The 72,089-nt window shown below is 38.8% G+C and overlaps 2 protein-coding genes across 2 annotated transcripts; one reads left to right on the top strand and one right to left on the bottom strand.

Annotated features, from left to right (window-relative positions):
- Nucleotides 1-2,192: 2,192 nt before the first annotated feature.
- Nucleotides 2,193-18,478, top strand: ASIC5 (acid sensing ion channel subunit family member 5; the record flags this gene model as incomplete). The annotated part of the gene is made up of 10 exons (XM_084263498.1): nucleotides 2,193-2,232; nucleotides 5,911-6,217; nucleotides 8,181-8,412; nucleotides 10,625-10,744; nucleotides 11,421-11,570; nucleotides 11,980-12,127; nucleotides 13,622-13,678; nucleotides 15,610-15,778; nucleotides 17,579-17,670; nucleotides 18,279-18,478. The coding sequence occupies 10 exons, from the start codon at nucleotides 2,193-2,195 to the stop codon at nucleotides 18,476-18,478; spliced, it is 1,515 nt and encodes a 504-aa protein (XP_084119624.1).
- Nucleotides 18,479-36,771: 18,293 nt separating this feature from the next.
- Nucleotides 36,772-60,492, bottom strand: GUCY1B1 (guanylate cyclase 1 soluble subunit beta 1; the record flags this gene model as incomplete). Its single annotated transcript, XM_084263338.1, has 11 exons — nucleotides 60,385-60,492; nucleotides 55,787-55,984; nucleotides 48,196-48,426; nucleotides 46,840-46,956; nucleotides 45,932-46,065; nucleotides 44,912-45,109; nucleotides 42,866-43,103; nucleotides 41,899-42,039; nucleotides 40,554-40,708; nucleotides 40,124-40,250; nucleotides 36,772-36,795 (listed from the first exon to the last, which is right to left on the bottom strand). The coding sequence occupies exons 1-11, from the start codon at nucleotides 60,475-60,477 to the stop codon at nucleotides 36,772-36,774; spliced, it is 1,656 nt and encodes a 551-aa protein (XP_084119464.1). The 5' UTR covers nucleotides 60,478-60,492.
- Nucleotides 60,493-72,089: the final 11,597 nt, after the last annotated feature.

The following is a 72,089-nucleotide window of genomic DNA, read 5'->3' as shown; positions in this document are numbered from 1 at the left end:
CTAATGCACAGCGTGTTCTGTCTTCAAAGGAGACAATATTTGACAGGGTTTTACTAAGAAAAGACAGCGAGGCAAAAAATTATTAGAATCATTAATGCCTATAAGGCACTTACAGAACTTCATACAATGAAACTCAACTTGGTAGGAAACACTTCAACTTCTGTGAAAAAAACCCCTGTTCAATGAAAATGAAATATGCACCAAATATGTATTTGTGTGTCTATATGTATTTTCTCTCAGCAGCTCATAAGAACACCTACAAAACATTCTGCTATAAAGAAATAACTTTCTCAGGAACACGCTATCTAGTGGTCTCAGCAAACAGCTGTGCAGCAGCAGCATTTCTTTTAGCACTGTAAGACAAGGACTGAAGAACACTGAGGACTGATTTCTATAACATTTTGAGTATAAAATTTACAACATGTATGAATATAAAAAATCGTGACCACCTCTGTCATCGGTTGGTTTTCCTTCTTTTTCACTTCATTAAGCATTAGGGAACGTGCTCTTTAGATAACCAGATACACACTGCAAGGAGTGAGCGGTGATACCAAGCTCCCTGTGACCAATTCACAGTCGCAGAGCTAATTGTGCAAACAGCTTGGGGAAGATGAAGACAAGGTGGTTGGCCTTCGCCCCCTGGTGTTTGCTTAGGAATTAATGTAGGGCAACTGTAACAGAAAGTTTAGTAAATTAATTTATTTTGTAAACCACAACCAGGGAACATAAGCCATGGTCATCCAAGGGTTTGCATAAGATTAATGACTTTTTGTAAGATATCAACTCACAAATTAAAAAAAAACCCAAAACAAACAAAACCCAAAAACCAGTAAGATGGATCATATCTGCTGTGTAGAGAGCAACTTACAGTTTGTCAGTCATAATCGTTTGTATGTAGCTGTATAAAAGGCTGACATAATGTGCTTTAAGAATTTGAGAAACTCAAGCAAGACATGTTGTCTGGGTACTGCTAATTAGAGTGGTTTGCACTAATAGGACTGAATGGGTCTGCAAAGTGCTTGGCAGTGCATCAGATACGGCTGAGCTACACACACACAGATGTTGACGAACAGTTCGCTGTTCAGCTCTTTGCTGCCTGAGCGAACACAATGCCGTGCGATGCTTGCCCCCGCGGAGAGCCTCACCTGTGAGGCAAGACTGACATACAGAGCAGGGATTTCACAGAAGCTGAGCTCAGAAATCTGTTCGTCATGCAGGAAGGACTAAATGGAGTTCAGTGCTGTGCCTTGCAGCTCGGAGCTTGAACACCACACCCAGAAAACAGTCGGCGAACAACTCGACAGTGAAGTACTGCAGGACCAAGCAAACACTCATGATAATGCAAGAACACTCCTAAGAGAGCGAATTAAAGAAGCAACAGCCATCCCCTGCAGATCAGAGAGGGAAAGGGAAAGGTTTTTTTCAGTTACTCCTAAAGCATTCATCAGTCAAGCTCATCTCAGGTCTGAAATTTCTACTGTTTTCTATCGCCTTTTATTAGATGCTCAGTTAATTCCTTGAAGCAAATTTGAAACAAGATCATACCGTGCTTCTAACACAAAAGCAGTTTCTGTCCCTTTTCATAAGGACCTCCTGGAATGATTGACTCTGCACGTGCTTTCAGCCTCGCCCTCAGGGTTCATTCTCAGGAATAACAGCTGATTTTTGCTAAAGCCCATGAGAACATGAAATCTGGAGCTGTTTATGAAGCCATCTATTCCAAGTGTGGGTGAACTGCATCCTGCTGCTAGTGGGAACCTAGTGGCAGACGTTTATTGCCCTGCAGAGCAGGAAGGGCTCCTTATCTACTTAAAGAGAATCTATTCAGTTCTAAGCAGCAAAGATCACTGGTCTCTCTAAAATAAAAGGAAAAATTATGAAAGAAAGTAAATTCTAAAGTGATGAAACATGCAAGACTAGCCTGCACTTCTATTATTAGTATATTATGTTCTTGAAATATATAAAAATACATAAATCTGATCCTGTCATAAAACTAATCTTCTCTTTTATGTTGCAGACCATGTTATTTAAAGGCAAAACATAGCAACCTTGGCAGGTAAATTGCCCAGCATTATGTGTCATCGAGTATCACCTCCCATTTAGTTTTCTATAAAAGCCATTACCTAGCAATGATCACAGTGATAAGGCAGCTTACTTACCCATTCCTTCCTTACTGAAATAAGCACAGCCTCATGGACCAGCTTGGGAGATTCATTCAGTTGGATGCCAAAGGTATGTGACTAGACCTATTAGAGCGCTTTAGCAAGAGTTTTAGTTTATGATAATATTTTTCAGGATTGACAACCAAAATGAGAAAATTTGTTTCCTCTCTCTTGTAGATTTGCCCAAAAATAGCAGTAGTGTACATTTTCAAGATACAAAGAAGAAGAGAGAGATGAAAAAAGCTTGTAGAAAAAAAAATCGTACACTTAAGAAGTGAGGAATATATAACCTCCCTAAAAGAACTCCTTCCAGTTAAGAGCTCTGGCTAAAGCTGAACTATCTTTTAAAAAGCCATTATTTTTTAATATGTTTATTAATGAAATTTCAATCACAACTAAATATTAGGAATGCAGAAATAAAGATGTCATACCTTATTTCTGCTATGCAAGTGGTTCACTTCCAGTTCGACTTTCTGGGTCTTATTACCATCCTTTTCCCCACAGAATCAAAGACCCTATTATTATTATTTGTCAGTTTCTTGTACAAGTAGTTATATATTGTGATCAATTGCCTGATAACTAAGGTTTAAGAAAAAAATCCCAGACTTTAAATTCAACTTACAGTGTTAACATTAAAGATACTGAAGTATTTCCCTGGCCATGTATCCCTGGTTATATAGACAGGGAAGCAATTTCTTCTTAAACAACATTGACAAGAAAATCAGGTTTATCTGACTAACCATGGTGATTCCTGGGGCTTTTCCAGTAATCAGTGTTTCCTGAGGCAAAGCATCTGCAGCTCATCCTGAATGTATGAGTTCTTAGGTGAAGGTTCTATATTTGGCTCCAAACATGTGGTTTGCTCCTGGATCTGGATTCCTCTCATTTAGTTGCCTCTCTGCTTCTCTACTTCTCCATCCATTATTCATCAGATCTTGTGCATTGCTTTTACTCACATCTTTGGCAAAAAAATTTTTCTTCAGAATGCCTGCATTAAATGTAGTTTGGATCACTATTAAAAGAACATAGGGCTTTCAAGACCTTATCATGTAATATCTTTAAGTTCTAATGTCTGGCAAAGGTCTTGTAAGACTTTACTGTCTACCTAGCAGCAGCTTGGATACTCTAACTTGCTCACAGCCATTTCACCTATGTTGGCTATAGAACCTTAGCCCAGATATGCACAGCCGAGGTTTTACAGAGCATAGGATGAAGGGTTAATAATTTATAATCTCACACATGCTGACATTATTTTGGTATATTATTTCAGTATTCATTAATTCAGATATGGAATAACAATTCTATTATTAATTCTATATCACTGGGATGTATACATTCCTCATAAATAGATCAAGTCCCAAAATAAATGGCTAGTCCTGATTTACACATTTCGTGCTATTTTCCAATCCATCATATGTGAGAAATTTCATATTAGAAATTTACCACTTAATTAAGAATTATTTATTTGTTTGTTTATTTTAATTAGAGCACTGTCTATGAAATCTATGAATGAAATTAATGAAAGAGCACTATCTAATGAAATTAATTAAAGTAAGCATTCTGAAAGACACTCATCTAGTGGTAATTCCTCTGATGAAAGACAGTGATGAAAGCAGCAGTATATTAGCTAATCATGCATTAATAGCAAAATTCTTACAATCAGATAAAACATCCTAGCATTCTGTAAGCATTCTGTATGTAGTAAGTATGCACAAGGGCTGAAATTAGGTTTAGCAACATACTTGCATAGATTCTAAGTTACATTTCTATTGATTGAGCTAACTAGTGGGTTTTGATGGCAGTATCACAGAATCAAAAGGTTGGAAATGACCTTTGAGGTCATTGTGTCTAACTGTACCTGTCCTCTACTAAACCATATCCCTGAACACCTCATCTACCCCTCTTTTAAATACATTCAGGGTCAGTGACTCAACCACTTTCCTGGGCAGCCTCTTCCCATGCCCAACAATCCTTTAAGTGAAAACTTTTTTCCTAATGTCTAATCTGAACCTGCCCTGGTGCAGCTTGAGGCCATTCCCCCTCATTGCTTGGCTGAAGAAACCAACACCCATCTCTCTACAACCTCCTTTCAGGTAATTGTAGGTTGTGATAAGGTCTCTCCTCAGCCTCCTCTTCTCCAGGCTGAACAACTCCAGTTCCCTCAGCTGCTCCTCGTAAGGTTTGCCCTCCAGCCCCTTCACCAGCCTGGTTGCTCTTCTCTGGACACACGCCAGGGCCTCAATGTCTTTCTTGTAGTGAGGGACCCAAAACTGAACACAGTACTCAAGGTGCAGACTCACCAATGCCGAGTACAGGGGCACAATCACTTCCCTGGACCTGCTCCCTCCTTCTGATACAAGCCAAGGTGCCATTGGCCTTCTTGGCCACCTGGGCACACTGCTGACTCATATTCAGTTGGCAGCCAACCAACACCCCCAGGTCCTTCTCCACCAGGCAGCTTTATAGCCAGTCTTCCCCAAGCCTGTAGCGCTTCACAGGGTTGTTATGTCCCATGTGCAGGATTCTGCACTTGGCCTTGTTGAAGCTCATCCCGTTGGTCTCAGCCCATTGATACAGCCTGTCCAGATCCCTCTGAAGAACCTCCCTACTCTCAGGCAGATCTACATGATCTTACTTCATCCCTGTGCTCGTCCCGAGACACCTCTCCCTTCTTTCAAAGCCCATAAACTTTCTTTTTTTTTCTCATGTCCACCCAGACCTCTCTGCTCAGACAATCTGGTTGACTGTCTCTCCAGCTCCTTTTCTGGGACAAGGGGACAGCCTGTTCTTGTGCCACCAGGAATTCCTTCTTGAAGAGAGTCCATCTTTCCTGGGCACCTTTGCCCTTAAGGACTGTCTCCCATGGAACTTTATCAACCAGCCTTCTGAAGAGTCCAAAGTCTTCCCTACGGAAGTCCAAGGTGGCCATTGCACTTACTCCCCTCCTCATTTCTCCTAGAGCTGAGAATTCTATTATTTCATGATCACTATGCTCCAGGTGTCCTCCAATGGTCACATCTGTCACTAGGCCTTCTCTGTTCACAAACAACAATCTGTAAATGAAGCACTTTCTCAAAGAGACTGTCCCATTTATGACTAGATACAAGAAAGTTCTTACTAAGTTTCCCCCATTGGGATGTTTTGAGAGAGCCCATCGTGTTCAAACCCATGCTCAAAAGATTGTTCAGCAATTAGCATAGGGAAATTATTACATTTCCAAGTGTTGATTATATTCATTACTGATAAAGCTCCTAACCTTCGAATTTAAAATATTTTTTTTAAGCATCAGTTTGTAGAAACCATGGGATAAATGAAAACTAAAACTAAAAAAATATCCCTCTCACATCATTACATATCATTAACTTTTGACCTTATTTCTCAGAGCACTTATGAAGGACCAGGCCTTTATATTACTGCAAGAATTAGATGATTAGCTTTTTACAGTATGTTCACAACAACCTGTTTTAGATCACTGTGGTATGTCAAACTCCAGTATTTTCCATAGGATTGAAGTGATTCTTTTATATCACTGTGCTTAAAAATTTGTGTGGTCAGAATACTGCAAGGTATAGACTGTTCTCAGGCAGCACTGAGCTGACAGAACTCTTCCAGGGCTCAGAAGCAAGTTCACTACTTAAAGAGACATTTACAATTACTTTCTGGTATCATAATTACCTGGTTTCCTTTCTTAAGTGCTATTTAAATGCTGATTTAAAACTAAAATGTTTTCACCTTCTTCACTCTTAAGGAATATTGGAAAAGACACGATTGTACTTAGTAAAGAAACTGCTGCCACGTTTGGAAGACAGAAGGAAGTACCATCAAGAGTTTGCCTCATCCACTTCGATTCATGGAGTGCATAATATAGTCCAAACGCAGAGCAAGACTCGCAAAGCCCTGTGGCTGTTAGTAGTGGTGGGTTGTCTGACCATTGTTACTTGGCAAATCTGCAGCCGCTTCATCTACTACTTCAGCTGGCCAACCACTACTACAGTGGTGGTGCAGTACGTGGAGAATGTCAAGTTCCCTGCTGTGACTTTCTGCAACTTGAACAGGTAAAAGTTATGTCTGTTGGTCACTCTGGAGAGACATACTTCTTTACCTGAATAATATAAAGCAGTCAGATTCCACAACTTGCTTGAACAAATCACATAAAACAAGGAAAATGCATCTCTGAGAAGTGTGCCTTCCACACCACCACATGACATTTAGATGAAGAGAAAAACAGAATCAAGGGACTGAGGTTGCTTTTTTGATCTTCCCCTTCCTTCAGATAACAATTGCATTACAGGTTTTTAAGTTTCAAAACATACAGTGGAGTAGAGAAACTTCTCTGGTAGTGTCCTACATAGAATCATAGAATGGCATGGGTTGGAAGGGACCCCAAGGATCATGGAGCTCCAACCCCCATATGAGTGTTGCTTCTACACTGTAACTAAGGGACAATCATCAGTCAAATCCAAATTTTAAAAAATAAAGACAATATTTGCAAATAGATTCAAATAGAAACCTCATATAAATATAGAAATCTTTGCCTAAAATTCAGACATGCTCAGCTTTCCTGTTCCAGCTGATGTCAGTGGGATTTGCAGGAGGCAGGCAGTTGGTTTGTTTGCAAGCTTGTATCTAAGCAAGAACTTCACCATAGATTTCTAGATTTAAAGATAATGGCTAAGATCAGATGCAGCCACTCCAAAAATAATGTAACAAACCTATGGCCTGATTTTTTGAGCAAATACATAATTTAGAAGTGGATTTAGAAATACAGGAAGTTTGCCTACATTTTTTCCTCAAGAATTGCAGTTTTTTCTTAATTTCTACCTTTTACTGGCAGAATAAGTCAACAGTCTCAAATACGTGGAGCTGTTCTGCCTCACTGTGCCAGTTCCCATTGCCCTGCATAAAGCCACCATGGGTTGTACTGCACAACATGCACTATGCATAGAAGTCCCTCTTGATTACAACGGGCCACGTATTATAAAAACCTCACACTCCTTGTAACTATAGCAGCAGCACATTGTAAGTAAATAGTCAGCTACTGATCATGGCAGTTGTCCACCTAAATGACAGTTTGCTGCCACATCCATCTGTTGCTCATGCTGTGCTTATCCTTCCCTCCTGTTTTCAGAAACCAATTTTTTTATTGGCAGGACAAAGAGGCACAGATCTATCTTTGTCTTCATTTTCTGAATCAAATTAAGTGTGAATAGTTGCTCCTATCAGTGTTCTTTAAGTTTGGGCATTAAGATCTATTATACAGATACAATGATATATTTTAAAAAATAGGAATACATAAAATGGCAATTCTAAAGGACATGATGTTGCAGTTTCATTTGGTCTTATTTGCTTTTTCAAGCTTGAAACCATTCTGTGAATCCTTACTTTACTTCAAGGATGTCAATCCTGTAAATCAGGAAAGCATGTCCAGCACCAATGTGTGTGAGATTTTCTAGTGGATTCTATGAGTACAGGTCACCAGCCACAGAGCTCACAAAAAGGCAGACTGTCTCAGCACTGGAGTGTAGCACCTCAGTAAAGCAGGCACACAAGTTTACTGCAAATTCACTAAGACATCAGTTTTCTAGATGATGGAAGACAGCAATTTTTGAAAGGAACAGCTAGCTCCTCCCAACTAGTCTCACATATGCAAATACAGTTGTTCAGCTTGTCACCAGTTCTACAAATCTGGTTGTTGCCTTATGCAGATGGCTAATCTGCTTGCTCTGTTGTTTTTTATACACAACCACACACAACAAGAATGCTTCCAATACAACCAACCAGAACAGCCCTGGGAGAGTGCCCATTTTCTGTTTTCAGGGATGGCAATTTTTTTCCTAGAAGTGGACACTATATTGTTTATTCATATTGTAGAGGTCACATTGCAATGTGGTAGGCAAGAATCACTTATAGTTTGCAAGCAGACAACAAATCGTGTCACAGTCTTGGCAAGAGCAGCCTTGAGATCAGCCCTATAACTCTGCAGAACTCCAAGCATTTCTTTGTTCCTCCCATTGACAGGTTTCAAGTTCATGCAGTAAGCAACCTCAAAATCATTTTTGTGATCTGGAACATTGTGTCTTCAGTTCTCCAGAAATTTGCTATGGAAGAAAAATACTCTCAAGAGTTAAATGATTTCCTTCTTGGGAACCAGAACTTCAGCATCAAAGAGTTTACAAGGAAAAATGGGTTTTATCTGAACAGCAGCACGTTGATAGAATGTGAATTTTTTGGAAAGCCATGCTACCCACAGGTAAATATGTTTTGCTAGCTACTCCCTCTGTTTTCCCTTTACTATCAGCCAGTGGAGAAAAGTGTCCTACTATAAATCACCCCGAGGCCCCCCACTCTCCCACTGACTGCAGAGACAGCCTGCTGAACTCCCTGAGCTGTAAAATGGGATTTCAGCCTAAATTACTCTCTGCCTTGCACCACTTCTGCATACATAGAAGCCTTTGAAAGCTGTCATACCTCCAGGCTGTATCTAACAACCTTTTCCATAAGTGGCCTATACCAAAGGTCAGTTGGAATGGAGTTTTTTTACATGACATTGATTGGCTTGTTTTCTACTTGAGGTCAAGAATATAGATAGCTGGAGTAACTATATGCAGAGCCCACAGGAATTTTAAATAATTAGATTAAAATGGCCTATATTTCAGAATTTTGGATAACAACCAAAGAATATGATCATCTCATTTCTATGTTGATTTCTCCATAGAGCAACTCCCAACTTTAATAGAAAACGTGAACAGAAAAGTAAGGCCTGTGTTCTTTTGGATTAATCTAACTTTGTGTATGCCACAGCTTCTAAAATTAGGCAATGGAGACTTCTTTTAACCAAAAGACACTAGTGATACTAACTAAAACTAAGGCAATGATACACTTACATTAGCAAAGGTTTTCAGTTAAATGATAAGGCAGCTTTGGCAAAGAATGCCAATACTTCCCTTTCCTATGCAACACAATATTTGTTTTTGAAATTGGTCTACCTGGACTTCAGCAAAGCCTTTGACACGGTTTCTCACAGCATTCTGACTGAGAAACTGGCTGCCACTGGCCTTGACAGGTGGACCCTCAGCTGGGTTATAAACTGGCTGGATGGCTGGGCCCAAAGGGTGGTGGTGAACGGAACAAAATCCAGCTGGAGGCCGGTCATGAGTGGCGTCCCCCAGGGCTCAGTCCTGGGTCCAGTTCTGTTCAATATCTTTATCACTGGCCTGAATGAAGGGATTGAATGTTCCCTCAGTAAGTTTGCAGATGACACTGAACTAGGAGGAAGTGTTGATCTGCCTGAGGGTAAGGAGGCTCTTCAGAGGGATCTGAACAGACTGGACCGATGGGCTGAGACCAGTGGGATGAAGTTTAACATGGCCAAGTGTAGAGTGCTGCACATGGGACATAACAACCCCATGCAGCGCTACAGGCCTGGGGGAGACTGGCTGGAGAGCTGTCAGGAAGAGAAGGACCTGGGGGTGTTGGTTGACTGCAGGCTGAATATGAGCCAGCAGTGTGCCTGGGCGGCCAAGAAGGCCAATGGCATCCTGGCTTGTATCAAAAACAGTGTGGCCAGTAGGTCTAGGGAGGTGATTGTGCCCCTGTACTCGGCATTGGTGAGGCCACACCTTGAGTGCTGTGTGCAGTTCTGGGCTCCCCACCATAAAAAGGACATTGAGGTCCTTGAGCAAGTGCAGAGAAGGGCAACCAGGTTGGTGAAGGGACTGGAGGGCAAACCATGTGAGGAACAGCTGAGGGAGCTGGGGATGTTTAATCTGGAGAAGAGGAGGCTGAGGGGAGACCTTATCACCACCTACAACTACCTGGAGGGAGGTTGTAGAGAGGTGGGAAATGGTCTCTTCAGCCAGGTGGCAGAAGATAGAACAAGGGGAAATGGCATGAAGCTGTGCCAGGGCAGGTTTAGATTGGATTTTAGAAAAAGATTTTTTACTGAAAGAGTTGCCAGGGCCTGGAACAGGCTGCCCAGGGAGGGGGTTGAGTCACCATCCCTGGATGTGTTCAAAAAAAGGGTTGATGAGGTACTTAGAGATATGGTTTAGCATAGGATGGGAATGGTTGGACTCGATGATCTTCAAAGGTCTCTTCCAACCTTGTGATTCTGTGATTCTGTGAAATAGTCTTCACTTTACAGCTCCTAGGAAAATTAAACAAGTTGATTTAGAACATGTAATTTTTATAGAATGTATCAGGTATAGAAAAACAGGAAGATCTCATTAAATGATTCTGAACAACTCATAAATATTAATAAATAATTGAACATTTTGCCTTTAAGCTTAGTTTTCTATAAAAAATGATTAAATCCATTGAAATATTTTCTGGTTGTAGTATTTAGCCCTATCCTTGGGGGAAGAAAAGAATCCCAAACAAAAACTCCAGTAGTTCACCTCTTGCATTGTGACTGACTAATGAATCTTCAAGTGATCTTTCTTCCCTGTTTTCCTTTATTGAAGGATTTTGAACATGTTTTCACTGAATATGGAAACTGCTTTACTTTTAATCACAATGATATTCCAGCAAGAAGAGTGAGTTTGTCTGGAAGAGGCTTACATTTACTTTTTGATGTCCAACAGGTACATCTATCAATGATTATAACAAATAAATTGTATAATAACTTAAAGATGAGCACAGGTATTTTGGTTTGGGTTCATTTTTTTGGTTGAATGGTTTTACAACAACCTTCCAAACTGCATGCACAAAATTCCTTAGGACTATTTCTGAATAGACAGGTATTTTAAAAGAATGATCTAATACAGATTTTAAAATTCAGAATTATTATTGACTGTGTCCCAGCTAAATAGTTCTGAAATTTGTGAGTGAGCATATATATGCGTATATCCACGGTTCCCCTATGATCATCCAAGCAGTAATTTAATTTTATGCAAGCGCATCAGAATAAAATTATTCATTTTAATAAAAGGCACAGTAGGGAAGGTCACTTGGTGCCAATTTCTAAGTAGTACTGAATTTTAGTTGCAGCAGCTGCAGCTGTAAGTTCTCAATGACAGCTAAGATCTGGGTTTTGCACTGTAAGTGATTTCTGACCTTATTAGAATTGTCTTTGACCAAAAAATCCAAGAAAACTCCCATTGAGGCTTGTGAGATCAGGGAAGAAAACTGAAAATCTAGAGTGCTAAATGCCTTGGACACACACTTATCTTCTCTAGCAATTACGAGACAGGAGTGATATGCCAAGCTTCAGAGGACAAGCAAAGCCAAAACTATTTCAAATGACTCTTTTTGTATCAGGAACAATTCACTGATGAACCTGCACTGGGTTACACTGACGCTGGTATAACTTTTGCTATCCATTCACCCAAAGAGCTTCCACGCTTTGATGGTCTGGGTTTATTAACGCCGGTTGGCATGCATGCGCAGGTGGCGATCCGCCATCTGAAGGTAAGGACTTCGTCAATCAAGCGGAAATATTGGTCTTTACTGTCTCTTTTTCTCTTCTGAAGCATGACAATGAATTAGACATTTTGGAAGTAAAAATAATTTGTCATGCCACAGTGACTCCTAAATACAACATTTCCTCCAGATACAAGCAGTTTGATTCCTAACGGAATCTAAGTGGAGCGGACTACTTTCTGCACTAGGCTGTCTGATGAGGTCCTAGTTTTACTGTGAGAGAGGGGAGATTATTTTATAACCCCAAATACGTACACACTGTGATTGCCTCCAATTAAATTGCAATGTTATCACTTATGTACTCAACAGGCTTCCTTTAGAACTTTAAAATGTGAGAAAACAAGGTCTATATTTAAAACAGAGGCAAAAAATTCTATCTTCTGTTATTACCCTACAGTCAATTATCCAAGAATACCCATGGGGAGAGTGCAAGCCTGATATAAAGCTTCAGTACCACAAGATTTATAGTACTAATGGATGCTTGCAGGAATGCAAAGCCCGGTACATACAGGACCGGTGTGGCTGTCTGCCATTCGTTCTTCCAGGTATTTCTCAGCAATGTCATAGTACACTGTATCAAAGGATCATCTTGCTAGGATGCTACTGAACACCTGTTCATTGAACAGGAAAGGAGATGGGGCACATGGCTGAGGAATGTCTACAGCTGGGATTAAATAAAAATGTTCACATTGATTTATTTACGTTTTTTAATTCAGAGGAAAAAAGCAAGATATTTGGACAGCTCTACGCCTAACATCTGTTCAATGACTATTCTTAGGATACAGACCAAAAAGGATTATATCTCAGGGCTGTCTTCAAGCTGACTTCCTAAAAAGCTGGAACTAAATCCATAAAACCTCATAATTTTTCACACATAGCCCAGAAAACCTGCTTTTTTAGGTGTGTAGGCACATTAGACCTGATTGCCTGCAGGAAAAATGAGGTCCCTCCCATGAAACATGGAGAGCATCTGGCACCAGAATAGGGTTTTGCAAAAGCCAAAAGGCTGCATGGTGTTATCCAATTACTCTGAAATGCGAAGTACAGGTGTATGCTGGAAACTGCCCTCGAGAATCCAGGCTTCTTAATCACTCTAGAAATGTAAAGCAGTGACTCTAAGACCTGACCACTCTCATCCATCTCACCTTTTCACCATTAGAAGCAATGATAACACTGGCACCTCGCTCTGAATCAGGAGCTGGAACCCAAAGTTCTGCTCTCACCATTCTTTTTTCATAACTAGTCCACAAGAAAGTTGCTGACACATCTGCACTTTCTGACCCACTGTATTTTTTAACATCCCTAAGCAAGGTAGAAGGTTTTCACTAAGAGATGCCCACTGAGAAATCTCCAGCCCATTTGTCAGAAAACCTCTTGGAAGAGACTGACAATCTCCTAAAAACTCTAATGGAAAGGGGTTTGAGATGGAAATTAAGTTTAGGTTTCCCATAAGCAGAGCAAGTGCTTTATCCACTGGAAATTGTATAAAGGAGGGCAACACCATTTTTAACTATGCACTAAAAGGCAAGTAATATTTCCATACAGGGCAGTAAACTGGGGTGAAGCCAAGGTCATCTGAAATCTAAGCAATTTCCTATTAGCTCAGAGTGCTATGTCACTCCCCAAATCCCCTAGACACTCTTGTGTGAAGTTCAAAGCTTTTGCTGAAATGAGGGGTGTAATCATTTATCCCATCTACCAATTTATTTATTTATTTTATTTTTATTTCCACTAACAAAACCAGAAATTCCTGGCCTTAGCAAGCTAATACAAAGAGCAAGCCACAAGCTTGAAGGCAGTGGGGGCTGACACACGTAATAAGGAAGTTTACTCCAACAGCAAGGCTCCTGGCTTGATCTGTGTACCACTTTTGGTGTTGGTAACTGCACTGTGCCCAGCTGAATTGTTTTCTCAGTTGTATAAATGATAAACATGAACTGGTGAACAGCTTGGATGACACTACATTTCAGTTTAGTACAAATTGAGCTATGGGTTAGACTGTTAATTAAAGTTCCTAAAGTTTGTTGTTTATTTTTAAGGAAATGGAACAGAATGTGATTTGCTGAAGTTTTACAATTGTGTTTATCCAGCAGTCTGTAAGTAATAACTTCATATTCATATTTTCTAACCCAGCTTCAAATAGCAGACAATATATTTCAATGAAAACAAAATACTGAAAGTAGTACTGAAATGGAGTACCTCCCAGTTCATATAATACTCTGTCAAAATAGATACCAGACAGAGGATTTAATAGATGCTAATTAGAAAAAAAAAATTTAATAATCAGAAATTATTCAAAATGGAAGAAAAGTTAGTTAACCTGTTTTCAGTTATCAAGCCTCTGGCTTCCATTTTTGCATCTTCTTGGTATCATTCTTCTTCCTCCACTGTATTCTTTCTGTTTCTGACCCAAAAGTGGACAGCAGAGTGATAACAGGTGTTCTAACTGGTAGAAAATATAACTGAAAAATCACTGTAATTTAAGTTTTTATCTTTTCAAAAGTAAAATGGATTATATGCTTTCAAAATGCTCCAAATGCAATTAATTTCCATAAGTAAATAGTCTGTACACAGTAGATAGGAAATTTGTAACTCACTAGAACAGACTTTCTGGAAAATACTGCAAATAGTAACCTGAGAAATAACTTCTCACGAACGTGAGAAAGCATCTGCTTTAATTGTTTTGGATTCTGCTGTATAACATGACCCTTCCCAGAGGAATGGATGATTAAGAAACCAAGTAGATTAACAAGTTTTGGTGGACGTGCACGAGTTGATTTCTGTTGTGCATACAGGTGTGCAACATTCAGGCAAGATCTACTACTATGAGCAATGACTATTTCTTTTTCCTGGGGCTCTTTTGACAAAGTTTTCACTAAATTAACATTTTTATATAATCATGATCTTTGATAGCTAGTCATGATGGAAATAGGCATATTATTTTATTTGAAGGGTCCCAAGTTAGGTGCTAAGTCTCTTTTAAAATGCAAAAGAGAAAATCACCTGATAAAATATCAAATGATACTCATTCATCATCTGAGGGACCTAAAGTTGGTGAAAGTATTTATGTTAGGAACTCCAAAGGTCAGGTCTTCAGAATGTAACCCACAACCCTTGCATAACTGGAATCATCAACTAACAGGCTGAGATGCCTCCTCCCCTGTGGTCTGCAAAAATTAGAAGCCCACTCGCAGCAGGAACAGATGTAACAGCCACCACCACATCAGGGCAAACAGAGCATCACAAGCAGGAGGCTGTGATACTGATCTCAGAGTACCAGATGGTTTTGGGTCACAATTTATGCTTCAGGAAGTATTCATGCTTTATCATTTTTCTTCTATGTTATTTTTTTCTTAGGTATCTTTGTTTACTTTCTGTTAGAACCTCAACAGGAGAATAGTTACCCAGTTCCACAAGCAGCCAGAACTGCGGAATTTTGTGACTTCTCTTTGGTATTTGAAGAAACAAAGCTGTCCTTAAACCCTCTTAACTGTCTTAAGCCCAAATGGCAGGCAGGGGTTAAGGTAAAGTGAACTTAGCTTAATGAGAATTTTACACAGTTATCAGTTGATAGTAACCTACAACTGACATTTCTCTGGAAGCTGTTTCTGTGCATTCAAAGGAGGTAAGCAAAGATCAAGGCAGCAAGACAGAGGTTTATATACCTAAGTATGTAGCCAGAAAGACAGCATAGAACATGGAAAATCTTCTGTTATCCTACTGTTTACCTGTAGATGAGAAATAATAAGCACATAAAGTCCTAATGAAGACACAAATACCTACAGGTACTGAATCTCTTTAGAAAAATTACCAAAAAATCTCAACCCTTATTACTGTTCATCAGTGTCCCAAATACTAGTTACAAATACAGAATTTTTTTTCCTTCAAAACTAGCAAGTATACAGTGTTTCACGCATAATTAACCCATGTCTTTATCAAAGTTAACTAAAAGCAATTTTCAAAGTTTAAAAAAAGTCTTTGTGCATTTTTAGAAACTATATGCAAATTCTTTCTCCTGAAATTTCAGATGATATAGAGATAAAAGGATTATGTACAGTAGGAACCCACAATTCCACTTGCCCTGCCCCATGTGAACAAACAGATTATCCTACCACTGTCACTTATTCGAGTTTTGGAGGAGAAAAAGCCATTAAATACTTTTCTGCAAAACTGAAGAAAAGCCCAGAATATATCAGGTAACCTTGCTTATGACCTTGTCTAATAAAGAAATGATCTGTTACCTCTAAGTGTGCTAACAGCGTATGATGTAAGTGTGGTTTTAATAATATTGTCTGGGAGAAAAAATAATTTCTTAGATAAAACTGCTTAAAGTTTATACATATTCATGTATATAAAATATACCTATATACATCTAAGTATACTGTCTCAACAGAATTAACTACACATTTTATCCAGGAAATGGTGTTATGCATAGAGCTGTGTGGCTGAGTAGTAATGCTGGGCTGACATAATCTGCACTCTTATAAATTCAGAAGAGAGTTATCACACATGCTTATGTTTTAATAGAGCATATATGCTGTACTGCTACAATATAATAAACTGATGTCAGGTTTCCTTGCAAACACAAGCATTATACATCCAAAAAGAATGTATTTCTGATTTTTTTGCTAGAAAGACACAATGCAGTTGTTAAAGAGCATATGGTAGTTTTATAGACTGAATTGCCTCTTGTTCACAGATGTCAGCAGTACAAATAAGTGGTAAGACAGGTGCTACATGAACTCATAGTACCCACAACATCAAAATATGTTTCTAAAGAAGTCTAGAAAATCCGGCAAATGAAACATCTATGAATGTTTCATTGTTTCAGTGACTTCAGCTTTCTCACTCTTGAATCTATCAGTCCACAAATGCTTGCATATATTTATATGTGAGGAGGAACTATACGCATCACAGAATAATGATTGGGTTAGAAGGGTCCTTTAAACGTCATCTAGTCCAACTCCCCTGCAATGAGCAGGGACATCTTCAAGGAGATCAGGTTGCTCAGAGCCCCGTACAGCCTGTCCTTGAATGTTTCCAGGAATGGGACATTTACTCACCTCTGGGCAACCTGCTGCAGTGTTTCACCACCCTCATCATAAAGAATTTCTTCCTTATATCTAGTCCGAACATACCCTTCTTTACTATAAAACCATTAACCCTTGTCCTATCGCTACAGGCCCTATAAAAACATGTCTCCAGTGAAGACTAAGAAAATTAAATCTGTTGTTATATGTAAAAGATATCAGCCCTTTGAGGATGTTTTATCTTTGTTGATTATTTTATTGTCTGTAATCATCATGTGCAACCCAGTAATTATTCAATTAAGCAAATGAAAATAAAGAACATTCCCTTGTTGCCAAGCCTTAACCAATAAGAATCCTGCCCACATATTAACAAGTACATACTCCAAGTACTATAAAACATAGAGATTTATTGATTTCTGAAGATGTAGGAGGGGAAAAGTTAAATATTTATTGGATAGCTCCACTAGCAACTGCATGACAATGTTAGGAAGTCTTATTAACAGAAGCCATGAGAATAAGATTATTTTTATTACTCAGAGTTACCTGAATTTTAGAATTATCACCTAAAGAGATAGGAGTCATAATTCTGTCTAGCAAATACTTTATTTTCAGTGAATATTGTTAATGAGCTCATTATTACTTTTAACCCAAAAATCTGTAGCTGTTCACACTTCTGAAGGATAACTACCCTTAAAAAGTAGAAGTCTGTCTTACACTATAGATCTAGAGTTACTTTTCTAACATAACCTGAAGATCTCCTCCTCTGAAAAGCTTCTATTATAACTGTTGCTACTAAGGCACTTTCTTTTTTTCCTGTCACCCAACTAATTTTGACAAATTTCATCTAGCTGTTCTTTAAAGGAAACCATCACTCTCCATTAACTTAGTCCAGGCTGGTGCATGCTGGTAAAAATGAACAGCACTGCTGACTGTCTCTCAAGTAATACCACATGTGTTTGTCATTAGGCAGAACCTTGTGCTCATTGACATTAAATATCATGATCTGAGCTACAAAATAACACAACAGCAGAAGGCTTTGACTATATCTGAGTTGCTTGGTAAGTGAATGTTTAATAATTATTTCTGATTAATAATTAATCTAAAAAAAAACCCAACTAAACAAAATCAACACATTTAATTTTTATTCTTCTCCCTCCCAAGTCATAACCACAGTGGGCTTCTAATCATACCCTTCATGTTATAATGGTAATAATCACGTCTGCCTCATGCCATTTTTTTATACTGTTGCTTGTCAGTCCTTTAAAGAACCTGCGGGATGGACAGCAGCTGAGAGTAAGAGTTCAGCATTAGTTTACCGTTGCATTTCACAAAGAACTATAATAAGAAAGTGTACGGAATTTGGAGGGGTGAGGGATAACGTGGGGAAGGGAAGCAAGAGAATGATTAAAAAGATGTAGAAGTAGGAAACATTTGAAGTATATGTTTCACAGTAGTATGTGTTGTGTCATATTTGCTCTGTTTAGAATTTTAAGAAACACATTAGTCTTCTCCAACAAACATTCTGAGGAATATTTATTCTGTTTTCTTAAAGTGATGGATTATGTATATTGAGTTTATTTAACACTTGAACTTGGCAAGGTTTTGTTTGCTTGCTAGACTAAACCAAATGCTTAGGATGACATATGTTTATTTCCTTCTATTACAGCTGATGTAGGTGGCCAACTTGGATTGTTTTGTGGTGCCAGTATGATTACAATCATAGAACTGCTAGAGTACATTTTTACTAACTTCTGTTGGATGTGTATCTTTCTTCTACTGAAAGCTCCTGAAATGCCTCAGTGGAACAACCCAACTCAGAACCAACCAACTCACAAGGAAAAAAAGAAGGGAATACAAGAATGTTAGTGGCTTGTACAAGCACAAAACTAACTCTTACTTTTTAAGATAAAAAGAAGACAGTAATATTTTGCATTGCTCGCTTGCCTACACTCCTTCCTGCTTCTTCTATTGCTTAGAACTATTTAACTGTGTTATTAACTTTAAAGAACGAAATTTGGAAATTCTCACTTCTCATGTAAAGAAAACTGTAAGTTTTACCTGAATTTTTCTTTTAAAGAATTAGCTTTTTTATATAAACAGCATTGCAAGTGATACTGACATACAATGCAATTTAAAAACTGGGTTAGAAATGTTATCTTCTGTATTTTGAGTAAGGAGAAATAATATGCACACCAAATTGACACGCAAGTTCCCTAACCACCAAAAAGGTGGAGCACTGCTACACTGGAAAGGCAGGTTCCTTATTAACAATGTAAGTCTTTGCTAGTCAGTTACCACTGCTATACATTTCAGCGAAGGATATTGTAGATTTGCCTGTCATAATTAGGAGCATGCCTAATAACAATAACTTCTAAGGTACATTATCTGTTTCCCTGAAACACACAAAAAATCTGCCAACTACCATAGCGAACTGTAGAGCATCTGAGTGGATGGCAAGGGGGCAAATGTAGGCCACGTTCAGCATTTAGTATTATGAAAAATGACAAAACAAAGTCTAAAAGCTTCATCTGAGTCTTGCTAAAAACCAGGGAGTGTAAGAATTTTTTTGCTTTGGTGCTGAATCAGGTTTTCTGAACGTTTATTCCTTTAAGTGTTCAGAAAAGCCTCTGTGCTTTCTTCTATCCCTGTGGGCCTATAGGCAGTACTGGTTCAAAGTCATGTTTTTTAAAGTTTGGTGATTAAATAAACTTCCAAAGATGTGTAATACTGTAGTGCAAAGAGACACTCCACACAGGCACACACAACCACTAAAGCTCACAGAATAAGAAGTGTGAACTGGAGGGGAATGCTGTGTTCTTTTTAAGTACATCTTAGTAAAACAGCATAATCATTTAAAAATCTGAGAGGGGATAGGATAATTTCACTTTATACAATGAAATCATACAGTGGATCTTTAATACAATTCTTTTGCTAGAATAGGTCTCTGAAGACAGTTCTGAACAAACCCATGTTTGCCCAAGTCTCCTACCAGAGTCTCTCAATCAGAGTTTTTGATGTGTTTGAAGGTGCTAAACAGAGCCCAGACGGAAACCCTTTAAGAGAGGTAGACACACAGAACTGGCTAAAACCAAGACTAATTTTAAGACTACCCAATAAAGGATTATCCTGATTACAAGCATTGGCTTCTATTCAATTAACTATACATGATATTAATAGATGACTGTTTATTTGAAAACTTACAGACAGCTGTTGGGACTTCAAACTAGCGCTGTACAGACTTTGCTAATCATAATGTTTTTACATTAGAAAACTCAGAAAGGCTGCAACATTGAACCTTCTGAATCACTGCTCCCCAGTTGGTGCCCGGGCTCTGCAGCCCTCAGACTGCCCAGGGCCATGCCTCTGCGCTCTTAAGTAACACCACTGCTGTGCCTGAAAGCCTGGGGGAGCAATAGCCACGCGCTGGAATTCACACTGTTCTTCCACACCATCTGCCCAAATTCAGAAACTAATAATAAATCAGTTTCTATGAAGAAAGTACTAAGTGTGCTCAGGGAGCAGCCAAGCTCTTAACGTGAGATATAAAGTACTGAAATCGCTACCAGTCACCCATCAGTGGCAACAGCTTTCCTTCAACAAACCTCAGGATAAGCAATACAGAAAGTGTTTTATTTCCTAGAAGGAGATGCCTTGAGTTTACTCCTCATTAACCGTAGGCTCGAGAGACCTCAAGGTTAACTTAAAGATTTTTGCTCGTTTTCTTTTCTTGGTAGTTTCTGCTGGGACTTCCCCCCCCACACCCCAGCTATTGCCAAACACCTGCTCGCTTGGAATAACAGTCATACAAAAAAGTCTATCAAACCCCACTGTCCAAGGCATGTATTGACCAATGCAGAGGAAGAATGGAAAGAACAGAGCAAACATACCCCAATATTTCTCCCTCACTTAATAGCTGTGGAATTCTTGAGGCAGAATAAATTATGCTTTTGGAAGTAGGAATAGGGTACCATCTGGTTTTGGGATAAAAAGTGAAGCAGGGGAAATATTAACCGTGATCTAATACACCTTGTGCTTTGTAGCTATCAATCACAATGATTTTTTAAATTTGTTTCCTTCTACTAACAAGTGTTAAATAAAGGAAAATTGGTATTGTAAGGACTAACCAAAAGACAACCAGTATTGTTTCTGCTGTGCTGAAAGTTCAAGTGAAATGAAGCATAGAACATGCTGAAAGATTGTCAGCACCAGACTTGCCCCTCCACCCCCTTCTCAGAAAAGGAAGGTACTTGCATTTTTGCTTAGTTTAGCAAGACTAAAATGACTTCTGCTTAGTCCACTGACTTTGGACAAGGACAGCTGAAATCACTCCTTAGTTACAAATTCTTCTAATGTAAATGGCAGAAGAAGCTCTGAAGAAAGAACAAAGACTAGTGCTTTGCCCAAGGTCAAGTGACAGACTCAGATGCTTTTTTTCAACAATGACTTGTGATGAGATTATATAAAGCAACTGATTCCCCAGCACAGCTAAATATAGCAAGTATGCTGTGCAGCAGAGCAGACATAAGGGTGCTTCTATATTTTTGATGTGTGACTACTGCTCTATTAAGGCAACAGTCTTCTGAAGAGGTTTAAGAAATTATTTGGTATTTTAGCAGCTTGATCAGATTGTCTCCCAAATTAGCATTGCTTTACTTCTTATTTGTTTCTTTCTCACAAATGCACATCCATGCTCCAAGTACAGCTACCAGCAAGATTTCCCCCATACTAATTGTTGGATTCTAAAATGTTAATCCCAGCAATGAAATTAGTGGCATGAATGGAATAGTCCTCTTGGGCTCATTCCAATCCTTGTCTGATGTGCCCAGAGAGATGCACACAGAATTTTGTAGTAGAAACGCATCAGCATGAGGATTACACACTCCAACCGGCCCAAAGCAGCAAGTGTTGCACAACAAATAGAACTGGTACATGTTTTTGAATGCATTCTGTAGAACTCATTAAACTTTATTTAACACTGTAGAGAATATCATGCTGTTGCATACATTTCCTTAAGAACAGAGGAAGGCAATCGGGTGGTGTGGATAATGACCTGTGTTTGCTCTGGATTTTATATCCGTAAGTATTGTTGCATTGTGTTAGGGATTGTATTCATTTTCAGATAGAGAGTCTGCCATGATAGACTGGGGTGGGGGAAGGTGGGAGATTGTTAAGGACTTGCATCATTTCTCTTAACTGGTTTCTTTAGCTTATTTCCTTTCTTCTTCCAAGATATTTCAGAAGACTAGTATTGCAATGTGGGTGGCAGACATCTCTAAAGGACTGCCTGAAAGGATTTATTCAAGGAGAAATTGCAATTTTGACCAAAGGGCCCACGAAAATGACCTGGCACTTGCTTATTTGGAAAGCAAAGTGAGCACAGAATGGTTTGATCCAAATCCTTCCATACAGATTTTCATGCTGTAAATTAATTCATTGCAGCATCTCACCAGTAGATGCCCCACTTACCTTAGGCTTCTGCTCACAAGCCTTCCTGTGCGTGGAGTTGATTTCTCAACATCTGGTATGGAATTACTCAGTATAACTTAAACCAGATTATTCCCCTCTGATTAATAATATATGAGCAGGTGAAATATTTCAAAGGAGTTGCTGGCAAACCTGACATTACTAAGCGGTAACTAAGTGACAGCATCTTCACAGCACGGTGTTTAGATTGATTTCTGAGGTAAACAAACAAAAATACACAGCCATCACTACTCTGCATCAAAATAAGCAGATAAACATGTCTCTTAAGGAGCTTATACAAGCCAGCTGATCTACTGTTGCTTAAAAAAAAGAGTCTGTTAAGGGAAAGTAAGACTCTCCTTAATCCTTACCAGTTCTTTAAGATGAAACCATACAGGAAAAAAAGGCATTTCCCCAAACAATCACTGAATTATGAAGGCAGTTAGCCACATCTACCCTGTAGCCCCAACACAAGTGTTTGCACTGCGTGTGAACCTGGTGCTGGCAAAGCTTCAGGAAAGAAATGGCCCTCATTAGAATAGTGCCCTCTTCAGAGTAGTGCCCCATGGCTTCTTACTACTCCTTCCAAGTTTAGCAGTGCTCTGGGGTTGCTCCGTATTTTGAAAATCCAAGGATCATCATGTAGTTCTAAAAGATAAACCGGAATGGTTCACTCATACTGCCCATCAAAGCACACAGTGTTTTGGAAGTGTGTATCACTTACTATGCTATATGCATTAGGACATCTAGTCCTGTTTTGCTTACGACCATCCTGGTCCTTTTAACCCTCTTGCATAGTCCTTTTATCCACCAAAAGCCCACCATTGCTGGCTCCTCACTAGAAGGAAAGATACTATAAGGAGGAGGGAAACTTCTTTAAAAGAGAGCAAAACCTCTCATACAGACCTCCCCACTAAACACACACCACTGATGTCAATACAGGGGCTCCCCACCCATCTCCTATCTCAGGACAGAAGTGCCCAAAGTAATTTTTTTTTTTAAACCTCTTTTGGGATGAGGAATGCTTTCACAAAACCATAGAAGTGAGAGACACACACATGCATTTGTTCTTTCCAAACTGAAAAAACAAACCACTTCTACCTCTAGAAAAGGGCAACATGAAGCCTTGTGAAGCACATATCTAGTTTTGCCATGCTGACTGTGGAGTTTGCTTTCAAAAACAGCCCACAAAAAAACCCCAAACCTGATCCTTAGAATATTTAGTAATACATCCAGTATACTTCAGGGTCCTTGAGGAAAAGGAAGTTTGTAGTTCACATTATAGTTGTAAGTATTTCTGCTATTTTTGTGACACTTCCAAAGCCACTCTCAATTTAGGCAGTTGTTTTTAAAGTGATGAACATCTAGACTAACAGAGTGTTTTCTCGTTCTACTCATTTAAGACACAGCAAATAGGCATTCAAGTCAGAACTGAGAATTATTTATTTGACCACTGCTGATGTATCCATCACGTACTTAAAGGCTTCATTTTTAAACAGCAGATAAGAAATTGGAACAGTTATGAGATGGGAGATTTCCATACACAAGCTGTGAAAAATGTGGGCTTCTCAGGGCTGCTCACATGCCACCGAACACGCAAAAACTGCTCATTTAAAAACCTAAATTTGCTTCTGGTGTTGTTCAACTGAACCCATATGCATCCCACAAGAGTGACTCAATTCTCAGTGCAGTTTCCATAACCAATACACCCAATATAACTTTAGCTAAGAATGTTAATATAACCTCCTTTCCCGGGGTAACCAACAGGTCTTTGTGTGCAGTAGCATGCCAAAGAAAACATAAAGCTTGCTATGACTCCCAGCTAATAGGGGGAGGCTAGTCCTGGTTCCCTGAGATATTATCCTGTTGGTCACCCGGCCTGTCACATTTGTAACCCTGAACTAATCCTTATCATTTCTAGCCACCATCTGTTGGACTAGTATTATTTGTTACAGACTTGATCCAGAGTTCAGCAGAAGCTTTCCAACCTAAAAATGCTAAACAACTTCAGCCCATGCCCATGTAAACTTACAGTTCATTAACAGATGTGCATGCTCTAGTCTGGAGGTGTTGCATCACATCTTGATCTTTTCCTGCAGTATTAACAAAAATAATAAAAATTTGGGAGGTTGGTTTAGTTCAAACTTCTGAGCAGTTTATAAATAAAAACAGCAAACAAAGCCACATATGAAACAAACCAGATACAAGGGAAAAACCCTAACTATTTAACCAGAAAACCTTCACAAAACATCTGCTTTAAGACTAATTATAAGAAGCTCTTCACTGTTGAAACATGAGAATCTAGCAAACAGTAACAAGTGGAAAAAAACCCCAGTAACAGGGTTTTTTGTTGTTTTAAGAAGCCCACATAATTCTAAGAAAACCTGAGGGAAACAAAGAAACAAATTCACATCATTCAGTACAGCACCATATTTTAGACACTCCATTCTTCCCCAAGGAATAAGTTGCTGCTGCTCTTTATTTTCCAGTATCCCAGTTCAGACGAGAACTTCAACGTTTGGAGTATTTCACAAAACATGGACCCTGTTCCAAAGGTCCTTCAGCCTTAGGAAGCTGCAAAGCATTTCTTTCTTATGCCTCAATTCAAAAAGCCAAATGCAAAGTGTTTTAGGATGCCCAGAGAAAGTGGGGTAGGTAGGCGATGGCTATCACCTGTTCCCTTATTCCTACCATTCACTACGATAGCTTATTGCTAATACATGACTGAACTCTCTCTCTAATTGGCATTGCCAGTTTCTGCATATCCCATGAGAAGCTTTCAGTACAATAAGCTGATAAGAAACTTTTGGCAGAAAATTGCTGGAAATATAGAACACCACAAGCAAATTACTAACTGTATTCAATCCCAAAGATACATCCAATAAGGGAAATAATCCCTTTGGGGAAAAAAAATGTGTAGTTTCCTACAGCAGAACAGAGTATTTCTTGTGATGCTTCTGACAAGAGATATGGGTCATATTTCTGAGGAAAACTGGAAGGACTGAGGATCGAAACAGTTCCTGTGCTAAGGAAAACCCTGGACGTTTGTATTCTTTTCTAATTCTTCACAACACGGAACAGGAAATACACCTTCTAAACACGGAGCCTGCTACTGAGTATGCACTCAGGCTCAGTCCATTAACCCTTACAGAGGTTTTCATCACACTCTCACAGCTTAAAGTCAACCAATCTATTTGAGAGTTCAATTAAATTTTTCTGACATTGTTCCCTCAGTAGAGCAAAGAATGGAAACAACTCCACAGACCAATCAGTCATTTCTGTGATTTCAAGACCAGTCCTAGGGTGCCCTGATAGGAAACCCACAACCGTCACTATCACCATGGATTTCATTAACAACAAAAGTCCTATGTGATAGTCATTAAACCTAGCCAGATTCTTAAGGGTTATATCAAGGATAAATTTTGATTTCTTTTTTTCCAGTCTTCCTGTCTGGATTTATAAACACTAAGTTTCCCAAAGGCTCTCTGTATTCAAATAATCACCTGAAAGAGACTGAGGGTTCTATCTTGAGATTGTTCAGCAATCAGCCATCAGGATAGAATGGCTACAAGAAAAATGGATTTATATCATGTATGCTGACTGCATGCATTTGGCCATGTCCTACTAACAACAAATTAATAACAGGACTTGTTAATTAAAAGAAACACATACTTCACATGCATTGAAAGGTGAATATTTTCCCTAAGGAACACAAAGGACAGCAGAAGAGACAACAGATTCCAGGTAGCTCTCTGAGTCCTAAAAGAAAACAACAATCCCTTTGGCTATACCTACAGAATCAGCCAGTGCCTGACTTCTGTTCTTCTTTCCACCTTAAAAGCAAAAGAGCGGCAACATTGCTTTGTACAAGTTGAGCACTGATGGAAAGAAAGCCCTCAGCAGACAGCACAACCTCAGACCCCTTGCATACCAGTTTCCCTCACCCAGGTCCCCAGCACCCAGACCCACAGTCACTCAGCTTCAGGGCAAGGCAACTTCATCCTAGAGGCTACTGCCCATACAAGTGCCCAAACAATAGGAAAGCCCCAAGTGAGGCCTAACACTCAGGGAGCATCACATCTCCTCCCTCCTGCAGCCTCACAATTATCTGTTCCACCTGCCCTTGTAGGGTGGGAACACGCACAAGCGAAAAAGCTAAAAGCTTGGTGAAAGTGAATGCCAAAAGTGAAAAAGCTTAAAGTGCTTCCCTGACTTAGCTGTATGCTGGAAGGTAGGGGATTTTTTTCACCACCCCATTTTCTCCTCAGGTACCTGTTCCCTGATTGCCAATAAGTATTCTTGCACCAAGCCATGCACTGAGAGAATTCACCCAGAATTCTTGCATATTAGCCAGAAGAAATCTGCTTTTTTTTTTTTTTTTTTTCCACAGGCAGGGAGTTTTCCAGCATGTGTTTGTGGTTTCAGAGCAGGAGACGTTCCAGCCTGACCCAGTGACTGCAGTTAGTAATGCCAGTGACTCATGGATGTGTTCAAGTGCTGAGCAAGTGAAACAATTCCAGTAACTGCAACCCAAATGTCCTATCTCTGTTACTGAATTTAATAGCAAGGAAAGGGTATTGTTACAGAAACAAAGGAGGGACAGAAGCAAAGACTCTTTCACATCAGTCCATCCAGTTTATCCATATCCTCAGAATTAAAGATTGTGCAGTGGTTTGAAGGTGGTAGAACTGCAGAACAGAACAGAAGCATCAGTCTTAGGGGCTTTTGGCACATTCCAGGTATTTGCAGTAGTCTGGAAATAATACAATATTACTTTTTTAATTTTTGGTAAGCATTTGCCAATCCTGTCTCCAATTCAGAGACACCTTCATTAACATATTAATATTTTTTTTCTGTATATTCACCAGAGGGCTCTGGTCAAAATGAACTTAAGGTACAGAAATAGATGCATAAAATGGACCACCCTGCACTGGGGGTGATACTGTTGGTCGGTAGAAACCGGAAACTCACAGTGAACTCCTAGCACTCCACAACAGAAAGTTACTACTGACAATTAACAGACTATTAACAGACTACCTAAATGCTTCATAGTAATGCCCTAATATGACTCTGCCTTGCAGCAATGTTGCAGTTGCCACCCCAATAAAATTGGCTGCTATCCAAGTAGAAATAACACCAAAAAATCTTCTGTGCGAAACTGTCCATGAAATAGGAAATGCTTAGAAAGATGTTGTGTCTTAAACAATAGCACTGTCATTATATAATCCTTACCAAAAAAGTTACCAAAGATCAATGGCATTGTAACTATTTCTTAAGTAGATATTGGAATATTTTAATTTAATTTAAAATGGTGGGTTATGCTATATCCTTTTACACAGGACAGCTGTCACAACGCAAAGTAGTGACATGTCCATCAGAAGCAAAATAACTGGCTGTTTATTTCTGAAGTAAAATGAACCATATGAAGTATGTTTTAAAATTAACATTAACACCACCAGTATTAGATGAACCAACCACAAGCATTAGCTGATACCTGAATTCCAAAGCAGTGTTAGAAGAAGTCAAGACAGGTAAAGCTTTGGGGGCAGTGGGGGCAGGCAGGGGTAAGATGAGAATCCAGCACCTAGTAAAAACAAAGCCAATGAACCAAAAGGATTGACAGTGTCCCTCGATAGGTACACACTAGGGTTTGGGGACCATCCCTCCTGGATATATGATTCAAATAAAAATTGAGGTTGAGCCTCTCAGAGAGGCAGAGATCTGATTGTTAAACCAACATCTTGTCCAGATAGCATCTTTTCAGCCTTCTGATATGAGCAATGGAAATTAATATATCTAATTCTGTACTTTGATAAACTCTCCTGTGTTGAAGGAAGCAATTGCTTTGAAAAATATATATATTTCTATTTAAAAAAATTAACCTTTCTAAGGAGGACAAGGAAAAGGAAGGAAAAGGAAGTTCTTCCCATAGCTGCTGACTTCATATTTTGCAGCCTGTATGCTGCTCTGGCCACTCTATACAAGGGTGCAGTACAGAAGTGGGTGCACAAAGGCACCTGTTTGGTCAGTGATTAGTTCCTCATCTTTCGAAGAGGAGTACTACAGGCACAGCAGAGCGCCAACCACTACCAAGTCAGGAGACAAACTAGCAAGGCGACCCTGTGCTGATTCCCTAATACCTGCAAGATCTTGCTACCTCCATCCAAAAGCAAGCCTCCAGGAAAGCCCCTTGTCGTCAGGCTGATGGCCAGCTGCTTCTCTGTACCTTTTTGCCAGGATGGTGACAGCAGGGGAAGTCTGACAGGACACTGAAGGGGCACAGTCCTGCAGCCACTGCCAGCTCTTTGCCCTTTCCCTGTCTGGGAGCAGAGAGTCTGCCCTGTGACTGCAGATGAGACTTCCGGCTGTCTAAGAGAAACATCTGCAGTTTTAGGAATTACATCCAGCCACGATCTGTCTGTGGAAGTGAATTATCCCTGTGGTCTCCGTGTTTGCTTAATCCAGAATTTGCTGGCTGCCTTCAATGAGAGTTTTGCCTGGGTATTAGTTGCAGACTCTTAGATCCTGTAACATGGCTAATAGGACTGCAGTCCCTGCTCTCAGCAGAGGTGACAGGCCAAGACCATGGCAATCAGCCAGAAGGACACAGAAGGGCAACCCCCACCCAACAGGAACACTGTGCAATGTGTTTGTGTTCATATCATGGCCAAACACAGAGTAACTCAGCACCAAACACCCAGCCCCAGCCAATTAGCTCCTCTTTTCCAGGGAAAGCTTTATCTTCTAATCATGTCTAAACAGATAATAAACATAAAAACATGACAGGGTAAAACTTGCCAGTTCACAGCACCTTCCTATACAGAATTAAATTTACAAAAACCCAAACAAAACAGACACATTGCTTCCTCTGGCAGCTCCCGTTCCACCCTTGGATGACCTGTTTGAGACTGTTAATACTGGGTTTTGCTGGGGTGAGGGCAAAGCAGGGCCCTTCTGTTATTTTATGCAAACGTTTTACAGCATGTAAAACTTCCTCTTTAACCAGTTTTGAGATTGTGCCCAAGAAAATTGTCTTTTCCCACTAAGAATTAACAAACAAGAAAAGAGCAGCTTGGACTAGCTGTGCAAATGCCCCGTCTAAATGTTTCCGACGATCTCGTGGTGCTTCAGTAGATGGCGTCGTGTGCCAGGCCAAGAGCAGATCCAGCAGAGCCAGCTGAGGTCGAGAGTCCTCAAGTTCAGCAGCCCATCTTACTGCCTCCCTTTAAATTTCAACCGAGAAAAAGGTACCTCCATCCTGTTTTGTTAAGATTTTACAAAGTGAATTTAAGTCGTTTTGCAGATGGGGACTATTTTACCCAGGTGGTATGACAGCGCGACATGCAGGCTTTGTGCTTTCCAGGGAACTATCCTGTTATATGTAGAAAAAGCATTCCTATTGAGGTGGGGAAGTAAGTCTTTTGGTCTCACGATGGAGGGCACAAAGAAGGGGAGTTTGAACTCATGTGCCCCTACACAGCACCTCTGCCAGCTTCACTGCATCAAAGTCCACTCGGAGTCAGAGAGCTACAGGCAGGACCATACACAAAGCCACTGCTACAGCTCCACCCTGCCAGCTTTGCAGAGCTTTCAAAACCTGGCACAAAAGTCTAATATGAACGACATCCTTTTTGTTTTCTTCAAGACTCTTGTAAATGTTCTGCATAGACAGCCTGGTATTACTGTAGCAACAAGGGGAGAAAATATTAGCACCCTGCAGCAATTAATTAGAAAATATGACATCATCTGACACAGAACAGGCTTTTCCATTAGACAAGAAGGAACACAAAATCTGGGGACTGGCAGCTGTGCCAGCGAAGAGCGACCCAGTCAGATTTACTAGTTGGCTACTGCCTGGTCTCCCACGTTGCAGCAGGTCTACATTTTGCAGGTTCTCTCTGAACAATTTATTGGCGAGTTTTTAGCCTGTTGAGGTCATAAATTAAGAAGACACAATGAGAAAAGGCACCTGTGGCTTCTTAAAGTGCTTGGTTCACTCTGGCTTTTTTTGATAGGCTATGGCCTGTCAGAGAGTAATGCTTCCTACTGCTGCAGTGCCAGGAAAAACGTGGTGGATAAGGAAGAATCATAATTGAAACGTGACACACCAGGGAATACAAGAGACAATGGAGATCGTCTCCAGCTGTAGTGCTGTGTTTTACAACTGAAAATGCAAGTCAACACTTACCTGCAGATACCACAGTGGGAAAATGAATCATGCCCAGCAATGAAAGTAAGCAAAAAAGTCTTAGGACAAGTATTTAATAAATAAATGTTGACTTTTTCTTGGCATCTCCATGATAGACCAGCAATTAATGACAAGAAAATACTTGCATCTCTAGTTTAACAATGTATGGACATCAAACCCTAAATTTACACGGTACCAAACGCAGATGAGAAAATAATGTTTGTTTGCAAGACAAGTCACTTTCTGATCATTCTAGTTGGTCTGGCTCAGGTGTTCCCCTCTTGTCCGTAGCTGTACCCTTCCCTTCTAAGATTGCTCATAAATTTTATGTTAAACAGAAAAGGGTTGCAGGGTATATTCCCCAAGGTAGAAATTACCCAGACAGCACCTTCATCAGGATTACTATGGTATTAACTCTATTTGATTTATAAGCCTTGTGAATATCGTCTTCTTTCCCTGGACACAGGCTCAAGCTGCAAGTAAAGGTTGCCTGATGGCTTACACAGAAGTTAGAATGTGATATATTTATATATGTATTTATAAAACCTGAGGGGGATATGCTGTGGGAAAGGAAGGTTTTCTGGAAAGCCTCACTTTGTGGGCAAGCTTCTTATCCTCTAGATCATGACACAACTGCCCACAAACACACCTATAATGTGACAGAAGGCAAGGCTTTAGTTTCCTGTGCAGGCTGTTAAATTATTGAATGATTCACTGTGCCCTCTGTGGAAAAAGGATGCTTATTCTTCCATCTCCTAACACAGGCTTTGTGACAATCAGTTTGTTTCTGAATGTTTTGCATATGAATACTGCCATTTATGAAGTTGACTTGCACAAAAATATATGAAAATAACAGGGCATAGTCTGCTTTCTTTTCTTTCCAGGAACCTTACACACTGTGTTTAGGAGTTGTGAGAAATAGCTGTGCATTTCTTCACACTTAGTACATTGCATATTTCAGTGAGATTTATGAAGGTAGTTGTGATTTTTCACACAGTTCATTGCATCACTGCGCATACTGACATAGGGGCTGAAGCCGGCAATACTGAACTCAAAGCAGAGTTTAATTTTTCAATCTGAAAGCTATGCCCATGTAGTTTTTGTGTGGGTTTGTTTGTTTGGGTTTTATTTTTAAACAAAGGCTCAAGGACTACTGACTTAATTGGTCTTCAGTTCAGGGCTACGATTAACACCAGCTAAGAACTATGAACACTTTCAGTCTTCTGTCTGCACTTGGCTCAGTTCTGTCATTTTAATCACAAGCCAGTTGTTTGAGCACTAGACGGGATACCACACTTATCACAGCACAAAATCAATTTTGGAAGGCTGGAATGACCCTGAGAAGCTGCAATGTAACGAAGCACGCCAGCACCGTGCCAGAGGTGTCTGGCATATGGACAAACTAATGTGCGCTAGCATTGGCTGACTGCTGCGAGCTCACAGACCTTCATCACACACAATCGCTTCCCTTGGGACTACAATTGTACTGTAGTGTAAAATTTGTACTGTGTGTTTTGTACACATTGAAATGCCCATAATCATAAGCTGCAAAAGAACAACAACAAAGGCAAGGTCCATCTGATTGCTGGATATGTGGAATGGCCTGGAAAGAAACCTTTATAACAGAGAACACACAGCTTCATCCCAGAATAATAATCAGAAGTATTTTTTACATTTTCTGGTTGTCATTATTTCCAAAACAGTCACATTGGCAGAGAGACCCATTGACCATTATGATGAAAATGAACATTAGCCTTTTCCTGCTAATAACAAACAGAGAGTCAATTGCTGGAGACAGCACATATTGTTGCCGTTTTTCCACAACTGTCACCCAAAGCCAGCCAGAAGTATGAAGAACAATAGAGAAAAAAAATAGTGCCTTTTATGTGCAGCTATAGATTGAGGAATGGAACACACACACACCCTCCTTTTTTTTTTTTTTTAACTTTACAGCTAGATTATCCTGGCTGTCTACTGGGTTATTACTTGCTCTTACATCACTGTCTGGTAGGTGTATGAAAGGTCAGGTTTGGACTCCAGACCCCAGGTAAGAAAGGATCTTGATAACTGAATAATGGTCACACAGACCTACTGTATCCCTGGAACTCAAATAAAACCGGAGATGCCAAGCCAACACAGTGACTGACAGAATTCATTTACAATAGCCCATTAAACTTCTTGCACCACGCTGCGGACTGCATGGTGCCTGTCTGGAGAACATGGGTAACAAATTCTCTTCAAGTTCTCATACTGCTAGGAGATGACCCAACATTTTAATTATTTTTTTTCCTTTTTGAACACACAGTGGCACTTGAAATGCTCTGAATAAACATTTTACAGTTGGTGACAATAAATGTATAGTGTTGACCTGCTTACATGCTAAATGAAGACCCCAATAGGATACGGATGGCTCAGACCTGGCTCTGGCTTCATGGAGACACTCTTACTGACAAAACTACCCAAGATCCAGAGTACCAGAGTGCATATCACAGTGCACAGCTCAGTGGCAGCACACTCCAATGTTTATTAGTTTTAGATTTTACACGAGTTTTGTTCAAAGAAAAGGTCCTGGGGCCGCGAGCTCCACCCAGCGCTTGTTCATATCAGATGCTAGCATATCCTTTCCAATTTCCTTCTTGTGCAGATTATTGTCTTTCCAATATGAGCTTGTATGTTTTGTACTACCACCTACATTAAACACTGTAACCAAGTCATGAGAAAAAAATAAATCAAAACCTTATATAACCTAATTGGGTTGTGCACTTTTGTCTTCATGACTCCTTCCTGGAGGCCATCTGTACATATGCACACTCTTAAATACAGAAAGATAGAATCATAGAATCATAGGGGTTGGAAGGGACCTCAAGAAATCATATTATATATGTGTGGAAGAACTAAATTGACTTTCCTGGGTGCTAATAGACTATTGCTGCCAACCATATCTTTCTTTGTTTTTATTCTTACTTCACAAACAAACAAACTAAAGCCAAACAGCAGGAGGGTGAATTAACAGTCTTCTGGGCAATAGTTTTTATTACCATATCCAGGTCTAAGACACAATACCTCTGTCTCCTGTTCCTAAAAACCTGTAATGAAGGTAAACAAAAAACCTGCAAAATTTAAGCGTGCGTTCAGCTGGACTTAGTGGATAGTCCCAAGAGAAATCACAGCAGTGAGGACAAAGGCCACTACTTCCATGATTAATGCATCACACTCTTCCACCATCAAATCTGGGGGCAAGGGAAAGATGCTATACCTCTAAGGTCATTATGGCTGAATACAGGAGGGAAAATAACCGAGTATGAGCTGTGAGGTAGCTTGTGATACCGGAGGGATCAGAGCTGCAGTCCCTGGCAGTCTTTCGCTCTAGCTGCTGCCTTCTTTGTGCTTCCCAGCTACATCTCAATTATGACATCTGCAAATGTGTTTGCTAGAATGGGAAAGTTTACAAGCCAAATGGTGTACTGCTTGCATAGCTTACTGTCTGGTCTGTCCCCATGTGTAACTTTTCAGCAACTATGGAGTTAGAGCCAGCAGTATTCCTCCTGTGCCCTTCCCATTCACTGAAGTTTCAAGATCTAGTTCCCTAACCACAGTAGTGCAAGCTTTTAATTTCTTTTTGTAGTAAAAGTAAAATAACTGTAAATAGATATCCAAATGTGTGTTTCATTCACTGCTTATCATTCTTTTTCCCCAAAAAAATTATCAAACATGAATTATGTTCCCAGAATTTGTTCCCACATACAAACATAATTGAAAATTTACTGCACAAGGCTCAAAATTTGGAACATCCCAACAGAGACTGTGAGAAGTGATTAAAAAGTAAATGCAGTAATAATAGATTCCTCTAACAATGCTAGAACTGATAATACTTTTGCTAAAAAAAAATGTAACCATACATGATCTCCTACCCATATAAATTTTTAAAAATCACATTTTGATAGAATTCCATGTGAGGCAGGTCAATGAGAAGATCAACATCTAAAAATATGGGACTTACTATCACGTGGCCTCATTGGTTGTGGGAGTCTTTATAATGAAACTTCTGAAGATTGACAGAATGTGCTTAATAAGTGCATCCTCAGGAGTTACTGAAGCCAGTGAGAGTGCTTCTGCTGGTACTCAGGCTCTGTCTTAGGGAAAAAGGTGAGTATATTATGCAAGAAACACTATTAACAATCAAACTATACAGCCTTGAATTAAGGCTGTGCCAACCTTAACATAGCAGGAGAGTAGCAGAGTCCCTGCATGGCCGCTGCCTTAGTTAAAAATAACACAGACACCTAAATTCTTTTGCATATTGAAATTCAAAGCCAAGTATATGATCCAGAGGGTTAAAAACAGCTGAGCATTCCATAGGATGCAACTTCATTGCTGCTTTCCCCTTTCTTATCCTTGTTTCAACTTTTTGACAAAAAATACTAAAAAAAAACCTGATATATTTTTAAGTGCCTTTAAAATAGATTCTGGTAATTTATCTTATGTTTCAGCTAGAGCACTTCTACTGAAAAAGTAAAACACTATAGTTAAATAGATAGAGCACACATAAAATAATTAAATACCTGCAGAAGTTTTTAACTGTTACCTGAGAGTAATATTCAACTAAAGTATAATTTTAGTAGCTAAAGACAACATTTTAAGTGAAGACACGTTTTAGGAATAAAAGTAGATGAGTGCCTAAATCATACTGGTTTCCCTGAGATAAAAATCTCTTACATGAACACACTATATGAGTTAGTATAGTGCTTTAAGAAATTGGTTATGTTACAGAGGAGCATTAATACTTTGATAGGATTAAGAATGATATCTCTCATGAAGCGCTGGGATGCATTGCTGTCCGACAGTGAGACGATGGCTTCCTCCCTTCATTTCCCATTCCTAAAGCTTTGGTTGGTAATGTAGATCCTGTTCAAAGTCAGTAATTTTTGATTGTCAAATACTGTCCCAGAGTTTCAAAGGAATGTATGCATTTTTGTGACCTTGTCTACTGTTTTTGGAGGATTAATCTACACATTTCAAACAGTACTTTAATCCGAAAATGTAATCCATTAATCTGAATGTGGGAGACTCGGACATTTGCAAACATTGGAACAATGACTCACTATATTATTTAACCTGGAATTCAAATTATGGAATGGGGAACATACTTGTGTTGCATCAAACAATGAAATGCAGCCTTCACCAAAAAGAAAATCCCAGAATTTCTGTAAATCAGTGGAAAAAATAATTTATTGCAATTTCTGTTGCACATTAACATGAAACATGTACACATATATATTCTGTGCTGATAAGGTATACTAGATATAGAGTTTTTTTATACACAAAGTAATTGCACGATCCTATTTTATAATGCAAATATTCAGAAATCATCAGTCAGATAAGAACACGTGTTATTCACATAAAAATGCACGGTATGTTGAAGTTACGGTCTATGCATCTGAAGCCTTCTCCACTTTTACTAATTGTACCAGCTGACAAAAGACACGAAGACCCCTTGCAAGCTTTATTTACAACCCTTAATTATGCCATGATGCCTAGAATATGATCAGGTCCTCCTAAGGAATAAAATAAGATCATTTCCGAATATCAGAGAGACCAAAGCAAAAGGCAACCATGACAACCATGTCCCGGCAGCATGCCTTTCAATTCTGGGCGCTCCATCAGGAAAAGAATCAAAGCACTACAGGTGGTCTAAAATTGTCCAGCAACCTATTATTAACATGACAACTTAATTTAGTTAATATAAATCAATGAGAAATACATTGCAAGTGAACAGCATTTCAGCAGAACTACATTGGCACATGCTTCAAATGGCAGTATCAGACAAACAACTGCCCCCTTTCAATATAGAAAATGTTTACATAGTGTCTACAAAGGGAAAATGCAGGACGATATCAAAAGAGGAACCTTTTTCTAACCAGAAATTTACAGTGCATCAGGTGTTATTCACAAATTGAATGGGAGGCATGGCAATAGCAGAACTAGATCTGATAAACAACACTTACACAATAACTTTCATAATGCTGTTTTAGGTATTATTTTTAAAAATAGTTCTTTAGGTTCACTGTTCTGCCCAACAACTGAAATTATCTATCTTTCCAGAAATGGCACCGATTCATGTAACCACTTTACTTCAGAGATGAAGATGAAGATGTGAAGCATCAGATGGAAGTGGTTAGTTGTGGCGTGCATACTACAAAATTTTAGCCAGTATTAGCTGGTAGTACAAAGGGCCACATGACTGACGTGCAAAAATGCTTAGCAAAAAAAGGAAAACTTGAAATACATGCTCATAGCAGAGATAGAACAATACTAAACAGTAAGGGGGAAAAGAAATAGCAAGCAACCCTGGAGAAAAATGGTGAGTATGATTTCAGGAGTAGGGCACAAGACAATGGCAGTGGGAAATATGATGTGAAGGAACATCCATAACTGGACCTTACTGCCTGGCACCCTATTTGGAGACAGTATTGCACCCTATCCAGCGTCCTCTTCCTCTTCCCTCAGCTCAGAAAGCATCTTGCTTTGTTTCCTTGAGTGCATGCAAGTAGAATTTGAGAAGGAAGGGGTTATCTTTGAAGCAACAATATGGTGGATCAATGCAAAGACAAAATACATTTTACAACTTGCAAACAGTATCAGTAAATAATAAAAATAATAAAACACACCACAGGTAATGCACAGATTTCTTTTGCATGTGTTGCATGTAGGAACATAACAATTCCTGCATTCCCTGGTGCACTACCAGCTCTGACTGAGAAACTTTGACTTATTCCCATTAGTAATGGGGGGGAGACAGGGAACAAAAGAAAGATATTTGGAAGTGGGGAATGATGGGAACTGCAGTCAGACACCCGAGGCTCTCTGCAAGCTTTAGTTTTTACAACAAATCTGTTTTTCAAGAGAGAACCTGCAACTGAACCTCGGCTGAAGTAATAATCATAGTAAAAATTCATCGTATAGCATGCAAACAAGCGGATGCAAAGTAAGTAATGGGTCACAGCTGCTTTTGTTCTATGTGCATTTCTGATGCAATTCTAATTTTTGCTGTAATCATGGAATGTATCATGGAATAAATTTCTTCAGTGCAGAAAACAGAAAGGAGCTGATTCTTGTAGATCAGGTCCTTCTCAGGAGTCACTGGCCATGGTGACTGATATTAGAGATGACAATTTAGGAACCAAGTTCGAGGTATGCTGAGCTACTCCAACCCTATCATTTTCTACAGCCCTCACAGACAGACAGCATATTTTAAGCCTTGGTTCCACATCTCTATGCCAGCTGTAAGTATTTTGTCCTTTTTCCACACCATATATGAATTACTAGGCTTCAGTAAAATATTATGCCAATATGTTTGCAAACGTTACACTGATCATTAAGGGATGCAATGAAAAGGAGAATATTTCACTAATGCAAATCCATGCTAGATTTAAAGATATTGGAGGTAGAAAACTTCACAGTGGAAGAAAAATCAACAGAAATACCTTCAGGATTCTTTAAGAAATATTTTCATATTTACTTCTATAAGCTATTTCTTGTAATATTCTGGAGTTACCTTCCAGGAAATTTACCATATTGTTTCTGAATATATGTTAACATGCCATATTTATTGTTATCAACAGTCTCCCTGACATTAATGGCACTGTACATGATAATACTTTAACATGTGTATGTGTTTGAAAGGTCAGGGAGAGTAAGATTTTGAACAGAAAAGCCTACGCCCTTGCATAAAATGAAGTGATTAAGATAATTAAACAGAAAAAGTTCATTATCTGATTGCTGCTTTTGGAATACAACTATTATGTACAACCTATAAAGTGCCAGAAATAACACCAAAAGTACCTTCACAACACAAAGAGAAACTGCAAACAGTTCAGAAATTATTAAAGGAGTAAAACTCAGTGCATTTTTTTGTGTATAGGCAGATGAAATTGTGCAAGGAGTGACAAAGAATTAAAAGATTAGATCATTATATTATTTCACTTTTCAAAATCACCTCTGATAAAATGATTATCAGTTCCAATCACCACAAATGTATCTTTCTGGTATCCTATTCTCCCAATTCTTGCTACGATTCAGAAGAGCTACCTGTGATGGAAGAAGCCCTCCTTATCCATAAGAATTACATGTATATCTGAATTTCAGAATTAACAAAAATTAGAGAGACTTTTTGAGTGTGCTTAAATTGTAAGTCTTAAGTGCTCCTGAAAATCAGGCCGACAGTATATTTCTGTCAGGTTTATTGCTCTCACCATGCTCCACTCCACAAAGCTCGATTACTAGACAATAGTATCAGCAAGTACCTCTCAGGATTAACAAAACCAACTGTTGTACAACATCTCTAAAAGGAAACTGCAACATTTAAAATTCTAAAGTATTTGAACCCTATATTCATATTAAACACATGAGAGGCTGAAACAAGGAGAATAACCACCTCAGCAGCCCTCTTAAATTTTACATTTAAAATTACAATGTGCCCTGCTACAAATGATATGACATAATTTATAATGCAGAAAAAAGTGAAAGGTGTTTGATAAAAATATATCTTAAATACCAATGCAGATTTGAAAGAATGGCAGCCTTGTGAAATTACAATTGATCTGGATATAGAATAAAAATAGTGAAGTATTATCAGAAGTGGCACCCAGAATATTACTGTAAGTAGTATATGCTAAAATACAGACTTCATCAGACCTAAAGTACAGGCTCTCTCCTGAGTTTTCACACTGGGGGTTATTACTGGGACTTCCCATTAAAAAGTCAGTATTCATATACTTGTGTACCAGCAGAAATAAATCTGGATTAGATCTTCTGAAGAGGCCAGTTTAACAGCCTAAATTTCATTTTCAGAAGCACCTGAGTATTCAGATGTGTCATTAACTTCCTGTGACTTATAAGAACTATTTCAGTCAGCCAAGGTAACCGATGACTGTCATTATTTTAGTCAAGTGTATTTTAAAGATTAGATTAATTTAAAACTCCTTCTTTTTGTCTTACTCCAGGAAAAAATTCAAGCTATGCAAATTACTTTACCCTTTGTTCTCCCTGTTAACATTGGATACAATGATTGCACCTGCTTGGCTATGGCAAATCAGATGGCATACTACAACCTTGTTAGGTGTCTACATTTGTAGCACACTGATGACTATAGATCTAATTGGCTTTTAGTAAGATTTTGGTTAATACATAGCCAGACTTCTGAAATTGAGGCGTAAGCTTAAAGCCTACTCAATGTTTGAAGAGCTTTACCCTACATCATTTTGAGAAGAGGATTTAGGCTTGTATGTCATTTAAAAAACTCTTTTTCACCTGTATATTTCTAAAGGAAGACCTCTATCATGCAACGGTCTCTGAACAAGCAGATCTACTGGGAGTTAACAGACCACAACACAGGTCAGGTGTGAACCAGCCTGGAAGTAGTTTCTGGACTGTTCCCTAAATAGCTGAAGGCATGTTTATTCACTCACTGTTAAGAAAACCAATGATAAATTTTGAAGTGCTGATAACCAGACATGTCAGCTAAACAGAAATTGACATTAAATTGTAAAATCTAGTACAAGGGAGAAATCTGAAAGAAGTGGGAGATATAAATATTTAAACACTGGGCACTCCCTCAAGGACTTTTTAAAATACAAAAGTGTTCTTTCTGGGACTGCACAAACTGCAAAGAAAAATAATGAAGGACTTTAATGTGCTGTCAAGATAGTAAATGCATTAATGAAATACTGTTATACAAAACTCTTCATTTTTTCTAGGGAACATTTAGTTTTGGCAAATGCAAATGGATCTCAGTGGTTTAGATTAAATTTGTCATGTTTATGCCTTGTTTAAAAAAATAATTACACTCTGGTTAGTCATACCTCTGTCTCTGTACTCTTTCTGGACAAAAACCAAACCTGCATTGGTTCTTTTTTACCCTTCATAGAAACTGGACCCCTGTATTCCAGGTGGAACTGAGGATCTGAATTTTCTGATGTCATAAGACACCTGAAATTGAAATAGAAAACACGTGAATGTATGAACTATGCATGTATGTCACACACTATATAATACATTAGACATGCTATAGATAGGTGAAAAAAATTAACAAGAGTCAAATCTATCTCTAGGTCATTGTTATACTTGCATCCCAATAACAGTATATGACACGTAGTTTCATGAGAACTCATGTACGTAAATAATGTCTTAAAGGAGTCCTGTTACTTTCGACTCCAAAGACACTTTGATGTTAGGCTGACAAAATGATTTCTCTGAAGATGTCAACACCAATACAAATACTGCATCACTCACCTGTAAGTATATTCAGAGACATTGATCTTTCCCTTTTCTCCGGTAGTTTCTGTTCTGCTTGTTAAATTGACAGTATTTCCAAAGAGACAGTATCGTGGCATCCTTTGGCCTATGACACCTGTGACTACCTCACCAGTATGGATTCCTATTGTTATCTTTAGAGAGAAAAAATAAAGTTTGATTATTCAACATCAATGTAACTAATCTGATGCCTCTGATTAAATACAGAAATGATGCCGTTCCTGTCTACCAGAGCTTCTTTTTTAACGTACCACTCCTGCTTTTTGTGTTTCATGCCACTTTTTGTTGTAGTGCGGTGTAATGGCTCTGCCACCTACATGAAAGAACAACTCTATTTTTCAAGCATGTACCATGCCATGCTGCTATTATGTACTGTGAAACTGAAGTGAGAGAGGCATACTCTGCAGGTCTGTCTTTAATGAGTACTCAGAAGATGCAGAAATGGATAGGTTCAGGAAAAAAAATGTTTCTCAGAGGAAATACTATGGTATTGTATTTAAAAGCTCAAGAGATAGGACAAGGGTTTGGAGAAGCTCATTCTTACAGCACATTACAATTATTGTAAAGCCTTAAATTAAACCACCTCATGCCTGTGACAAAGTACACAGATCTAGCCTGGGTGTTAGACCAATAACACCATGTAGATAGAAATATGCATCACACTCATTACTTCCTTTGCTCTCACAGCCCTCTGGTAAGGGCACATCAATGCAGTCCTTCCCCCGTCCCCCTCCCCCCCCCAGTTCTGTATTAATGTAGCAACATCTTTATAAAATCCCATGAGTGAATTACTACTAATACACATTGCTGCCAGTGATCACTGCCCTAACTGCCTAGCGAACTTTTCTTTTTAATGCAGTATTTTCTCAAGCTGACATGAAGATCTGAAGCGTGATCTAAACAATCAGTGAGGGAATATTCTTGTTCTGCTCACTGAGGTAAAGAAGACTCAACAAACTGTACTTGATGCACAGTGGGAATTTGTTGATTAGACTGAAATGATTGGAAAACAGATGTAAATGATGTGGACCTAATTTAGTCCTTTATAAGGTTAAGTACAATAATTAGATTTTAAGGTTGGGGAACTACACGTCACATGCCCATGTGACTCTTCGTATTATATGTAGATATCAGTCTCAAAACCTAACAATATCAAAGCTTGCAGAGACTGGAATCACAGAATCACAGAATGAAGGGACCTCGAAAGATAATCTATTCTAACCCTCCTGCCAGGGGAGGATCACCTAGATTAGCTTGAGTGTTTCAAAGCATTATCATCGTATCAAAGAATGGTCTCTTCATTCCAGCCCACACATTTACCTACCTGTACAGGCTCACCATCTACTTGAACTTGACCTGCTATTTCCATCATATCCAATGCCAGGTGACAGATAGATCGTGCATGATGAATACAAGGTTCTGGTAGACCACTCACTGTCATATACTTGTCTCCAACTGTCTCCACCTGTCAAGATATAATATTTTAAGTTATTTTATTATTGTGGGTTTTAGAGTACTAAAATGGATGCAGTGCTTCCTTCAAGACTGTTTGTCCTTTCAAATAGTTTCCCTTCACTTTCACTCTAATTTCCATCATCTCTGCTTGTTACTGAAAAGAATTCATTGCACACTTGCAATTAAAATGACATTGTGTTTGTGTGAACTTAAGCTTGGGGTCTTCTGTATTTCTGTAGAAACTGAGCACTAAGTTTTGACTCACACCCTTGGTTGACTTAGTACAGGTCATAAAAGTTAATTTTTAGTAAAAGCTAGGAATGAATCTTATACATATAAACACACAAGCATATACATGTGCATGGGATACATATACCTCTCTATATAAATCTACCTGTCTACATGCTACCAGCTGTATTTGCAATTACACCTCATTCCTAATGAAGGAATGAAATTCTCAGTGAATAACTGAATAATAAATTAAAATTTACAACTAGAAGCCCCAGGTCCATGACTGAAAACCTTGAAGCACAGGTTCAGCAGAACCACAAACTAGTTCTGCTACCAGTGCTCATATCTGTTAAGCATGGAAACAGATTTATATAACCATCTAATGAGTGACTGTGCAGAAATCCTGCTGAGACCTAAACCTTCTATGTTCCTTCACATATTTTGAAGTAAACAACATGCTCTTCTTTAGCTATGTAATATCAGCCAACATAGTCACCTCTCAGCTACAAGACTGAGAACAAAACTATTCTTTTTTAAAAAAGAGTCACATGAGAGCAAATTATTGAAAAGGCCCAGATGAAATACTTTGAAAATCTTTTGCTTACCTTATAAACAAATGGATTCCTTCGTGAATCAGTCAGGATATCAAATCTCGTGTACAGATCATTTAAAAGATTAACAATCTTCATGGCTCCCTCTCCAGAGGCATGTTTACTACAGAAGGCATTGAATCCAACAATGCCACTGAAAAGAATGGTCACATTGTCATACCGCTTAGCTGGAACAGGACGCTTGTGTCTCAGCTCATTTGCCACTGAAGGTGGTAGAACGGAGTACAGTAACCTGAATGTGTAAGAAAAAAAAGGCTCAAGCAAAACAGAAAGAATGTGGTCTTCACATCAGCGTTCTTCAAATATTAACTCAGTACCTCCCATAGGGTTTATGGCATATTCACATCATCAAATAGCAATATAAAAGATGTTTACTGAAAAATCTGTTATTTGGGAAACCAGAATTGATGTGCATCAGCACACCTAAAGCCATGGCATTTCAAACACACATTAATGCATCTAAATTACTAACAAAATGAGGCATACACTACTAATTCTTAGGACATGATCTGTTAATAGTGTCTTGGATCTCTTTTGCTTATTGCTTAAGCATTTCTGCCATATGTCACCTCACATAATCTGGTTTTATTTACAGAGCCATAAAAACTGCAAAAAAAGGCCATGAAGAGATCAAGCAGCTTCCTACCTTCAATCAATTCATGCATTGCTAACGTCTTCCTCTTTGGCTGAGAACGCTGCTTTTAGGGTTGCATGGTTTATTAATATTCTATTAACACTTGTTCCTATTACAAATTATGCAACTAAAATCCAACTCACACAGACTTCACCATAGTCTCATGAGCATTCCTTCAACTTCCTAACTACCTTCTTAAAGTGTATTTCCCCCTTTACACAGTTAAATGGGCAAGCTGAAGATCTCTTGGCTTTTTCACAAATCTTGAGCATCGTTTTGTACACAGCCTCCTGCAAAAACCCTCATTAGCTGCATTTCTGGAAAATTCACTACTGTGTGAATTTTGAGTACTGAATACTCTTGACATATGATGTAGTAACTGACACTGTCTGTTCCAGAGACTATCAAGAAGGTTTGAATTCCTTAAGAAAAAATGACTTTATAAAGCAATAAAAATATTTTTAGTCTTTATTTCTGTCTGACTCTTCTGTCCATCCTTTTCAAGTCTTTTTACATTACTCAAGTGTATACATTACTCCACTACAGAAAAAGAATACCTGTCAGTAGAATTCATAGCACAACAAATGTTAATTCTACTACTAAACAAGTATAATCCACAATAAATTATTTTATTATGGAGAAGGGAACAACGTGTTATAAATGAGGGTCACCATCAGTCTCACACGGCTTGTCTCAGAAACTCTCCTTTAATTTACCTGCCAGTAGTCCTCCAACTGAACTGCCGTAGATGAATGCTATGAGTTTGATTTTACAGTTAACCTGTAGAAACAGATCTGGGGCCCAATACATATAATTTATCATTGTTACATACTTATTTCTAGATAGCCCCAAATTCACTTCTGCAGGTAACTATAAAATTAAATTCACGGCATTAGCCTATTTCAAAACTTTCCCTTTACACAGATCAACTTTTGAAGCTTCTACAATACATCCTCCTGTTCTACTAACCTGTAAGCATGGCAGTCCAGAAAGACAAAGTGCTCTACAGCTGGTTTACAGAATCTGTCAAATAGTAGCGTTTGGGCATTCATCAAATTAATTTGGCTACAGGGACTGCATGTAAGAAAGCTTGCAAAACTACTGTTTTAGGTAATTCACAAAGCAAAAAGGACTGTCAGCTCACTTTTCATAACTTTCCTTAAGAGGGAAGGAGCCATCAAAACACCTATGCTTGTAACAGCCTAGACTGCAGATGACATTTGACAATCTAAATAAAGAAAAAAACCATGAGGTGTTAAAGTAAAATGTTCTTTCTTGACTCCAAAATTATCAGCCTCACATATCTCTCATATTCCTTCCAAGATTCTGTTATTTTTTAAAGAAGGTATCTATAAATAATATATTGCTGTGACTGTTTCATCTCAAAATCAGGATTGGGTTCTTACGTGTCTGTCTTTTTCTTTTCATCTTCCAGCGCACGCAGTGTGTGCTGCAGTCTGTCAGTGAGGATCTCAAGCTCTTGAGTCAGTTTATATTCCTCTCTGAACTGCTCTCCCAAAAGAACCAGATCACGGGTAGCATCGTGCAATGGAATATCACTCAGATATAAACCTCTTCTGGTTAAATCATCCAGGTTCATCACACTGCAACATGAAGAAATGCACAATAATATTGGTACAATTGAACTTGCCAAAGGAGCATTTAATACTCAAATGAACAGCAGAGGCTGCTGAATAGCAGAAGAAAGATTATGCTTGTGATGAGCTGTACAAAACATCCCTTTTACAAAATACCTTATCTGTGTTCATTCCTGTTAACACATGGCTCTTGATATCTGTATTTAAACACAGAATTCTCATTGATGAGATCCATGAACATATCAATGTACATCAGTGCACAAACAAAAGCAAGACTACTTGAAGGTAGGCTCTTCCCTTTCTGTCTTCATCCACGCTCTCCCTTTTACACAGGAGATTTAATGTATCATAACTCTAATCTGATGTGTTAGCTCAACATGCTTTTAGCTAAAGACAGTCTATATTAAATCCCCCATTCAAATCACTTCTTTATAATCACCACTGATCTATTACATTTAAACTACTGCAAAAATAGATGAATCCATATAGGAAACCAAATCATTGTGACACTTCTTAGCATTCTCAGATTAAGAAACAAAGAACAAAACCTGCCAAAAATCATGGAATCATGAGGAAATCCCATTTGTACAAACTGGGCCAGAGCATCCATATGTTTATACTGAATTATTTAATAATCAGTCAAGTTCTTATCTCTAAATGCTCCTCCCTCTTTTAGTATAAACACATCTTTTAGTATCGACACATCAAAATCAATGAAATCAATACTTGGACCAATTAATCCCTGTACCACTACCCTCATAAGCGTTCTTAAATTTAGTAGTTATACAATGAAAATCAATATTCTACAACTCCTGATGTTTAAAGTACCTTGGTGAACAAAGAAAGAGAATGCTGTCTGCTTCAGGCAAGTAGATCATTTGCCCTTTCAGGCGTAAGCAGCTGATTTCTGTGCCAGTCAGTTCATCTTCACACTCCAGCTTTTCCACATCCAACAGCCCCTCCTGGTGATGAAGAATCACAATTATATAAGGGCAATGGTAGGTGTGTTAGGCACCAGGCCAAGTACACAAATGAAAGCAGTCAGAATGTTTGGAATAGTTACAACCTACACTAAAAACCAATTAATTTGTCATTTGAACACCATACACTACACACGTTTTAACACTGTGATTTAAGAGTTAAGGAGACAGAAAGATGATGTCATTCTTTGCATTTGTGTCCATAACTTCTCATTCTTTTCTGTGTCATTCCTTAAAAAAAGTTTGACAAAAGTATTGCCTATTCAGTGAAATTCTATCTGTGCCTGGGAGCATCTCTATGAAATCTCTCAGGTACCATATTCTATAAATACACAGGGCCCATGACATAACAGGTGCTACTCTGCATGCTGCATTCATTCATATCGCCCGCCCTCCCTAGAGAAAAGGACACAGGATTGTGTATGAACGTACAGGCCCAAGCAAGAACACATTTCATATCTGTCTCCCATACTGTTACAGATTTGCCTTTATGTAATTGCATTTCTACACTTACTTTGCTTCAGTGCCATACACTGGGTTGGCCCCTACATGCACTTCACCACTCCTGTAACGTGTTCTACTTAACATGTACACATGGATTCACACCTGTGACCTTTTCTTGGCTCAAGACTCAAAAGGGAATGAGAGTACTACTGTACAAAGAACTTTCTCTGAAGACTTCTGAGCTTTCAGTGCTTCTTATCTCTCCAAAGCATACTTACTTAAAGAAAAGCCAGGTAAATATTCTTTAGTTACCTTAGTCCTCAGTACAAAGACTGTATTGATATGTGAGAGGATCCCATGGAAACTAATATCAATATGAGGCCGGACCAAGGAGAAAACTGACAACAGACTGCAATTTCCTGGCTGCAACTAGAGTAAAACAAAAAAATTAAACAGGAAAAAAATACTGTTATGTTTTATAATAAAAATATACATGGGGTAATTCAATTTGCTTAGATGACAAAACTGAATTGAAGATAATACATTTTACACATTTCTCCATTAACACATAAGGTTTTTACATTAAGGATTTTATACTGGAAGTATACTGATCTCAAAGTGCAATTATAGTCTGCAAAATTACTTTGCAAAACTGTGTTAGACTATCACATTCATTATCTGGCAAAATATTCCACCTCTACAGTAAAATTAGCTTGCCAGTGCTTTCCTAAGTGACCTCCTTCAAGCTCCCTTTTAAATAAGCTGTGTTCTCCACAGCATCAATTCTGACCACAGGGATTCTGACAGCCATCCTTAGTAGGCTGAATAGCTAGTTATAGCTTTTCAGTGATAGCCCTTGCAAAAAACCTGGCAGAGCTACTTACAGAGCTCTTCTTTCAAATCTTTCTGCAAAATTCAGAGACAAATCATCAAAAGCAAATTGCAGGAAAAAGCAGGTAATGTAAGTATGTCATATTCATATATAGAATACACAACATTAAATGTACCTCTGAGTACTCTTTTACTGTAAATAACCAGAGGAAATTGCAGCAGCTGCATTTCAGAACACACACACACACATCACAAACAGTTTGGATCATCTTTGTTAATACTTATGTTTTTGATGCACAAGCCAAGAAAGTATACTACAATTCCTGTTATTCTGCTCTTCAGTTATTGTGCATCTGACAGCTTAAGTATCTGAAGACATTACTGTCAAATAATATATATTGGCTCTGTACCTGCAGCTACACTATAGAGTAGCATTTCCTGAACCCCAGGCTAAGCTGCACTGACTGTTTCACACCCACTATAAAGAATTATCTGCCACTTCCATAGAAAATGTATCTTGGAGTGAGCTATGAGAAAGAATCGGGTATCAAGCCAGCACCTGAATTGTGAGGCTGATCAGGTTTTCTCTGCTCCACCTTACTCTCTTAACAGCAGCACATGGACATGATCATAAAGAACATAGCTTTTGTAGAATTAGGGCTTATTTCGGTCCTTTTTCAAACAAGAGGAGCAGAGTGTAGTAAACACTGTAGAGTTACACAGGAAAGCTGTTTAGACAAAGAATCCTACGTCTATTTTACTCATCTTTAAAATAAACCTGTGAAGCATCTAGCATTAGGAATCTCTATGATTATTAATGCACAAGAATAATCTAACCTGTGGAAGGACTCTGTATATAGCATTGCCACACTGTGTGACCACCAAATCTCTGTCAAATATTATGTGGAAAGGAAAGGCCTTGCAGAAAGTATAGGGACTGATGCGAGACTCCTGGGTACCATTTTCTTCAAATCTGTCAAGGTCTTCATAGTAGTCCTCTTCTTTAGACTCTTTTTCTTCAATTAAAAACTGAATGTGGTCACATTCCTCATTTCTCTGTTGAATAACCTGGAAAAATGAAGGAAAAATGAAAAACTGAAAACTCTGTTACTCATCAATAACTGGAATGCTACTACGAAAGCATGAGTACATACTGAGCAGAAAGATGAATCCAAGCATGATATCTGCATCTTGAAAAATTTTATATTCTAATAAGTATTTCTGATTTTAGAGAGTCTTTATAATTCCAGGTGAATAATTATGTCTTTGTTTAGCCATAGTTGTTTTTGGCATGAACTACATACTGAACATCACCTAATTACAATTTATAAAGCCTGAGTGAAATGCACATCCTGAAATCAGGGGTCAAGGCTCAGGTTATGCTTGTTTTACTGGTATATGCCAGAAAACAGGATTCTCTTCTCCTGCTGAATGAAAATATGGCAAGTCTGGAACTACACAGAGCACCTGAATCCTTGAAAGCTGTTTGCAAGGTCTACAACACAACAGCAAACAGTGCTGATGAGAAGATGGCACGTCACAGTCATCCAGAAGGAAGGTGGACGGCGCAGATGTTTGAAATACAGTGCTTACATGCTCGAGCAGTGATAACCACAAGATCCGGACCAACAGATAAAACAAAAAGCAATGACAATCTCCTCCAGGCTGCATTCTGTATTAAATGAAACCACAGCAAAAGCAGAGTCATCTGTGTCAGCTGAATCTCAAATAAATGCCTTGAATACAGCATTTCATGCTTTAGTAATTTTACTCAAAGATAGTAAAAAATATTAAATTAATAGGAATTATTTTGTTTTCAGTAAGAATCATGTATTGCAGTATAATTAAAGCTAATAACTACTAGAATAACATAATTTACCTTAAGAGGACGAATTCACCTTTTCTCAAGCCTAATTAGATTTAATGACTGGAACAGAACAATTCTATTTACACAGTATTGTTTAGTGGCAACTTTCTGGAACATGTTGCACCTGATTCTACTTTCATGTCAAGCCTGATCCTAAAGACATTGAAGCAAAAAAGGACTTCTTAAATTCTTTAGTGCATCCTGATTCTATCCTTTACACAGTCTAACCACAGAGATTAACAGTTACATTATGGAAACAGAATGGATATGCACAAACACTGCACTTGATCCCTAAGATGTTTAGTTTATTAAATATTTCTCCTCCTCAACTGTCAGCCATGCTAGTTCATAGCTGATGAGTGCTGATTACTTCATTTGTTCCTATATGAATGGAGGAGTACAAAACAACCAAACAGTACTTTACTGAGGGACTTGGGACTTTTCAGCCTAGTGAGAACTGAGGAGGGATCTTATCAGTACTTATAAATACTTGAGGGGTGGTGTCAGAAGGATGGGGTCAGTTGTTTTTCAGTGGTGCCCAGTGACAGGACAAGAGGCAGTGGGTATAAACTTGAATATAGGAAGTTCCCCCTAAACATAAGGAGGAACTTCTCTACCATGAGGGTGGCAGAGCATTGGGACAGGCTGCCCACAGAGGTTGTGGAGTCTCCTTCTCTGGAGATGTTCAAAACCCACCTGGACACTGTCCTGCACAGCCTGCTCTGGCAGGGGGGCTGGACTAGATGATCTCCAGAGGTCCCTTCCAACTCTTAACATTTTGTGATTTCTAAATTCTGTGATATGCTTAATTTAAGAATATACTGTTCACTGATCTTCTATTTAACTATTCAATTAAAGGAAAGAGGCTTTTCTGGAAGACAGTGGTGAGCAGGAGCCTAATTTAGGTGCTCTTTACCCTATGCTGCACTAGTGTTCTTTCTCTATTGCATACGTAAGTAACTTAAAGAAAGATCAACCTACTAAATTTGCCAGCTAATGTAACATGTAAGAACAAGTTCAAATGTTAATGACGATAAAAATCTAATTTCCTCAAGAAACTGTGTTGGTAAACCATAAGGCAGTGTGTGGCAAAGAGAAGTGGTAAATTATAAGTTAGTAACAGGCAAACCTCGGAAAGAGTATTCGGTGGTCATTTCTGCCAAACAAGTTATGCAGGTTTGTCTAGGAAAATGGAACAGTACATGGGAGACCTAGTTTGCCCCTGTATTCAGGGCTTAAACGCTCTCCATGTCTTCCCCTTCTTTTATATAATTACTCCTGAAATTCTAAGAGGCCATGGCCTCTGTGGAGAGAAAACAGTTACGGTCTTAGTTCTTACTTTCTAGCACTTACACACACTCCCACAGGTGTTATTATTACTATTGTGCTCAGGAATAGCTGAGATTATACACAGTAACCTTTATTCAGATTGTGTAGAATCCTCACTAGAACAGATCATCTCCAGTCTTGGACCTTACTTCAAAGAGTTGCTCTTGCTGCAACTGGGAAAAAACGCAACATACTGCAGATGACAAACTTCTTCATTTGGTAATACAGTCCTAAAATTCATTTTTAAAGATCTAATCATTTTTAAGGAAATGTTCATATAAACAGCACATGACCTTCCAGAGATATTATCACCTAACAACCATCTTAGTCACTGCATACTAATATTTTACCAGTCTGCATCTGTACTTACAGGTTTTCTCCTGTTACTATGCAGCACCTAACAGATTTTTCAGAACTTCTTTTTTTTTTCCCTCTATTTATTAGAAATGAATGATGCATCAATAAACAAAACTCAGGTGTTCACAAAAAAATCTCAAACTATAAAAATAGAACATGCTTCAAGACATCTAGCTAAATTTGGGACATGACCCTCCACAGATCCTACAAGCTTACAGAGTGATGAATCTGTCATCATACAAGATGTGCTATTTCCCTAACTTTTACAGATTAGAAATGTATCAGTAACAGTGCAAAGCTGCAAACTTCCCAAGCATCTTCAAGTTCATTTGCAACACTATTTTTGACTAGACTCCAGGGCATCCAGAAATGCTTGCTGTACTGCATGTAGCAAATTAGTGCAGAGAATGAACAACATGGAACACATGGAAATGTGTCAGTTCTACAAGATAGCCACAGCACCAGCTGCACAGTCCTTGTAAACTTGATACACTGTGGACATGGCTGGTTTACTGAATTTGATTCTGGTCATCCATGAACAGATCCTTATTCACAGAAGCTACAATCATACCCATCTCCAGGCTAAGAAAGCTACTGAGTCATCCTTAGATACTTCCCATTGGATATGTAATTAATTACACGATGTCTTTTCTGCTCACATCATTTATGCACTTTCTAAATCTAACGATTTCCTCCACCTTGCTAGAAAATTTAAAAGGAGTGCTTCTGGCCATTAACATTGTATGTTCAATTCTGTCCCTTCACCCTTGTACCTGCAGATCCAACCTAACTGACCAGTTACTTCTCTGGCATAAAGACCTGCCCCAGATATGCTGCAGTAAGCTTAATTAGAATAGAACTTATCTATTATTTCATTCTGCAAGTGAAATTTGCAAGCCACAGAATTTCAGTATCATTTAAATATCACTGAAGAAGCCTCTGCTATATTCCTGACAAATGAAAGTTCAGTGACAGAAGCAACAAAGCCAGGAATCAAGTCTAATTCTTCCTCCCCTTGCAGTCTTAGCTGGTGAAGTGACATCAGTTCACCATGTCTAAGAGCTCAATCACCATAGTAACTGCAGTTAAAAACTGAAAGGAAAAATCACTCTCTTGATTTCAAAGAGAATATATAACATCTAACTGCTAACTTGCCTGTGCTTTCCAGAAGATGTATCTTCTTGTCCTTGCTTTGACAAGTGAAAAGTCACATCAATATTTCAGGTAAGGACAATTTGGGGAGCAGCTATTTTAAAACGACTTTGTGGTTTAATACATTTGGTGAGCTTCACACAAGGTATTAAATCAGGCAGTATCACTGTGATACAGCACGTATGACGAACACATGCTTTCACTGATGTATCTACAAGACAAGACTCAATTCTCTAGACACAAGCATGTCCCTTAGATACACTGATATCTCAGCATGAGGGTGGGACATAATGTCCTTGTACAGGGATCTTTTTCCATCAGACTGTGAAGATTAATACAAAGTCACGGTTTTCCCATTTAAAGGTCAATGCAGTATGAAATTCTTGATGTGTTCTGATCAAAACCGACTGCAATGCTACTTGACAAATGTCACTGCAGCTGTTTCTGGGCAATCCTGAGGCAAGCAGCTCACTGTGGAAATGGTACCATCCTTAGCTTTGCACACCCAAAGCTAAAACTGTGGGGATGTCTCCACCCCGCAGCTGGCTTCAAGATAGACTGTCCCACTGCACTGAATCTCTGAGCCTGGAGCTAGTCAAGTTTCTGGCTGCCCTTGTATCAGAATTAGAGACTGACCATGCTCCATGATTGACTTATGTTCACACATAGCCAGCATTTTAATGTGTGTATCAGCACTGCTTGTCCTCCATGACAAGTACCTACGTAGTTTTAGGTCAGCTCTCCAGCTGGCCACATTCTGGCTTTGTTTCATATATTGCCATTAGTATTACCATCTTGTCAAGGACTTCCTCTGGTCTTTCCTCATTCTATATTGAAAAAGAAATATTTTGATAGTCTTATCTCCGATCGTAACAGCACTGCAGGAGCCTGTTTTCCCAACAGATTTTCAGGCTTTGTAGGATTGTGCAACATTCTTCACTGACTCGTACCATTTGCAGCCTTGAGGGAATCCCTGTGCTGACTTCACCTTCACAGGTCACCCTTATTTATACACAACCAACCTCTGACAAGTGAAGGAAGAGCAGCCATATCCAGAAGGATGCTAACAGAGATCTCATGCCAAAGTTGGTCACCAGCACCATGAAGACTTGTAGTTCTCAGACTGGCAGAACTTAAATAGTCTTAGCATGTTCTCAAAGTCAGCAACAATTCTTGGGACAACACCTGCTGCAAAAACTGTATAGTCTAAGCTCCATTTAGCTAAAAATTAATTACCATATCATGGAAGATAAGGTAAATTGGATTTGAACTAATTAATCAATGAATGTCAACTTAGGCTTTCCTGAACTATTCAGCTGGAATTGTGAACCCAAGTTCAAAGCACACTGCCTTCCCTTCAGCGCTAACAGAGTTTAACAGACCTTTTTTTTCTTGCCTTCAGCACACACACCCCCTAGGTGTTAAAAGGCACATTTCCTGAAGGATACCATTCTGGAAAAAGGAAGCCATACTGTAGTTCAGAAAAACATGTGTGGATATATATAAAAAAATCTGTGTGAAACTGCAGAAAAGTGACAAAATTAAACATTTTTTCTGTTTAGCTATTTCTCCACCCAAAGAAACAATTTAGTGTAAAACAAGAACAAAACATTTTTCTCAGTATTTATTTTTCCTGTTGTGATCATGAGATTTCGTAGGTTTTCTCTGCAGTTTGAGGGAGGTGATCTTTCCCTTACACTCAGCACTGGAGACGCCACACCTGGAGTACTGTGTCGAGCTGTGGGCTCCTCCATACAAAAGCGACATGGAGCTACTGGTGAGAGACTACTGAAGGGCCACTAACATGATAAGCCATTGGAGCATCTCTTGTAAGAGGAAAGGTTTCGGGTTAGAGGTAACAGTAGTTTTTAGGCACCTATGAGCTCAGACAGTCCCCAAGAATAGTTGGGTTTAAAGTATATTTTATGCTCACTTACAAAAGGTTTAACCAATACTGTTAAAATTCTATTTAATTACAGTACAACAATAAAATTTCCAGAAAATCCCAACAAAGTAAAATGAAAATGAGAAGTAAATATATTATCAATATTTAAAGCTCTATGGAACGTGTACTATTTGTGAGAAGTCCTAGGCGGGTATCAGTACTGTCCCACACATTCTTCTCAACAAAGCAACATTCAGAATGAGAACACTGTTTATCAAAAGTTCATTTGTATAGCTGCTTTGCACAATTCAGATTTCTACTCTGCCCATTGATTATTTTTGTCTCTGCCTGACCCCTTGACTATGCTGGCAGAACTCCCTCTGACAGAACACCAAACCACATAAAAGAACAGATGTGGGTAAAAATAACCCAGAAAAAAACCTGTTATTTTGAACCCAGTTCATTTCCTCAGTGTAGTTTATTTTATGGCTTGACTACAGCTGGAGAGAAACAGCTGAAGAAGCTGTTGTAGGACAAGCTTGAGCAGTAAGTGAAGGGGCCTGTGTAAGCTGCATGTGCTACCAAAATAAAAGCTTGTCAAGCAACAGCTTCAGCACTCTTGCAGCCAACTTTCCAACATGGTCCTCTTTGTATGTCTCAACACTTTGGATAAACAGGGACCTCAGAAGAGGCTTGTTTTGATTCTGTTGCATCCTTCCATATCTGATTACTAACACCTGCTGTAGAACTTGAACTACAGATTTCTTCACAGTAGAATCTACACAAGGACATCAAGTCTGTCATCCCTCTACAAGGAAATAGCCATTCACCATAAACCTGAGGTAGTTTGTAACAACAAACCTCAAAGGTGAATACTCTAACATAGCAGTACAAATACCCTTGTCACTGGGTTGCTTCTAAATCTCTTATCTGAGCAAGATCACGTCTGTGTCATACACCTATGAAAACAGAACTGATTTTCTGAGCAAGTATACAATGGAACTGTGCTAGAAATGTAGCATGATTATGGAATAGCTAATATAAAAATAAATTCTTGGTTTACCTGCTTACATTCTTTTCTACTTGATGAAAAGGATTTTACATCAGTTGCAGTATTTCTAAGACCACAAAGCTTCTATTTGCTGTTTTCCCCAGATATATCTATCTGAACCTTGGATCAAGCTCTGATTTTAAACCACAACATAAGCAAGGCCTGATCAATTAAATCTTTCTGTTACTCCATAGAAGCCCTCTTCCCATTTCACAAGTGACTTGGCACACATCAGTTACATAAACTCTGGAGCTATAGGTGTATATCCAGCCACACTTCCACACAACGGTAGTATGAGGCCCACAGACACATCTTGGTTCTGGAAAGGACCTGGCACGCAGGCTGGAAGGAAAACACTGATCGCCAGTCAGGCCTCATCAGTGTACATGAGCCTCACAATTTGCACACAGATGAAGAATCTAGGACACAGAGACAAAATGTCTGTGTTGTCACAGAACACAGTAAAAATATAAGCCAAATGTAAAATAAAGTGGAAAAAGGCACCCCAAATAAGCCACTATTTAATTTCTGCGCATGCCATATCCTCCTTTGAATAAGGGGATATTGTTCTGAACTGCTGTGTGTGTTTGCAAATTAGCACTGCCCTTCTCAGCACACGCCTGACCTGTCCTTAAAGCAACACAGATGATGATGGCTTCCCCTGAGTCTGTACTTCACAGAGGACAGCAACAACGAAAATGATTGTTTGCTATCACTTCACTTGTGATTTTCTTGCTTTCATCGTAATGACATAAACTTCCAAAGTGTAAATCCCTTCAGATGTTACCTTCATATCTATTTCTGTACCGTGGATCTGCTGAGCTACTGTTTTAATGATTCCAATAACAATATCCTGGAGACCTTCTCTTTCCGAGTAGTAATGCAGAATGAGTCCTTTCCCCTTCTCTGCATCAGTGCACCTAAAGGAAGGGGCTCGCATTCCCGGGTAAATAGTAGCAAGGTGGTCATGCAAAGCATCCAGGTTCTGGAAAAAGAAATTAAAAACATGATTATAAAGTATTCACTTATTTGGTCTTAAGTAAGTACATATTCTGTCTAATCTCATCATCTCTTTTCATCTGCTGCTCACAGTCCCTATGCATTTGCCTCATCATTTGTAGAACCGTCACAGCAGGGTTTTCATATAGCCTGCAATGTTCTTTCTGTCAACAGTGGCAACACTAGGACAATGAATGGCATCAAAACTAGCACTACTAAAAATTACTCCAGATAGTTAAGAATTCATGCTTGGCTATGCTGTATTTTGAAACACTCTTATGACTAGGGACCTTGTATCTGTTTTCAATCCTGTACCTCATCCATTTTCATCCCTTCAGTTCTAGATCCTATAATCTCTTCTTCAGATGTGAGTTTAGGTGTTAAATACATGTAAGAATGTCTAAATAAACAGTCATCTTTTTCCTTATTCTCAATGAAACTTACTGGTTCTGACATGATAACAGTCAACCGAAGGTTTTCAAATTTTAAAGTAAAGATTTAAATGATTGAAAGACCAAGCTCAAATACATATTGAGAATAATTGAAAAAATCTACAGAATACATAGAAGATATCATAACTGCTGTAACAATATTTCAGAAAAGGTTACTCAAGAAAGGGAAGAGGTTTTCTCTATTTATTCCAGCTGATCTCCTGGACATCTTAGGGATTCAACTTTAAATCTTAACCAGACAACTAGCTATCTGTAGAGGAAAGCTAAATGATAACCGATAGGCATATCTAATATGGACATTAAAAGAGAATGAGATCAAATTCATACTTTAAACTCAGCACTAGCACTGACTTGAGCAATTATCAAGGCTCCAGCTTGCTGTTTACTGTCTATTAAACACAGAAAAAACAACCTAGTTTACTGGGCAGTGTTGCAACCCACATAACGGGTTTACCTATGCTGTAAATTCATGTAACTCCTTTCCTTCTTAAGTCCAGAATTTTACTGCATATTTTGAATGTCATTCTCTAATTTCCCCAAGTAACTGGTACCACCAGCCTCTGTGTACTGTTTTCTGACAGCACAAGCAGAAAAAAAAAATATTTTTAATGTGCTGTCTGGGCCGTTCTCCACCCTTCATGAGCATCTGCCGATCATCACATTTGTGGAAGAATACTGAACTTAATTTCATGTGAGCTGTGAAGTTCTCAAACAGCTGTCTCTTCTCCTGGGAGGCCTCCAGAGGAAATGAGATTCTTAAAAATGAATTCCTTTGGATGCACTCAGCCTGGAACTTCCTCCTTCAAAACAAGTTTGTTATGGGAAATGGACAATGTCAAGAGCAGAGGTTTATTAAGATGGTTGTCTATTAACATTTAAGTCTGGCATAAGTGTTGCTGACAAATGGCATTAGCCCCCTTCTGCAAGACCAGTTTGCCACTGTACTACCCCATTACTGCTGACTTTGATCATGGTGCCTCAGGTGAGCACATGTGATTCACTCTTAAGTCTTTACTCTCTTATCATCCAGAGTGAGGGACTTCCCCAGGATGTATTGCGGCTGTTTCACGTCCCAAATGTGTCTTTTCTCCCGGTGCATACAGGCTATGAGGTGACTAAAGAGCTTATTGTATTCACAACCTTTCTCCAACACACAGTCAAAAAGCAGAAGAGATGTGCTTCTATGTCAAAGAGCTGAAATCACTCCCAAATCCTGCCATTTAGACGTTGTCATTATCACTCTCACTCCTACTTTTTGTTGTGTTTGATCCATTCTGAAATGATATTGCAGTTTCTGGAAGAACAAAGTGTCTTTCTTTCTGGTTTGTTCACCTGATGTGGGCCAGAGGTGTGGTCACGTACTGGTAACAATAGGTGAAGCTCGCTCTCTTAACTCTTGGGTCCTGGACTGCTCAGATATATGCCAGAGCTTGTGCTGGGACCAGAAACACTAATTCTAGAGTTCTGGAGAGCAGTGTCCAGCTCCATGGTGACACACTGCGATCTCCAAGCAAGAGCAAGAAACGATACTGAATCAGGAAGATCCCAGCCTTTCCAAAAGCAAACAAGTTGTGATTGGCACCTGAGATACAAAGATGTGCTGTTCAGCTCTGTGTGGTATGAAGTACCTGGAAACTTTTCTTAAAAAGGGATTAGTCATCTGAAATTCACTGCACTGCAACTATGAACAACTAAATAGCCGTGTAAATGATTCCTTAAATGAGAGAACTAACCACTGCTCCAGTGTTTGATTTTCATTCAGTAGAAAGCTATTAAACATTACCTAAAAGCACAGTTTGGTTTTCTTAGGAGGTACTGCTTTTCACAATACTTCTCTTTGCCTCAGCATCTTTCAATATGATTTGCAATTTTTCCAGGTCTATGTTTTTCACAGAAAGTATAAATATTAGATTTGGTTGTGCTAACTTTTCCCTCTTTCACAAAGCTTGAAGTACCTGTGTTCCATCTACACATAAACCAAAGTTCCTCTGAGATGTCCAGGGAAACAGAACATATGTATGAGATTTATTTTCACACTCTTAGAAAAGCTGCAGTCCTCAATTATTTTGTATATCCTGGAGTCAATACATATTTTAAGAAGTATCTTTTGGAACTCTGCTATCTATTTTAAGAATCTGACAAAAGTTCAGCACATTAAACGAAATCTGCACCTGTTTTCATAAGTTATAGCAATTAGTTTCCTGACCTAATCTGACTGCTGGTAAATGCAAAAACAATAAATCATGGATAATGTTGATTTTCCATCATAATAAAAAGCTAAAAAGTACACTTCTGGCACAACTACTAATACACTAGTCCTTCTAAAATTTACTGAGTATATAATGGCCAATGTCATCTGTTAACACTGAAACTCAAACAAAGCAGCTTAAAATACTGACATTAGAAGAATATAAATGTAAGCTGTTCACTCTTTTATAGATGTTTGGTGAAGTGTCCAGTCTTTTTCTACATCATACATGGTAAGGAATGGAAAGAGAAGTATACTATATGGAAAAGTGTTTGAGGGAAAGGAATCGTGAAGGACTGGCCCATCTATTTGTACCAAAGTGAGGAAGCAACAGGCTTTTTTTCCCCACCTCCCCTATTCTTGCTCAACCCTAACCACAACTTCAGTACACGAGTCATCTTTTAAAATCACCCTTACGTGAAGAGTTGCTTTGAGGGCAGCCTGTGAATGAAGCTATGAGATACAAAGGATGTCACATCCCATAGATAGACAACAGTTTACAGATCACACATGGCACGAACATGTTGGAGCACACACATACTCTGTCTTTCTGCCCAGAAATTAGTCCATGGAAACTGTAGAAGAGATCTGGGTGGACTACATTTAGGATGCTTTGGAATAAAGCAGGCTTTGGGGCAGGTAGTGAGAAACAGAAGTACACATTCTAGCAATCCAGCAAACTATGCACTCTGCTCTTCTCAGTTCTTATTGCTGGAGATATTCTAAGGGAACAGATGACAAGAGGTGCTAAATTTCCAGTGAAAATCAAAAGAGATTTGACACTCGGCTTTTGGGCAGTCTCCTGTGAAATCTTCATCAGGTCAGTGCTTTTAAACTCATTACAGCACACAATTCTCTCCAAGACTGATTATATATCACAAATCTTAAATCCAAAGTGTTTTTCTTAAGTGAATAATTTTCAGGTGACAAAAAAGGGAAGCCCATTTTTTCTACACTTAAAAAATCACACTACATTTCTTCCATGCTATAGAAAAATTATTCATTTTGGTTTGTTTTATAGTGCAGTATCATGCTGTTCTGCAATTAGGAAAGCACAAAAATTCACTTAAGCACTGCTGCTCTGTTCCACCTTTGGTTCATGGATGACGGATAATGTCTCAGAGATAAGCTGTATATGAGACCTAGGTCTGCATATAATGTACAGTTAGAAATAATCAGTATCTGTAACTACTCAAAGAGAACTTTGAAGAAATATCCTACAAATCTGAAGACCTCATTTTCTGTTGGGATGAACAAGGTAAGTCTTTTAAATACAATCTGAACTGGTCCGTTTTTTCATGTCTCCAGTACTCCATACTCCTGTCACATATGAAAACTCCTGTTCAAAACTTTTATTTGGAATTTCAAATTTATTTTCAGATTTATGAATGATTCTGCAACTCCATCTTACCTGCCTTCTCACTCCTTTTTTATGAAATTGAACAGTCAAAGATTATTACTCTATCGAGTAAGTGAATAATAGATTAACTGAAAGGGAAGAAGAACACAAAGCCAAAACTGCTCAGCAGTGAAAACTCTATAGAATAAAAATACCAAGAAAGACACCTCTTCACAAATAACTGGGAAATTACACAGTACAACCTGTATCTCCAAGCCTCAATCTAATCTGTTGACCAGACCATACTTCTAGCTGGTATCTGAAATAATTTGGCACAAAATTCTTACCTGCAAAAACTCTCTGACATTTGAGCCCAAGACACGTAGAATTGTATCATAACCAGATTCTTGACAGAACACAAAAAACATCTTCCCAAACATCTGAAGAATTTCCCCAGCATTTAGATCTAGTTAAAAAGGAAAACAGGATTTAGTTCAAAAAATGCATTTCATGTACTTTCCTCACTGCTTCAGTCTTGTACTCATAAATAAGAAAGACAGCACCTAAACTCTACCCAGATCTAGTAGATGAAGAATACCAGAAAAACATAATTATGGGTCTCCATAGCATTAATGGACATTAGATACAGGAATTTAATTGGATTTACCAACTACCATTATGACTTTGCCATGTTGTGCATTCACTCATGTACCATGCTTTAGATTTTCACACAGATAAGAAATCACTACTTGAACATAAGGGAGCTCAGTTGTTAGTACTGCTCGCCTTGGGAGAGTTAATTCTGGTTTATAAAAGCATGAAAACATATCAGCTGCTCCCATTCAGCATTACTACAGTCATCATAGTTTTATGGGTTCTTGGTTAATTGCTGATTCAGAGTAAATTAATGCACACTTGGATTTGCAGATAAAATCAGGCTGATGGGCATCATCCTACCTTTTAAATTCCAGACCAGAACTGCGATGATTGAAAATGAATGCGACTCAAATCAATAGCAGATGTGAGATGTGCCCATTCAACATTTATATAACTCATCAGGCTTGCTCAGCAGAGACATCAAGGATTCATTCACAGGCTGCTGTTGCAGCAGTGGTTGAAACCTGAATGTACTGGCAAGGTAGTTACCTCATGACTGCTAGTAGCATTGACCATGCTCTATGGATGAGGTATATTACTGCAGTGTAAGGTGCACCTACGACTTGCAATACTTACCATATCAATGAATAAAAATATCTTAGATCAATAAAAGAAATAAAATCCTCTAAGATTATTTTTAAATTTTCTCTTTGACCAATACCCTGTTTTCACTTCCTCTATGCTGAATCTTTTTTAACTCTGCAACATGGATTTTTAGGGAGGGGATTTATCTTTTTTGTGATGAATGCGCAAATAAGATACCAGTATTACTTACTAAGGACTTTGCTTGCAGCTGCAACCAGATCATAGGTTTTGGAATCATCATAAATTATTCTGACCAGAAACTGTCCTTCTTCATCCAGCTGTGCCTCCTTCCTAAAAAAGAACATAGAACATAATCCTTTTGTTTGAGGGAGAACTACCGTATCAAAAAATCGATTACGTTACCATTTGGTACTAGTAATTTAAATAAAGTAAGTTGTACTACTTTTAAGAAGTTAGTTAAATAAATCTGTTCCATATGTCAGAGTCATTAATATACATTACAAATATTTCAGACCATGTGTGTTCTGAAAATAATAATTAGCTGTGAGAAAAAGACTTTTTTTTCAGTACAGAGCCTCAAAAAGAAGTTGCTGAACTAATAAACACAGAAATTGTATTTTATAATAGTGGAATATCCAATACTCCACCCCAAGATGGACTTTAAACACTTTTTAAAGCAAGTTTTCATTCCTTAAGTTTTTTATTACATTTTATTTACAAAAAGCATGGGATGCTTTTACAACCATTTGTACATATTTTCTAAGAAGAATCAAAAATCCAGATGTAGGTACCTAATCAAATACCTTTTGTTTTTCTTCAGAATTCTGAACATGCCCAGTAGATAGGACAAATGAATGATGCTAGGATTTTGTAAGGCCTAGTTCTCACATTGCATGTCAGTTCTTTGTGAGTGAAGTGCCACCACTTAGCTACAGCACAATAAAAATACACATTTCTTCACTAAAAGAAACAATTCTCAGCCCGTTTGAGACAAGATTCATGCATCTGTCATGTGCACACTTACTACTGCTGCCAAGTAAAAAAAAAAAAACCAATGCAAAATGACTCTCTTGTTTTTCAGGATCATTTACTATTCTCTTCAGCTTGAGCACAGAGTCAGCAGCTAGTCCAGAACACTGCACAACTCCATGGGCTTTTTTTTTCCTGAGGAAACCAAGTTGGTATCCCTAGGCAATGAACTGTTGTGCCTTCCAAACCTTGTGTTTGACACAAGTGATTTATTAGGGAGGGCCCACAAGTGGCTTCCCATGTGCTTAAGTCAGGAGCCAGGTCCCTGGTGCTGCAGTGTCAGAGAGTCCCAGTGCTCATGAAGAGGACAAGGAACACCTTCCCAGGCAGGCAGAGCCCTGGCCTCTGAAGGGCCAGCTGCCCCGTGTGGCTGGTGCTGTCACACACAGAGTATGCCAATGGACATGGCCATGCATCTGCTCTGTTTCAAGTCTGTTATATTCCACGTTTGTTCCTCATCCCCTAGAACACTCTCCTTCATCAGAGAGACTGGGACATGCCAGGGGGACACTGTGGTCTTTGATGAAGCTACGCTCTGTTTGCTGAAATCCTCATCTGGCATCACCTTCTTTGGTCTCATCTACAAAGACTCTCCATGGAGACAATGTGCTTTGCAGAAATAGTGACAAAAGAGGAGAAATTTATAGGTATTCATGCTCTACTTTATGTAGTTAGAATGTACTTTGGCTCAGCAAGACTACTACGATCATGGTACTGATGGTATCCTTATAGGTGGAGAGTCCCAGCTACCTCATTAAAAAGAAAAGACATTATTCTGTCTAAATGCATTTGGAGCATCTCTATGTTCCAGAACATGCTTCAGAAAGGCAAAAGAAAGGCAGAGATAGGAAAGCCTAGAAGAAAATGACTGAATCACACCTTACTATGTCAACCCCGCCCAAAAAATTAGTACAGGGAGTTGTGCTTCAAAAAAAGTCTTAGAAATAGAAAAAAAAATCAAAAAGGCAAGCAATGAGGTAGTCCTTTATCAAACTCTAAACTTATACCATGCAAATGAAGACATCAACTCTGGACTGGAATAATTATTTTTCTACTGTACAGATGAAAGAAAACCATGATTTAAAAATTGTTTACTAGTACCACGGTAATGAAGGGCTCTTATCAGATTAGGACAGATATGCTCCTTGAGGAAAGGCTGAAATATCATTTAAGAGCCAATATTTGTAACTGTTCCAAATCTCTAATGGTCATCAGAGGAATTACAAATCTATAAAAAGTAGATTCTAAACCTACTACCTAAAACTGAGCATTACTGCCTGCACAACAATTCAAGTATTTACAGTTGTAGTGGAATTATCCAGCTATACAAACAGAAACATTTTCTGTATTATTCAAAGGGGAGAGACATCTGAGAATTAATTACTCATGTTCATCTTAAAACTGCTACATGGTAAATGGTGCTGTTGATAAAGCCTGATTACAGTATTGTATGATAGTATTCTTTTGACCTGAAATTACTTGTCATTTAATTCTCCAACTAGTTATCATAAATCTTGGAAAATCTGTTCATTTACCAATGGAAATCTGGAATCCATTGTTTTCTTCTTCCTCTTCTTCTAATCTGTCTCATCACATTTTTACTCCTGACCAAAAATTATACCACATGGTTTTTATATTTCAAAACTACATCTACTTTTTTTTATTAATGAAATCTTGTAGCTGCTACTTGACATACACATATTTATACTCACTTTATGAATGGGCACAATGAGATAAAACCACGCTAAATACGTCTCTCAAAGTCATATAGGGCTATAGGGGAGTCATGACTAAACATCCTACGTAATTCTACATAAAAGGAAAATCATCCTCTACTCAGTGGCATGAAAAACATTAGTAACCTTTATTTTTTCTTAAACTCTTTGAGAACTTGCCAAAAGGAATGAAAGAATGGTCACTAGCAAGCAGGAGAAAATTGGCTGCAAGAATGTTCTCAGATACAAAAACATAAGCTACAGTTTTTTAAATAATTATTTTCAATAATTTACTAATTACTTGAAGAAGCAGAAACGGTGTGTGTATACAAAATCCTCTAAAACACCCTCACTGACAGTAAGACTCCCAAAATAGTACTTCTGGTCGTCTTCCCCAGCCATTCCTTGAAAACTTCAGATCTGCCTGCAGGATATCAAGTCTCAGTGATTCCTAAAAACAGCTCCCATGTCACATATTCCTTCTTTTCCTAAGTAGCTGGACAGCTGGAGTTACTAGTGGGAAACATTGTCTTGAAGCACATGAGGTCAGTCAGGGACAAGAAGGTAGAGTTCACATTTCCTAAGAACTGAACTGAAATTAATATGAGAAAATAAAACCATCTTGATTCTTTGATTCCCATTACATTATATGTAACTTGAAGTCAGACACAGTTCAGAGGGAAGTTTGCAAAGGGTGAACAAACTTTCCCACATCTCTGATACACACTGTGCTTTCTTTTAGTCTCTCTGATCTCAGCCAAACCACAAAGGATAACAAACACATCTGGAAAAGCAATGAATATCCTCAAAAATACTGCATGCTTGCACGATCCAGTAGACAAAGTTTTTGAGTGTGAGAATTTTCTCTATTAAAAAATGACCCAGTTTGATGATGCTAGTATCTCTTTCAAGACTTCTTACATTTCTTTCCAATTACATTGACTGGAACCTTTCCTGTTTCCTTCTCTGTGCCAAGCCATACTTCCTTTTTTCTTACTTTAACTGTCTTTAGTTTACTTGGTCAAAATTTTTCTTCAATTCTTGCAGTTTCTCTGAGCCACCACTTAAAATCACTACAGGCTTTAAAGAAGCAGTTTAACTTCTGACACAGTTTAGATCAGACATTGCCATGGGATTTGCCATATTCATAGGCAAAAGAGATTTTTGCTCCCATGGTTTTGAATGAGGAGTGTAATCCCCTGGAGTAAATATTAAATGTGACACATTTTTTAGAAAACATTTCCCGAAGTGGGATTGGGTTTTGGTTTAATTTTTTTTCTTTTTTTTTTTTTTTTTAATAAAAATAACTAAAGGGCTGAACATTGTTTTTTGTTATCAGCCTACAGTACAAGCACCAGGTCCTTTTCCTGTACTGTTGGAACGCCCAGAAGGACTGCTAATACTGAGGGAGAATGAAGAGAACCTTTTATTTTCCCTTTCCAGGATAATTCCCTCCCCATACCTCTATGCCCTGTTGTGCAGGTACATCTCAATCACTTATCTAGATGATAAGCAGAAATATAATTCAGTCAGATGTTTATTTTCCTGGGCCATTTTTCTTCTGGATGGATTTCCCTGTCTGCTCCATCACCTGGTCACAGAAGCCACTGTGCATACAGAGCAACCACATCCAAAGAGAGTGGCTAAGGACATGATAAGAAGTGCAGTGAGGTTAGCTGAAGGTTTTCTCCTCCTGTGTCTGCAGCTTCCGAAGCCTTTTGTACTCCCTCAGTAACTTAAGAGCCTCAAGATCTTCCAAAAGTCTCTAGTATCTGATTAGCCTTACCACTATGTGTGATGGTGAATAAACTTAGAGCAGCAAGTTTATTCAAAATGGGCAATGAAATGTGAAAACACTCACAGTTTTACAGAGGCACTTGTCCTTATGCAAGTCTAGAAAACTGCAGGTCGTTTAATAAACTTATTTCAGAAATATCAGCTATCAGCATCAGAGAGGCTGACCACAATGTAACCACCAGCGGTCTAGGAAACAGGAAAAAGCCAGTGAAAGAGTCATTCAAGTGACTGAGCAATTCCTAAATGGTTTCCTCATGGCTGTGGTTTTCTCACCTAATTACTTGACTCCTACCTGATCTATCAAACCTGCCTTCATTTACACTAAGGAATTGGTTCCACAACAAGGGTGATAGGAAGAAATATACAGTAAGTGTTGTGAAAATTTATAGATAATAGTAAAAGTATGGCTGCTTTGTGAGTTTTAGGGAGCTGCTGTGGTCAGCTGTCCAACAACAGTAATTCCTCCAGTGGGACACAGCTGTTTTGAACTCCATAATCTATGTGTATCACATATAAAGCAAACCTGTCTGTGCAGACAACAAGGTATAGCTACAAACCTGAGTATGTAAACTTTAAAAGACCAGAAAGCTGCAACTGTTCTTGTCTGAACAGCTTCCCTCTCCTGGCTGACAGATGGTTCATGAGCCAGGATTAGAACTGCAACATAACATGACATCCCCAGATGCAAAGAATTTACACTTGGCTGACCATATGCCATGGGAAACTTCATAATCCATAGCTTTATGAAAAACAGCAGCATTCCCCTTGAAATGTTTTACTGTAGTCTTCTTTCCTAGTTTTTGACCTGATAAAATTATGTGAGTAAACTAGCATAGCTCTAGTGTTTTCTGCAGACTGTGGTGTTTGATCACAAAGGCATTAACAGCAGTAACACTTTGGTGGTTTTCAAAAGGGTTTGGCTGGAGAGTAGCCAAAATCAACAAATTCTAGCAAATTTCCAATCCCTGCTTAATTCTTTAGTGAATTAGCAGCAGTACAGTAGCAAACTTCTGACTTTTATTCAGCCTTCCTTTCAAAATAACTTCTAAGTCAAATAGAACAGAAATAACAACTAATGTCCCGTTTACATTTCTAGAGACAAAAGAAGGGCGTGCTTTGCTCCAGTAAGTTTACGTTCAAAACTTTAAAAAAATTCAGGATTTCAGTGCTCCTGCCCAACTGACTCCTGTTGTCAGCACATGGGATGTGATATTTCATGGTTTAAAACTTACATCCTATGTTATGCCTGTCGTAACTGTTAGGGTCTGGCAGCCCTTTTTATTTACTCTAAACTAATTTTGAATGGTTACACAGAGCTATTAGAATTGTGTGAAACAATGATTCTAGCCCAGACTTTTCTGAAATGCCTTTGTTTTCCTTCAGAATGTTTGTATTATCCAGGTTAGTGTGAGGAAGTTTACTTGGGAAAAAAGAACCTTAACCATTGCACCATGGAAAATAACACAGCTATCTAGAGGCCATTTTTCAACATACAGGTTTGAGATCAGTGGAAAAATTCCTCATGGGTAGATCAAAGCGGGACCAAGTTTTAAAGTGTCCTTTCCTCCATCAGTCACATTAACACCCGCCACCCCCCCCAACCTGCTGCTGGTCGAGCAGCACAGAGTAGCATTAGAGGTGATACTACTACCTGTATGCAATAGGCCCTTTGAAAATCTTGACCATTGTGAAGTGGGTTTAGTATTTGAAAACACACTACTGATGTTCAAAGGTAACATTAATAATTCCCAGAGATGGATGAAGTGTTAAGTGTGGACAAATGTTCCAACAAAAAACATTCTTGGAATCAGAGTAGATCTTGCACTGCAGATTTTTAACCCATGGATTGCACGTTTTTACTTCACATGGAGGATTTTTTTTTCTTTATTTTGACACAGGAATAATTTCTTTTGCCATCTTCAGAGATGTTACAGACAAAACAGCCGGACAAGATGCCACATCAGGTTGGTCTTATCTGTATAGCCCATTCTGCACAAAGTGGATTTTAATGTCATTTTGCAATCAGATTGTAGGTGTTAAAGGGAATTTGCATAAATCATAATGAAGAAGTTTGCTGCTTTTACAAATTCTTATTCCTGTGAAGTAGAAAATGCTATCCAGTTTCTGTAGTCAGTCATAAAGCTGAAATTAAAATGAAAGAATCTTTACAAAGAACAGAACTTTGCATGCAGTATAAACTGAGAAAATGTAATAGATACAAACAGGGAGAAAAAGATGGTACAAGACTGCATGGAACAATTATTTTGTATCCTGAAGATGCATGAGCTGCTTTGTGATACAACATTATGAGGAGTAGTCAGCATGGATTCACCAAGGGGAAATCGTGCTCGACCAATCTCATAGCCTTCTATGATGTCATCACCAACTGGGTGGACGGAGGGAGAGCAGTGGATGTCGTCTACCTTGACTTTAGCAAAGCTTTCGATACTGTCTCCCACGACATCCTGATAGAGAAGCTGAGGGAACAAGGGTTAGATGAGTGGACAGTGAGGTGGGTTGAAAACTGGCTGTCGGACCGGGCTCAGAGGGTCGTGATCAGTGGAGTAGAATCTGAATGGAGGCCTGTGACTAGCGGTGTTCCCCAGGGCTCGGTGTTGGGTCCAGTCCTGTTTAATATCTTCACTGACGATCTTGATGAGGGTATAGCATCCACCCTCAGTAAGTACGCCGATGATACAAAGCTGGGAAGATTGGCTGACACGCAGGAACACTGCACTGCCATCCAGCGAGACCTTGACAGGCTGGAGAGCTGGGCTGGGAGAAACCAGATGAGGTTCAACAAGAGCAAGTGTAAAGTCTTGCACCTGGGGAGGAACAACCGACTGTATCAGTACAGGCTGGGGGATGACCTGCTGGAAAGGAGCTCTGTGGAGAAGGACCTGGGGGTCCTGGTTGATGACAGGTTGGCTATGAGCCAGCAGTGCGCACTGGTGGCGAAGAGAGCCAATGGGATCCTGGGATGCATCAGGAAGAGTATGTCCAGCAGGTCGAAGGAAGTGATCCTCCCGCTCTACCCTGCGTTGGTCAGGCCCCACCTGGAGTACTGTGTCCAGTTCTGGGCTCCATGGTATAAAAAAGACAGGGATCTCCTGGAGAGAGTCCAGAGAAGGGCCACGAAGATGATTAGGGGCCTGGAACATCTCCCATATGAGGAAAGGCTGAGTAAGCTGGGTCTGTTCAGCCTGGAGAAAAGAAGGCTTAGGGGAGACCTAATTAGTGTTTATAAATATCTTAGACTTGGGACGCAGGGGGATTTGGCCAGCCCCTTTTCAGTGGTCTGTGGGGACAGGACTAGGGGCAATGGCTGTAAGCTGGAGCATAGGAAGTTCCTCACCAACATGCGGAAGAACTTTTTCACAGTGAGGGTGACGGAGCAGTGGAATAGGCTGCCCAGGGAGGTGGTTGAGTCTCCTTCTCTGGAGATATTCAAGTCTCGTCTGGATGCCTATCTGTGTAATATGAGATAGGGAGCCTGCTTTGGCAGGGGGGTTGGACCCGATGATCTCTTGAGGTCCCTTCCAACCCCTAAGATTCTGTGATTCTGTGATTCTGTGATTCTGTGATTATTTAGGAGCTGTTGGTGTCACTTCGGTTTCCCAAAAGCACAACTGGCTCTCTTCCCATCAAAACAGCAGCCAGAAGTGCATGCCCTGGGTGTGTCACCTCAAACACACCAAAGCGGCAGCTGGTTCCAAGACCACCTCTAGGACCTCTCCCATGATAGGTATTGTTTCTGCTGGGAGTTTTGCCACCATTGTGCTTAACTATTCTTGGTGTATCAAGGATGGAAAAAAGTGTTCGTTAAATTGAAGAGACCAGTCAAAACAATCTTAATGACAAAATAACACTCCTGCACTTAGGAACCCAGCATGGTTCTGACCTCACTGATTGGAGCATGTCAAATTTAATTCTGTTCCCAGAGTAGCACTACTGAACAGAATTACACGTGTCAGAACTAAAGATGGTATCAGTGAAAACACAACCATTGTCTCTGCATCTCTTTCACATTAAAATGGCAAACTCTCTGTTCATTATATTGTTTCACAGATGGTTTGCATTTTCAAAAATATTTTTTTCTTTATTTTACAAAGATGCTTTGGTAAAAATCACTATGAATATTGAACCCCTCTTTTCACTCCTCCCTAAAAGAAAAAAAGAAAACAGACTTGTACAGGTTGTGGATGGTTCAGAGATATTTTAAAACACCCAACTGGGAAAAACATAAATTATATTAAGTTACAAGATTAAATAAAAATGGGAATCTGTCCAGGAAAATGATGTTCTGGGTAAAGTAAATAGGTATATTTATAGACTTCAGGGCTCTGAGCTATTTCCCAGTTTTACAGGCTGGATATGAGAGTGTTTAATGTAGGTTTTCAAAACAAGATAATCCTGGAAGATACAGTTAACAAATGTACAAGATCTTCGCTACTACTCCAAATACTAAAAATACTATTAAAATAAAAAGCTAGTATTATTTTGCTTATTTTTACGTAAGTGAACTAAAAGGAATGGTATTTACAAAATACTCTTTTAAGCATTTCATTTAGAAGAGTGATATGTTTGTAACACCTGGTATCCTGACAAGTCTAAAAGCATTTCCCAACTCTGGGAAAACTGCAAAGTACCTAAGAGAGACTGCAAGAACACTCACACCACGTTTCACAACATGCCACTATTTCCTTTTAGCCAAGTCTTTCCCAGGCGAATTAAAGAATTTGGCATCCACAGTTCAAACTCCTGACCTCCAAGCAGGTCCTTCCGCTGCAAGGAACTGAAGGAGCAGGAAGTGTAGTGTCCTGACCCTATAAATCTTGTGAATATTAACCTCCAGACCCATGAAGAGCCATCTATTCAGCATCAGTTTAAAGAAAACTTTAAAAATACTGCTTAGAATTTTTCCTACACAACACCACTTTCTGCATCAACACTCATTAATGTTGAGGTGTATGGATTAAAAAAGAATCTATCCTCCTTTCACCACTAATGGCTCTCCAAAGTCTCCTTCTGACATCCATTTATCAGTAACCTGTATTTTATTCAAAATTGCTGTGAGAATGATTGAACAGAACACTCCATCTTCAGCACTGGGTAAACCCACATGGTACTAAGGAGGCAGCAAAAAAAAACAATTTTCATGTTTTTTCACAGACCACAGCAATAAATTAGGAGTCCCACGTGACCCAAAATAAGTATGGACTTCCAATCTAAAGCTCCAGTGAACAGTCTATTTTTCCATCGGTGCTCAGGGTGAGAAGTCAATTAAGATAATTAACACAATATGTCTGCAACATTTTTGAGCACGATAGAATGAGTAACTTTAGGTAAACTGTAAAGCAAGCATCCTTTATAATAAATGAGTTGTGGATTGGGAAAGGGAAATACTGAGCAAGTTCACAGCAGTTCAACAAAGCAGCAGAGATGATTCACGTGGGACTGGTTACCACCACTGCACAGAGCTATACATGTTCACGTGGTAGAATCCATAACCTGCTTGTTACTCACCTCGACTTTTTCTACAGTTCCTGGGAAGAGAAGTACGTAAGGAATGAACAGGAAAGCCAGTGATTTGATGGGAGAAATCCCAAGGGTATTAATAGGATAAAAAAAAAATTGAAGTCCTAGGCACATCCAAACCTACACTTAGATGTTTAAAAGGAGTTTAACAGCAAGGTTCCCTTGCAAATAGTCCTTGTTGCACACACATACATATTTATATGCATATGTATCTATATATATAAATACAGCTTCTCCAATAAATTTACATTCTAAACTGATGATTATCCATCTTTTCTCCTAGCAGAAGTGACAGTTATCACTGTAGACAGATTGCTATAGACTATGGCAGTATTCTACCTGCTTTTCAGAAGGTTGCCATATATATATATATAAAATCTATAGTCAGCTGAAAACTTAGAAAACATGACACTTTTCAAAATTATTGTGAAGAAACGAGTGTCTCAAAGAAGCACAAGCATTTTTTAAGTTTTTTTCTGTTTTGTGAAACCAGGAAAGATGGACCTACGTAGCCACTGAGCAACATTAGTGAAGTTTGCTCCAAACCACATTTCCTTGCCTCTCCCTGAACCTGCATGGTGCAACCTACCAGTCACACCCAGGAACCTGTTGCTTTTCCTCCAGGATACCAGTTCTTTCAGTACTGAGGCTAGATCCCACTCAGTTAACACACAGCTATTCCATACTTTTTTTTAAATATCCTTCATTGTGCTGTAAATCAAGCCTTTAGTTATACATCAGTTTTCAAATCTACCTCTAATGACAGAAGT

The sequence above is a fragment of the Gallinula chloropus genome (genome assembly GCF_964237585.1).
Source record: "Gallinula chloropus genome assembly, chromosome: 4".
Lineage (NCBI taxonomy): Eukaryota > Metazoa > Chordata > Aves > Gruiformes > Rallidae > Gallinula > Gallinula chloropus.
The sequence above is the reverse complement of the archived record's forward strand: the minus strand, read 5'-3'. Positions and strand labels throughout refer to the sequence as shown.